A 72,089-nucleotide genomic window follows, 5' to 3' on the forward strand; every position below is an offset into this window, starting at 1 on the left:
ATAATAAGCTTTATACAAGTAGAATTATTGGGTAGTAGTATATACAATATCTGAAGGATTCACACAGGTCAGTGACAACACCATTTTGGCTGGAAGGCCAATCTTACATTTTTACAGCTATCCCAGGGACATGTAGAGACTTCACTAACACAGACATCATTGAAGAGTGCACTCTATCCAAAGGATACAAATCCATTCCAAGGGGAGTTTTTCTTTCTTTGTAATTTACTGCAGTTTTGAGTTGCTCCTGACCCCAACAATTGACCTCTGTCTGGGGGCAGAGTAAAGCGGAAAGGTTAGTAAATCGTACCACATTCTTTTTAGTTCCTCCTGATCTAAGGAACGTTTGTAAGGACTGACAGCACCCTTTATCTTCTTCCCCTCTGAAAATATGTTGGGAACAATATTAATGTTAAATACATTATGAAGAGATTATTAATATTATTATTATTATTAGTATTATTAATATTGGTAATAATAAAAAGGATTTATATAGCACCAACATATTACGCAGGGCTGTACATTAAATAGGGGTTGTAAATGACAGACGATACAGACAGTGAAAGGGGGAGGAGAGGATCTTGCCCAGAAGAGCTTACAATCCAAGAAGGTTAGGTAACATGTTTCCAGTGCCAAATCCTTATACAATAAATACCAACAACCGAGTTCTCTTCTGAGCTTCATGGACAGTTTAGGTAAATATAAACTTTAATACAATCCAACAAACAAATTGTTTACATAATCTTTACCATCACTTATTTCTGTTCACATGATGCTGCTTCATGGCAGGTAAATCCTGCATAAAACTTATTTGGGTATTTTAAGATCTGTTTATTCTTGGTGATGGACAAAAATACTGTTTAAATATTCCGATTGATTGTAAAGACCCCGAACATGGCATTGCCACCAACATTTTTAGGGGACCTGTGCAAAAATTTTTGTAAAGTTTATAAAGTTAAAAATGTTTTTGCATTGTTTTTTTTTTATCTCTACAACAGAACATGTGTGTTTGTATTGTTTTAGCATATGGCTCGCACATCTTTAACACTGGCTACTGAAGTACAATTGTGCTAATGAAGGCCTTTCAGTTGGGGCCATTGACACCCACGGGGGGGAGGTAGTTATTTAACATGCACAGAGCCCTAATCCTATCAAACTAAACCTTTCTAAAGAATTACCAAAATATTTGAGGTTCTGATTTTAACACCTTAGACAAAGCATTTAAAAGAAACAATATATATGATAATGACTTACATCTAGAAGTTCAAGTGATGGCCCAATGACCTTCCTAAGGGACTGGTCAAAAAATAAAACATGAAAAAAAAAGATTAAACTTTATTTCCTTTTTGTTTGGATTTTTTGTTTTATTTTAAGAATAAATCATGTATTATATCTTTAGCTTATGACAATCAAGTAGTGATTTTCTGATACTAAATGTTCACTGACCATGTTCGTGGTCAATATTGTCATACTACAAATTTATTTGCAGTTTATAATTGTCGATTTCTATAATGACCTAGAAACAAAGTATGTTTCTAAGAAAGTATAGCAATATACAAATATTAACTGCAAATAAATTTTTAGTTTGACAATTTTGTAAAACTAACCCCGCTATTAGATTCAGAAATATCCATTGTTATAAGCCGGACAAAGGTGCTCTGGACCAGTTAGAACTTAATATTTTGCCAACGGGCTCAGCTAAAATTTTCCAAGCTAAAACTCACTTTTCTATAAAGCTTCTTTTTGGTTTCAGTGACATTCTCACCATGACCAGTGGTCATTTTGGTAGGGATGAGCAACATGGTGGTCATGGTCAGCAAATTTTGCCATTTTGGTGAAATCTACTTTAGTTAGGAAGATAGGTGAAATGAGCTTTCCATAGGTCTTGAAGGTTATAAAGCTTCGTCTCATAAGTTTGGAACTTGAATTTAGAGTTGCAGGGTAAAAAGCTAGGAGTGGAGGGGGAATAGAGATCCCTCTACTGACAATGACATAGCCTAAGAGTCCCTTACTGAACGAATACAGTAACATGCTGTTTGTCTCCTCAACTCAATCCAACGAGAGGGCAAAGTATAGAAACAACATAACAACTTTCTAAAGAGGGTAATTTTAGGGTCTGAATAGGTTCTTGAGTCAGGAAAATATTCACGAAGAGAAAGGAGGGTTTTTGAAAGCAAACAGTGTAAATTAATTATTATAATCCTTCATAATACATAACAAATACAGCATAGACTGGGTTTTAGTCATGTAAAAATTACAGTCCATAGAAATAATGGGGCCAAAAGGGCACTAGACAATCGTCATCTAGTAGCCAACTTGCGGATTGTTATAAATACTTGTCGCATACGTATAAGCCATAAACTCGACGCGTTTTGCCCATTTTAGGCTTCCTCAGGGGTGGCGGTACGTTTAGCGATTGATTAACAGTATCTGGGTTTATAGAAAATACATCACATTAGTGTGGATATAAATTGTAACAGGATAAATAACACACCTAAATATGCATAGGAATATTGTGTATAGATTGTGTATATATTAATGAGCATAGTGTGAAATTGGTACTATGTTATAGTGCAATGGTAGGCTGTAGTAGGTAGTACATATGTTAAGGTAGGTATTGAACAGCACAATATAACCAAAATAACAAAAAATACTAAATGGTTCGTTATATAATAAATGAGTACCAATATGTTCATAATATATAGATAATCATGATAATAACACACTTTAGTGTTCAGAAGTATATACATCAATTAAGTGTGGGTATAAGTAGAGACGTAAAATACAAAAACTTTCTTGAGTCCCCTGTACACCTTTTTATTATCCATATATTGGGATGCCACACCCCATGCTCTAAGCTGGTAAGTGCTGAAATTTGTCCATACATGATATCTGTGACACATGGATCTGGAAACAGGCAAATGCTTTTTTCATCTCAAACATATCTAAATATAATTTTGGATAAAATATGGATTGGTAAAATACACAGGTTGCTCCTATTTCCACACTATGGGCCTGATTTATTTTTCATGATTGTCTTGAAGAGATTAAATACATTTGGCCCTATGTCTTTTTGAGGAGAATATTGAGAATAAGGCTTCATTGATGAACAATAGCTGTAAATGGAAGATAATTCTTTTAATTACTGTATCCATAGCAAACTGATTAGCTCATTTGCTGTTGTTGGGAGAACACTGGCTAAAGATATGATTGTTCATATGTTGTGCATAGGAAATGATTACATGAATCACTGTACAGAAGGTTTTCTCAATTTTTACAAACTTCCATGTCCAAGTACGGGCTAAATCTTACCCCTACCTGGAGTGACAACAAATGATATCAATAATATTCAATGCATTCATTCACATAGCAGTCAACACATGCTAGAATAGAATGACAATCATTCGAACAAATCCATAACAGAATATTCCTAACACTTTCAGTCCTTGTTCATCATTTTTTCCTGATTGAGGAGGTTTGGGTGCACAATTATCTTGTACAGACATGGGAAAACTTCGGCCCGCGGGCCATATATGGCCAAATAGGGATGTTTCTCCGGCCCTTTGGGTGGTCCGCCACAGAACACAGCCTGTCCACTCTCCTATCGCAAGCTCAGAGCCCACAATGGGAGAGTGGGTAGGCTATCACTGCACACAATGCGCCCACTCTCCCATCGCAGGGTCAGATCTGCAATGGGAGAGTGGGTGGGGTTTTGCCATCATGACGCCAGGTTTAGTGGCATCATGATGGCATAACCCCGCCCACTCTCCCATCGGCCCGGCCTCTCTGTCAAATTTTATTTCAGATTGTGGCCCCGGACTTGGAGGTTTCAGGACTTTAAAGACATTAGTTATAGAGTGTATCACATATTCTTTAAGTTAAAAATATGATTTATTATATGATTAAAAATTCAAAGATATGTTAGTTGTTACAGAAACATTTTTTTCACATCCAATCTCACAGTGCTTGACGCGTTTCACAACATAAGCTTTCTCAGGACTGATGAGGCCGGTATCATATGTGAAATCATATCTACCAAGTATTAAAACCAAAAGAAATAGCCACAGCTACTTCTGTAATCTTTCAAAATGGGAAATCCAAAGAGAGGAGCAGACCAGGCGGTGCCGATATCAACCACCAACCTGACATCTCTGTTTATAAATTCGTGGGAGGGCCATATCATTAGATTTATAGGTTTGTTGTGCTTAAAGCGGAACAAAAACTGAAAACTAAAAAATGACACTTACCTTTAAGTGGTCCTTCCTGTGGTCCCTCATCGTCCTGAAATTCCTTTTCGTCCCGGCGCTAGGCAAGGGCGCCGCCAGCTTTATTTTTGACTACTTTCGTTCTTCTTGGTACGTCACTCAATCTTGCACTACACAGGTGTGAGATTAGGTGATGTAGCCTTAATAGAAAAAATGCGCATGTCCGAGATTAGGGCATACGCTAAAGAAGCACCCAGAGCCTCCCAGGATGAGTGACGCAGGCACTCAAGACTGAAAGGGAGGTGCTGCACCCTTTTTTGGCCAATTACAATACGAGTTGTCTACCCTTTTATGTAAAGTGAAAATGTTGAGTTTAGGTACGCTTTAATATTTAGAGTTTTTTTCTCAGGCATTTTTCTATGATTTCAATGACCAGATTTATGTGTGTGGAGACATCTTCAATAAATGATTACCATCCTAGTAGGCTAAATTCAGATGGACATTGAGGTTGCAGTACAATTGCTGCTTCTTCATGCCAAGGAACCATGCCCGGAGTTGAGACATACAGCTACATATAACATCCGCCTATAGGGAATGAGTAGTGAACAGTTCTGGTTCAGCAGCATTTCAGTTGGAGCTGCCAAGCAGCTGGTAAGGTGCCAACCACTGGAGCTGCCCCGAAACTTCTCTTTCTATGGCTTGACTGAGCCTTACTGTTTCATTGTAAAATTGTCTTTCTGTCTCAGGAATAATAATCCACAGGATTGATAGATCAGAGGAATCTCCCCAACGAAGAGGAAAACACTTGGAAAATTGAATTATAGATACACTTGCAATTCTTGACTATGCCATAGAATATAGAAAAAGATGCATATTGGAATGTGATCCTTATGCAAAGAATAGATTTTAAATTTTATTCATTATGAAAGATCTGTAAGTGATAAAGAAATATTACTGGATTGGTACAAACAGTGAGTGTTTACTTGCAGCAGAGAAATCTGGACATTTATATTTGTAAATTAGACTAGCATTAATTTAAAATATGAATTATTTCTTAATATAAAACAAATAATAAAGATGTTAATATTGAGATCCCATGAAATCCTCTCTAGAAGTAACAAATCTCCATTCACACTCATTGCTACTTGACTTCGCCCCCTGGTGGACATTTTCTGCTTTGTCTTCTGCACAGCTAAGTTACTTATTAGATAAAACATGAACTTAGCTATACAACTTGCTAAGTGACCCCCTACAAAAAAAATGAGGTGTAATTATAACAATAATTAAAAAAAAAACAACACATAAATTAATATGCATTTAACTACAGTTCTTCATTTGACATCAGACAGTCAATACACCAGTGAAATAGACACTGATCATGGTGATGCTCCAGTTGTAGGAAGTGGATAAGCTGCAGATGATATCCAAATTTAAATAAGCAGATGATATAGTTTGCTGCAACTTCACTCTTCATTGTCTTCTTGTGCTGTTTCCCACTTCCCATCTTTAGGCTCTGCCATACAGGGGCTGCGGGGGAGTGATACCAATTTAAGTACCTACACTGCTTACATTTAAAATTCTTTAAAGTGTTGATTAATAAATGCACAGCTTAATTACTTTTTGTCTTTTAAATCTACCTGGAGTTTGGCTCTTAGTATTGGAGGGGGGGGGGGGGGGGGACTTTCTAATAATTTCCTTATACACATGAGCCAACTCAAAAAAAGAAAAAACAGCATAACCAGTGTAAACCACCATTAGAAGTCACTCTGTAATCCTAAAAAAATAAATAGAGGATCCCCGCATTTTAAGAGCAATTTGAAGTAACCTCTCTGTTGGCCAGTACCTGGAGCCTTACCTCTGTTTCAGTTCTTTATCAACTTCTTCAGCATTTATCCTTGCTTGGAGAGTCAGATTCCTGTGTTCCCCCCGAACACTTTTTTCACTGCTGCTGTGCACCTGGAAGGGGCAAAATATTTAATATACACCCACCTTTGCAAAAAAAATGGTTCCCATTCACTTGAACAGGAGAGGTTGGGACCACAGTTCTGCCCATGGCAGAGGAGCACCTCGGCTCTAAAATAATTATTTTAGTGATGGGAGATTCTATAATTTCAAGTTACCAAAACAGTAATCTGTCCATTGGGAACACCTATTGCAATAACATCTCTCTAAAACAGCATTTCCTTTACTTTAGATCTTCAATCTTATAATTATTATCCAGTATTTAAAAACTATACAAAATCCATAGTCATGTCACTAGCTGTCCCTCAATGGGGGGGGAAAGCCAATTAACCTAAGTGCATGTTTTTGGAATGTGGGAGGAAACCCACACAAACCCAGAGAGAACCTGCAAACTCCATGCAGATAGTGTCCTGGCTTGGATTAGAACCTGGGAGCCAGGGCTACAAAGGACAGAGTGCTAACCACTGAGCCACCGTGCTGATTTCTTGTACACTTTCCTCCGTATTACTTTCAGTTAAAGTAGTTTATATATGATGGTCACCTAATACAGTCAAAATAGCTATATTGGCATCTATGCTGGGAAAAGAATTGATTGGATCATCTTTTGTTTTCCTTTGACAAGCCAACGGTTAAATTAACAATTATTTTATTTTATCTTGACCTCTGTGTGCCTTCAGGGAGTTTTCCTTCCACTTCACAGATACAATGGGATTTCTTACAAGAAAGAGGAATTCCCTCTGAGACAGTTATCATTGGATGAAGCTTTCCTATTTAGAAGTTTTCCTTTCTGTTTTGCTAATAACTCAAACATTTTGGATTTTCCCTCCCATTCCCTTCCCGGTGACTGAGGTTAGCAGCCCAAGCACTAACTTAAACATCAAGAACAATGTAACAAATGTAAAAAAAAACCCTCACTACTTAAACATTGACTTGAAAAAGACCCTAACACCGGACCATTTATTGGAAAAAAATCTTCTAATGAGATTGTGTGTACATTTTATGCCATACAATATATTATTTACTTGTAAAACCTTCACTTGTCTAGACATCCAAAAATCCTGGGACTGCTGGTAGGTGCTCCCATCTTGGATGTGATGTCAGCCGCCCCAGTAGACTCAAGTGACGGTCTAAATAATTTTGTTCCCAACCAGGGTTCTCCAGAGCTCCAGGGTTCCTCCAAAGGTTTCTAGGGGTTCCTGGAACTGTAGCTGATTAAGCCTATTGTCGATTATGTCTTCATAGTTCTAGGGCCAATGCCATGTGGAAGATCCAAACACATGACTCTAACAAACTTTTCTGTTGTCTATAAGGGTGGAAATCTAGCTACACCTCCTCCAACATCCCTGGCCACCGATGTAAGAGGCTTTTTTGTGCTTCCCAACTTCCAAAAATAGATTTTACCAGGAGTTTTCCTAAAATTCGAACATCATTTCAAGGGATCCTCAGAGGTTTAAAGGATGTAAAGGACTGCTCTATGTCAGCAGTCACCAACCTTTCAGACCTCACGAACCACTAAATTCATCATTTTAAATCCCGCGGACCATTAATATGAATTTTCTTAAAAAGATAAATACATTTGTAGAATAATGATCTTCCTAATGGTGCTGACAAGGACTGTGGAGGCTCCGATTCATCAATCAGCTCACGGTAAGTGAAGTATTACTATTGTTACTATTATTATTAGTTAAGACCAAACAAGAAATGAGAGTTATCAAAGTCAAACTATTTGATGCCATTAAATATAACAGGTAAAGAAAATACACAGCTAAGGTCATACTTACCTAAAAGAACATCTGAGAAACTACACTGCTTACATTTAAAATTCTTTAAAGTGTTCATATAAATATATAAATACATATGCATTTTCATGAATAAAATCTACCTGGACTGTGGCTCTTAAGTAGGGGGGGGGGGGGGGGTGGGGGACTTTCTAATAATTTCCTTATACACATGAGCCAACTCAAAAAAAGAAAAAACAGCATAACCAGTGTAAACCACCATTAGAAGTCACTCTGTAATCCTAAAAAAATAAATAGAGGATCCCCGCATTTTAAGAGCAATTTGAAGTAACCTCTCTGTTGGCCAGTACCTGGAGCCTTACCTCTGTTTCAGTTCTTTATCAACTTCTTCAGCATTTATCCTTGCTTGGAGAGTCAGATTCCTGTGTTCCCCCCGAACACTTTTTTCACTGCTGCTGTGCACCTGGAAGGGGCAAAATATTTAATATACACCCACCTTTGCAAAAAAAATGGTTCCCATTCACTTGAACAGGAGAGGTTGGGACCACAGTTCTGCCCATGGCAGAGGAGCACCTCGGCTCTAAAATAATTATTTTAGTGATGGGAGATTCTATAATTTCAAGTTACCAAAACAGTAATCTGTCCATTGGGAACACCTATTGCAATAACATCTCTCTAAAACAGCATTTCCTTTACTTTAGATCTTCAATCTTATAATTATTATCCAGTATTTAAAAACTATACAAAATCCATAGTCATGTCACTAGCTGTCCCTCAATGGGGGGGGAAAGCCAATTAACCTAAGTGCATGTTTTTGGAATGTGGGAGGAAACCCACACAAACCCAGAGAGAACCTGCAAACTCCATGCAGATAGTGTCCTGGCTTGGATTAGAACCTGGGAGCCAGGGCTACAAAGGACAGAGTGCTAACCACTGAGCCACCGTGCTGATTTCTTGTACACTTTCCTCCGTATTACTTTCAGTTAAAGTAGTTTATATATGATGGTCACCTAATACAGTCAAAATAGCTATATTGGCATCTATGCTGGGAAAAGAATTGATTGGATCATCTTTTGTTTTCCTTTGACAAGCCAACGGTTAAATTAACAATTATTTTATTTTATCTTGACCTCTGTGTGCCTTCAGGGAGTTTTCCTTCCACTTCACAGATACAATGGGATTTCTTACAAGAAAGAGGAATTCCCTCTGAGACAGTTATCATTGGATGAAGCTTTCCTATTTAGAAGTTTTCCTTTCTGTTTTGCTAATAACTCAAACATTTTGGATTTTCCCTCCCATTCCCTTCCCGGTGACTGAGGTTAGCAGCCCAAGCACTAACTTAAACATCAAGAACAATGTAACAAATGTAAAAAAAAACCCTCACTACTTAAACATTGACTTGAAAAAGACCCTAACACCGGACCATTTATTGGAAAAAAATCTTCTAATGAGATTGTGTGTACATTTTATGCCATACAATATATTATTTACTTGTAAAACCTTCACTTGTCTAGACATCCAAAAATCCTGGGACTGCTGGTAGGTGCTCCCATCTTGGATGTGATGTCAGCCGCCCCAGTAGACTCAAGTGACGGTCTAAATAATTTTGTTCCCAACCAGGGTTCTCCAGAGCTCCAGGGTTCCTCCAAAGGTTTCTAGGGGTTCCTGGAACTGTAGCTGATTAAGCCTATTGTCGATTATGTCTTCATAGTTCTAGGGCCAATGCCATGTGGAAGATCCAAACACATGACTCTAACAAACTTTTCTGTTGTCTATAAGGGTGGAAATCTAGCTACACCTCCTCCAACATCCCTGGCCACCGATGTAAGAGGCTTTTTTGTGCTTCCCAACTTCCAAAAATAGATTTTACCAGGAGTTTTCCTAAAATTCGAACATCATTTCAAGGGATCCTCAGAGGTTTAAAGGATGTAAAGGACTGCTCTATGTCAGCAGTCACCAACCTTTCAGACCTCACGAACCACTAAATTCATCATTTTAAATCCCGCGGACCATTAATATGAATTTTCTTAAAAAGATAAATACATTTGTAGAATAATGATCTTCCTAATGGTGCTGACAAGGACTGTGGAGGCTCCGATTCATCAATCAGCTCACGGTAAGTGAAGTATTACTATTGTTACTATTATTATTAGTTAAGACCAAACAAGAAATGAGAGTTATCAAAGTCAAACTATTTGATGCCATTAAATATAACAGGTAAAGAAAATACACAGCTAAGGTCATACTTACCTAAAAGAACATCTGAGAAATTAACAAATAAAAAAAAAAGAGGAAGAGAATCAGTATTGGCGGAGCGGGGTGACTGTTGTAATGGTGGAAACAATACTGAAGCGCACGGCTCGGCAACGATTGCCTCATACAACTTAATACTACACTGACGTCACGCTGCACCTCCCTTGTTTCCGTCTCCAGTACAGTTTGTGAATTTAGTGCAATATAAAGGCAACAATTGTCATTCAGAATATAAGAATTTATTAGAATGTTATTTCTGTTATATTATTATTTAAAACATAAAAATATTGCAAGTAATGTCTACATTTTTATGTGGAGCACCACAATTTCTGGGTTGGGGACCAATGCTCTAGGTCTTTCCCTTTCTCTCCTCTGCCATCTGCTATAATAAAAGGTTTTATAGGAAGGTAGACACAGACATTTCCAGAAAAGGGTTGTGCCAAAGATCTGAGTCTTCTGTAACAATCAAATGTTCTTAGAAAGTTCAAAGGCACATTGCAATGGAATAAATATTTATTTATTAATAGGCAAAATGTGCATGCAAATTACTTGATCCTTCATTTTTTCAGTTTTTTAAAATTGATTGCCAAAACCTAACAACCCTATAGTGTGCTTTACAGATGGCCATCCCATATAGCAGTCAGATGTTGTCTACATAACAGCAGCCAAGCGTCCTGATTTGTACCTTTTCTATAGTAAAATTTGCATCCTAAATCCTGATATCTATCTAATTCAAATCAGCAACAGCAAATGAGAACATGAGATTGTACCAGTGTGGAACAGCCAATTAATTAGTACAGTAGATGGTCTCCAATGCAGTGTGAATTGATTCATGAATTTAAAGCAGAAGAAGCTGACAGAAGCTTGTCCTAAGAAAAACATTACTTAACAGCGTATAATTAACACAACCCAATTTTAGCTGCTAATCCCCCCTTCAAAGGGTGTCGCAATTTGTTCATGGCAAGCTTGTCAATATTTTTTTAAGGCTTTTAAACCTTTTTGCATACAGCAATGGACTGATAACATAGAATATTGCATATAACAATAAATAACAATCAGCTTATCAATAAATGCTAATTTAAAAAAATGAAAAAAAAAAAAGTCATGTAAAACTGTGCATAACAGTTCACTGGCATAAGTCATTCAAATTGCATGTATTGATAGAGAAAGGGCAGGGTTATACCCATGGCTGGAACTAGCACCTTGCCAGCCGAGGTACATGGTCCATATAGAGAACTCTCTTCCCAATTATTCACTTTGAGATCATTACAAAGAACAAGAGGGCACTCTTTGCGTCTGGAGGAAAAGAAGTTTAAGCTCCGGATAAGGAAGGGATTCTTCACTGTAAGGTCTGTGAAAATGTGGAATCGGCTCCCTCAGGAAGTAGTTTCAGCAACTACTATAGATTGCTTTAAGAAAAAGCTGGATGTTTTCTAGAAGCACAGAATATAACTGGGGATTAAGTATTTAAAGTAAAACTAACAGAGACTGTTGATCCAGGGAACATCCAATTGACTCATGGAATCAGGAAGGAATTTTTTTCCCATGTTGATCGAGTTGTACCAGGGTTTTTTTTGTCTTCCTCTGGACCAACTATGTCTTATAGGGTTTTATATCTGGGATTTTTTCCCTAGTGGTTGAACTTGATGGACTATGTAACTTTGATCGGACACCCACTTAGCACCATGGTTCTGGAACCAAAATTTGCAGATTTGACAGCTGGCAGCAGTGAATGTTACTGAACTGCTCACTGAAGTACCCATTCATTCTTTACTGGGCTGCTCTAGGTGGACTAAACTAGTAGCATAAGATAGCGGCAACCACACCGCAACCTCCCCACCAGTCTGAACATAATCTAACCTTTCTTCCATACTGGACATTCAGAATCTTTTTCTTCTTTGTAGATGAATATTAGATTCCAAGCAGAAGCAACGCACCGTCATTGAGTTCTACAGATTCTACAGAATGTTTATGGAGATGACACTATTGACAAAGCAAAGTGCATAGACAGATGAAGAAGTCTAAAATTGGGAAACCAATATTGAAGAAAAACTATGCAGTGGCTGGAAGAAGTTGGTATGACAGTGCGCAGCTTTTTTTCAAAGAGGATTTGAGAATTGGTTTAATGGCGGTACAAAAAATGCATCACTTGTGATGAAAACCTACGTAAGTTTGAAGAAAACCTGTACCAAGAAAAATATAGATTTATTTTTCTTTCCTGAAAAAAACAGTTGCCTTGTTATGTTGACTCAATGGCCCCGATTTATTAAAGCTCTCCAAGGCTGGAAATGATACAATTTCAGCAGTGAACATGGGTTGTCCAGCTCCCCTGAAATTGAAGTCTTAAAATCATTTGGTATTTGTTAGTAAATGTTTTGAGTCCTGGACCAGATCCATTTCAGATTTTTTAGGTCACCCAGGTTCACTGGTGAAAGTCTATCCTCTCCAGTCTTGGAGAACTTTAGTAAATCAGGCCCAGTGCCTTAAATACATTTTGAGTTACTGAACCTGGATCAGCATGTGGATCAGGAGATCTGACTTGGTTATGATTTCGGTGGTTGCATCCTTCTTCTACATTAATGACTTCAACAAGAGGTGGACAAACAACTGAAATTGTTAGCATTTTTATGGAAATCATGGAAGAAAAGTACAGTAACTTTTAATTAAGCACATTGCTTGTGTTAATATTGCTGCTTGTGTTTTCCTGATCTGCAGGTACAGCACAAATGGGAGCAGTTTTACCAGCAAAAATGTTATATTTTTGTCCATTCAGTTCTAAGGGTTACACACCCTTGCCTCACCAGTACAACCTGGTCCCTGGATGGTGAAAAGAGAAGCAGTGCTCCAATGGTTTCATTCTTTTATCATTTCGTTCTCTTCTACCATGAGCATTCTCCTTGCCCTGCAACACAACAAATTGGTTACTTGTACAGTTCAGGGTGCTGGATCTGTAGGCTGAAAGGCTGGAGGGGTCAGAAACCTAAGCTTTAAGGCAGAGGAGAGCTCAGAGTGGGTATATCCAGTGCAATGGTGTTCACTAGAACTTCAAACAAGAAAAAGGGGTGCAGCGGTCTCTTTTAAGTGTCATCCTGCCCTATAGTATTCCAAGATGTATATGCAGGGGTGGGGTTAAACACAGCAGGGGTGGAGAGATTACAAAACCGCATACATTAGTTTCTATAAATTTCATGGGGTAAAATATATTCTATATAAATTTATCTTGTATGTGTATTTAGCTATGTAACTAGGGCATCCCCTTACTGTCCAGACTTCTTCATAGAATAGTAAAGATAAAATATTCTTTCTATGTCCTAGATTACATTGACAGTGTCTGTTTGGTGAGCAGACCTCTGAAGTGCATGTACGGTATAACACAATGGCGGTTTCCTCTATTACTCTGCAAGCTGGGAAATATAATAAAATCTCAGAGCAGCTGCAGCAGCCGGGAAGAATGGGAAACAAATCCACATACAGCATTGTCTCTCCTTTAAATAGTGGAGTATAATTAGCAATGGATGCATCATAGCTTGGCTTCTCTTGTTTTGTCTGGTATCTATCTTAAAAGAGTCTATAAGTCATGAATCAGTGATAGTGGATCCCCCTTTTTTGGCAGGAAAGAAATAAGTCAGATTACACAGCACAGCCAGAATGCGTGTAGCTGATGTGTGTTGCTGTAGTTAATAGATTTTTCCGGAGGCTGACGGTTTAAAAAGAAGGTCCACCCAAAGTGATTATTGTGCAAGAAGTGATCTCCCATTGGGGTGGTCAAGGTCTGTAAGACGTAAGCAGGGAAATCCTTCCTCCCTGCTCATTACTGCAACTGAATGTGATTGTCTTTATGCTAAAGTGATGTAGAAAGAGAGAAGGATAGATAGATAGATAGATAGATAGATAGATAGATAGATAGATAATGGATGGATAGATAGATAGATAGATAGATAGATAGATAGATAGATAGATAGATAGATAGATGATATATATGGATGGAGGTATAAACATACATGAATAGAACACCCTGAATCTCTTACAGATTCCAATGATCCAATTATCCATGAGAACTGAGTCCTCTTAGGGACCCCACAAAGGAATTCACAGATACAGATGGGCAAATCTGAATTTCAGTATTTTCTTTTTGGTGGCTAAGATTCCCACAGTACTCCTGGGAATAACGTACCAAAGGCTCCTTCAAAGCATATTTCTGCTTTATATTTGTTATTACTGAATTGAAACATTGAAGCTCTGAAATACATAAGCATGGTGGAGAACCTACCCACGACTGGCAGTACAGAAACAGACAAATATTTTATATAGTGTGCATAAATTATTTCAAGATGACCAACACTACCACTTTAACCACTGGCTCCATTCTATCTGCTTCCCTCTTTAAACAAAATTTTAAACAAAACCAAATCTACCTCCACCTAATCTGCCCCTACCTTCTTTATGATTACAGCAGCTATTACAGGCACTGCAGACTGGGAATTTGGCAATTCAGCTGTATTTTGAAGGAATCGCACACCTACGTTGGACAGTTTTTCAGTTAATACACACGAAAAAGAAGACACTGAGTCCCTTCTTTAATTCAATTTAGTTTTATTTAATTTATTGATTTATTTGTACAATAATACTTGCAGTATATGTACCCACATTGAAGCCATATTGCTGCATATTTCCATATTAAGGTCACAAGCCTGGATATTATATGAATGTCGAGTCATATGCTGGATCTTTGATGTTCATGGATGAATTAGGTCAGGGGATGCTCGGATGTCAAATGTTAATGAGAACTATGTGGCTACACTCGTAGTGGCCTCAAGGAGGGAGATTGAATTGATCTAATAGGAGTCATCAAAGGATTTGTTCCCTGCTGCCAACAATCATGGTGGCAAGTGGCAGAACTGATCATGATAGTGAAAGCAGTTAAATTATCAGAATATTAATAATAGATTTAACTTTGTTTTCAGGATTGGATCAATTAATGAGGTGGTTAATGCTGTTGGCTGTACTGGATGTCAAACTTAGTGGCAGAAGAAGAGATTCCATAACTTACCGGTACTTCTTTCAGGAAAGGATTGCTAGGAGGTGGTGGAAGGTGTTTCTATTATTTACTACTTTATGTATGGCTACTTTAAAGAGACCCTGGCAACACCACAAACTAGTTAGGTACAGAATATGAGAAAACTCCTCACCATTCATGCTGTTGCTTTATAAATTGTTTCCTCTTATTGAAGTTTCTTCTCCGGTTCTGCTGGATTCAGCACTTCTGGGATGGAAGGCTCTTCCTGATCACACCCTCTTCTCTGATGTCTTTTTTTTCTGCGACTGCTCACAGCAAAGTTTTCCTCTCGTCTTAATAGAGATAGTTCTATCTGCTTTACAGTTCTTTATTGATATCCGTATGTCCATTTTTTTCTGTGTTTACGTATATTAAGCTGGGATTGTACCATGCATGGTCACTCTCCAATCTTCTTTCCACCACCACTTGCTTTTCCATAACTCAACTTCTCAGCGGGTACACACCTGTGTAAGCTCCATGCCATGTCAGGTGTGACATAGGGTTGATGTAGTTGTCCACATCATCAGGTAACACTTTTCAGGCCTAAGTATTGACCACTTAGGTCCAAGCACTACATCCTGGCAGAAGGTTTGGATGCCCTGGCACATCAAGAAGCCCTAGCTAGGGTCAAGATCTAGGAAATGCAATGTCAGAGAATGTGTGGTGACATTGACATTGTTAGATTGCTCTGAAGGGTGTCTGTTCTACAGTACCTACTATGCTCACTCCCTTGACCTGGCACTCCAGAAGTCTCTAAATTTTGGGGTTTTTTTCTACTCTAGGCTCTCACAATGACCTACCACCAGCCAAAATTGGTGCTACAAATGACCCAAACCACATAAGGTTGGATTGACAGTCCAAGCCCTATTCAAAGATTTTAATTCGCAAAGGGATTTGAGGAGGGGTTTCAGGAATGGACAGAGATGGACGGGGCAGTCCAATCATTGTAGGAACAGACAGCAAAGATTACGTGCACTAATTTTGAAACAGAAATGAGTTGACATCAAATCTGGTACAAATAGGGAAAGGCAATGATAGGTAAGCTGGCCAATAGCTAAGTATTGGCCAATCCTTCATGTAATAGTTAAAGCTTTCAGGCTAACATGAATAAATACCCAGCAACTCTCAACCAGGGCTCCTCCAGAGGTTTCTGGGGGTTCCTTGACTGACCTTGCATTTGATGATGCTTGCATATTTCTGGGGCCAACACCCAAAGCAAGCTGCGTGACTCAAAGTATATTTGTAGGTGTATTCTAAGTGTTATTCTAACCACAACCAAAAAAACTATTTTTAATTCTTTGGAAACCAATTTAAGACACTTTGTATCCCATAGTGTTCCTCAAGACCTGAAAATAATTGAAATGGTTCCTCATGGGTAAAAAGGCTGAGAAATGCTGGTACAGCCAATACATTTTATTAGACTTCTGAAAATAGTTTGGAAGGGTTAAAAACCTTGTAAGGCTTTTGTTGCCATCTGTGCTCCATCAGGGACATTTCCCTTGAAGTTCTTGTCCCTGAGATACAACATGAAGTAAGAGGAAATGTCTAAACTGTGAGGAGAATTCCCCTCCAAGATAGTTGTCACCATTCACCAAAACAGATGTCCCCGTTGGATGAATTTTACTCTCAGCCCTTGTTCTAGTTAAAAAACTTAAAATATTTCCTATTACTGTCTCCGTTACAATGATCATCATAACATATAGGGAGGACTCAGATGGGAATAAAAATCTGATGGGGTATCAAACCCTCCCCTACTATTTCCTAAAAGAAAAAGCTTTGACTTTTTTTGGCTATATATACTATACATTTTATCGTATACGTTCACAGCGGTCCCCAACTTTCGGACTGTGTGGATAATTTTAAATCCCACAGACCATTATTATGATTTTGTTTAAAAAGATAATACATTTTTAAAATAATAATCTTCCTAATGATGCTGACAAGGACTGTGGAGGATCTGATTCATTGATCTGCTCACGGTTAAGTGAAGTATTACTATTGTTACTATTATCATACTATTACATACTATTATATACTATACTAATATAGTTTTATCTTTGGTGTTATTAAAGAAATGTAAAATATTTGTTTGCTTTTTCTCACTCATTATGGGTTTATTTCATTCCAATCTAAGACCAAACAAGAAATGATAGTTATCAAAGTCAATCTATTGGATACCAATAAATATAACAGTTAAAGAAAATACACAGCTAAGGTCATACTTACCTAAAAGAACATCTGAGAAATAAACAAATAAAATAAAACAATCGGATGAGAATCTGTATTCGCGGAGCGGGGTGACTGTTGTAATGATGGAAACAATACTGAAGCGTACGGCTCGGTAACGGTTTCCTCATACAACTTAACACTACACTGACGTCACGCTGCGCCTCTCTTGTTTTCCCGTCTCTAGTACAGTTTGTGAACTTAGTGCAATATAAAGGAGAAAATTATCATTCAGAATATAATCATTTATTAGAATATTATTTTTATTTTAATATTAATAAATCATAATAATTGCTAATAATGTGGACATTTTTCTGTGGACATTTTTCTGCGGACCACTGCCATAGACTAAGGTAGTATAGCTATACATAGGTCTATAGGGCTGTACTGTGCAGACATGGACAGGGTAGGGTAGGGTGTCTTCCCTGCTCATACCTGCACAGTACATGGACGTCTAAAGGGCTCCTCTAACCTAGTCTTCCACCTTGAGAAACAGTCCATAGAAGTCTATAGAGTTTATTAGTTATCCCCACATTTCAGCTAGTTTCTGTGATTGTTTCCTTTTCTTCCCATATCCCAAACAGATATATAGAAATCAGAACCGTGTAAAACAAGAAGCTTGATTCTTACATCTTGGGTGGGCAACAAGTCAGAGCTCTACCTTCTTCCTAGTTACTGATGTCGCTGCTATCCAACAACTCTGTGTGTCCCACCGGACAGAATGTTACTGCAACAAGAACAAAATATAGAAGGAGAATATTGTGAATAGGACTTGCTTTCTGTAAAATATAATGGAATGCGGTTAGGTCTATATAAAACATGGGAGATAGATAGATAGATAGATAGATAGATAGATAGATAGATAGATAGATAGATGAATAGAGAGATAGATAGATAGATAGATAGATAGATAGATAGATAGATAGATAGATAGATAGATAGATAGAGGGATAGATTGATGGATAGATGGATAGATAGATAGATAGATAGATAGATAGATAGATAGATAGATAGATAGATCGTTTCAGCAGCCAGATCTCTACCCAGAAGTTTAAATCAATGCATGTTAACTAGCAATGGGACTTCACAACCTGGCATGTAAAGAAAGACGCTGGCACAGGGGTCACAAAGAAAAAGGAGCCTATTCCTGGGGAATACAATAGGTGAAAATTCAACTAAAAAAGAAATAAATACATATATATATATAAAATAAAGCTGATCATATAAATGACATGAAATGTTTGTTCATAAACTCCAACTGCCATCAACAGGCATCCAGCGTTGGCTTTGGAAGATCTAAACACATAAATGTAAATCATTGCTTTGCCCCAGCAGCACAAAGCAATGGGATACTCTAATTGCCTCCAGATTTGCTTCCTTCATTTCACCCCCCAAGCAGCTCCAATCACCCCGTGCAGCTATAGAAGACATAAACTCCAATTTGATCTGCATAGAGCTTGGTGGCATTGCTGCAGCCATAATTCAACAGACCATTTTCTGTTTCAGAATGCAAAAGAAAATTTAGTTTGTTATACTTCTTAATACTGTTTTTTTTTATTAACACCCATGGGTTTATTTATAAATATTCTGGGAATCGGCAAACATTCTCTGGGGGTGACAAGGTCTCAAGTGCATGTGAATTTAATGATAGGGATGCATTCACCATTGGAGAATGGTAATAAAATTCAAAATTAGATTAGATTAGGGACAGGAACCTCTCTTTCTCCTGTATCACTGTCTGTATCTGTCTGTCATTTGCAACCCCTATTTAATGTACAGAGCTACGTAATATGTTGGCGCTATATAAAACCTGTTTATTATTATTAATATTAATAATAATAATAATAATATTAATAATTTACTGCTTTACTGATTTACTGCTTTACTTTACTAGGAAACCTCAGACATTTTTCTGTTGCTGGGTGATTTGCCAAGGGGCCCCTTCCAGCCCCGTAACAATCATTATATTCCCTATCTCTGGGACCATTTTCTGCCATGTGCAACATCTTTAGCCATCTTAGTTGTGCAGTCCATGCCATCATCCTGGCACCATGGTATGCCCATAATTTAAGCAAAGCTGTGCATGCATGCAAACATTCTGAAAAAATATTACTGGCAGACAGAACTATATGAGAAACAAAACCACCAATGGGCCCTTTTTGGACACCCCATAGATGTAGAACAGGGATTGTTGTCCCCATAGAAAACTAAGTGCGTGTTAGCGGCTGAATAGGAAAACACACCAAAGATTCTAAGGACTAGTAAGGCCACATATATAACCTCCCCCTTCTCTTAGATTGTAAGCTCTTGTGAGCAGGGTCCTCTCCTTCTTTTTAATCGTGTATATCTGTCATTTGCAACCTCTATTTAATGTACAGCGCTGCGTAATATGTTGGCGCTATATTATTACTGTTTTTTTTTATTAATAATAATAATAATAATGTATCTTCATGTACTGTGCATGATTTTTCATTCTTTACTGAAGATTTTTTTCTGCCCAGCTTCATTTATTCCCCCTATGGCACAGTTTTTTTTTTTTTTTTATAGTACTGTCTTTTGTAACAACCCATCAAAGTTAAATTATCCTTCTCCACATGTTTGCAAACAAATCTGTGTACCAATATGTTTATTTAGCTCTTGGGAGGAAGGGATGGAAGTTTTTTAAGTGTCACAATTCAGTTGATCCAGTGATCAGCAGAAATGAGCTGATGATTTTATGGGGATGATGCTGTGACACTATCACTTATTTACTGAGACTTAAAGTAATTATTGCAAATTCAGCTGGAAACACACTACACTCTTGTTCCAGCAAGCTTGCAGGGCTCACAGCTAACATCTCTGCAATACAGAAGTTTCTCAGAAGAAATTCTACAACAGCAAATCCTAACTTCTCCATACTGTATATTTATTATTTTCTCAACAGCGTCATCTACCGTCCATTCCTCGAATTACAGCCTGTGACATTTAACTCTATAAAGTATATTTTAATCCATAGGGGAACTAAATCTGACATTATAACTGTTCACAGTCCTGGGGGCACTTGTTTCTTGGAAAACTGCAACATTAAAAAAAACCTTTAACCTCATTATTCCCATGTTAATAGCCCATAAAAAGAAAAGTCCCATAAAAAGTGCTTTAATATCCATACAGTATATTCTTGTATGTTTAACCCTTCCAAAGTTACAAATCCTGCTAATTACAGGGAAAGAAAATACTGTTAAACTGTGGATGAGTGGGGATGCCTAAATGGTCCAGGGTTCTGGGCAAGTCACGTGATTGCAGCTGTCAAACTTTACAAACTTTTATAAAAGTTTTTTTTCTTTGCTCACTTTTTACAAAGATCTGCTTGCATGCAGTTGGCAGATTTCTATGTACAATATTAAAAAAAAATCAGGTGGTGACAGAGTATGCTGGCTCTTCCAATGGTTGCAATTATGGTAATTGCATGCATTTTTTTTTTAAGTTACCCCTGCCAAGAGAAAAAAAAAGTGAATGAGTGTTTTTTCATCCCAAGTTCCCTCCTCCCCGAGTCCCTCCCCTAATAAAGACAGGATCCCCTGCTCTATTTGCACTGGTTTAAAGACCCCTGTAACGTGGAGGAAGAAAGGCTACAGGAGAAAAAAAGAGGAAATGTCAAAGTAGAGTCTGGAAAAAATTATTCGCTGATGGTTTGGAGAAGTTCTCTTAAAGAGGGCTCCACACTGCTGTGTCAGTCTCATTACAGACTGTACACTGATGCTGCACATCTGGACTGCCCATTGCTCCATGCACTGCACTCTGTACCCCTCCAGCCTTGGGCAGATAGAATTTAAGCCCCTTTTGTAGGTTTTATATTTTAGTTTAGATAGATTTTTTTTTAAAGTCATTTTTTGGAATACAAGTGGATTTTTTTATTTTTTATTTTATTTTAATTTTTTTATACAACCACTTTTTTTTGGTTTTCACTTTTTTATGGTTGTTTTAACCTTTGCTGAGCATTCTTCATCTGAAATATTACCTCAGTGTTGGAAACTGTTTGTTCAAGAAGACCACACAAAGCCTGTGACCACCAGAACCCTGGAAGACTCAAGGTACAGTGATGATTGAATGGCAAACTTTCTACTGCTGTATTGTACACGTGATTTCAAATTTTTGGGTAGAAGGATTAGGAGGGATCTGCTGGGATTTTTAGTTCTGCAGAGGGGTTTGCTCAAGGTTGTGATCCTGGGGTGACCTGATGAGATTTATAATGATGTGGATGTTATAGAGGGGTGATGGATCTGTCCTGGAGGGACTTGTAGGATGACTTGCTGCAATTTATGGTTCTACAGCAGATCCATACATTGCCTAATTTTGCTACCAGTGGTCCTAAGGGTAAGATGTTGGACTGCTGATACTTATAGTTCTGCAACATCTATAGAGGAGTAATTTCTCCTCTTCTGCTTCCATCAGTGGCCTTGGAAGCAGTCTGTGGGTCTGGTAGAGTGACCTGCTGGGGGTTGTAGTTCTACAGCAGCCATGGAGGGATTGATCAGTGCTGGGGTAGACTATAAGACTGGTAGATTGACCTGCTGGAACTTATGGTTCCCCAGCAGCTATACAGAGGTGATTTCTCTGCTTCTGCTCCCATCACTGGTCTTGTAAGAGAGGCTGTGGAATTAGTAAATTGGCCTGCTGGAACTTATGGTTCTCCAGCTGCTATACAAAGGGGATTTCTCTGCTTCTGCTCCCATCATTGGTCTTGTAAGAGAGGCTGTGGAATTAGTAAATTGGCCTGCTCGAACTTATGGTTCTCCAGCTGCTATACAGAGGGGATTTGTAGGCTTCTGCTCCCATCACTGGTCTTGCAAGTCAAGCTATGGAACTAGTTGATTGATCTGCTGGAACTTATGGTTCCCCAGCAGCTATGGAGAGATGATTTCTCTGCTTCTGCTCCCTTCACTGGTCTTGCAAGCAAGGCTGTGGGACTAGTAAATTGACCTGCTGGAACTTATAGTTCTCCATCACTTATAAAGTTGATCTATTTACTTTACAGGGGCAATCTGTGGGGTTTGTAGTATGACCACCTGGAACATGTAGTTCCCCACTGGTCTTAATTTTTTATTATTTATGATGAAAACTTTTTGCAAAAGTGGGTGTACCTTAGCTCAGATGGTCTAATATTTTATATTTATTTTTATAATAATATAATATAGTTTATAAAATAATATTTTTTATCCATCTGGACTGGTATAAATGTATAGAATATATTCTCTTATAATAAAAATATTTTACAGGGAAGAGTAAATATTTTTGTATTTTTACACATAATCCATCCACAAGCAATAGGTTGCTAATAACAGTCCCATGTGTGATAGAATGTGTCCATTCATTGTAGTATGATGGCTGCAGAGAAGGGGAGGTGGAGTGGTAGTTGGGGGGATGTGGCTCTGAATATTGCCTCCAGGAATACGTGCCAAGGACTTGTCTAGGTATGGGGGGGTGTCAAGTCCAACCTCAGAAGCAATGACAAAAAGACTTAAAGATGATGTGACACAGACACCTCTATTGGAATTGCAGATCCAGGGTGGGCTTTGTCAGGGGCTGTACACATGGGCAGAGCATGCTTCACACCTCCCCAGCTCAGCATTTGAATGGAAGAGAATTGTTCTGTTTAGCACCTCCACTTGTCCTCAATTACATTTGTCTCAGGAGATAATTACAATTGTTACATCTTTACAAGAAACAAAACCCTATCCTACCCTTATATTGAAATTGTTACATTGTATCAAAATTCATTGTGACAGCTACAGATTAAAGGCATGACACCATAGGAACTAATCACACCTTTAGGTTCATGTTCACATTTATTTCTGCAACCTAGATGAGCCCAGTTTTTAAAGATTTGGCCAAGACTTTTTTTTGGGCGGTGGGGTTTGCCACTGAGCCCCTCGGCAATATTAACTCCTCTATAAATCCCATCACTGAATGAATATGTGATCATCTGCAAGCTGCAAAAATGATTCCATATGGGGGAGGGGTGGCTCACAGCTGCTCTATATTGCACAGCGGAAATGTAATATGAATTCTGGTTGCTATTAGCAACAGCTCTTTGCTTTTTTTATTTAAAATTCTAAACTATTGCACATTAATGGCAACTTAGACGTCTAACAATAGTTAAAATTGAAGCAAAGGTAAAAGATGACCTTTGTTAAAGCAGCCAGATTATATTCTTTATTCTCCAGCATGCATTAAGGAATGAGTTACTGGACATAATGGGTTGCCCCATGCAACAGATCCTTCCTGCGTCCTATAAATTGCTCTTAGAATCCATAAACTTGTACATTGTATCAGCCAAGTGTCCTGCAACTACATTATTTGTGTAACAGTGGACATGCAATTATTTCTAATTTCTATAAATAATCTGCACTGGGAGAAAAACCATGAGCTGTCACCAGTTGCTGGTAGCAACAACTTGTGGCTACACTGCATCCGCATCTAAGAATTCCAAAACCATTACATGATATCATCGGTTTAGAATTCCGTAGTTTATTATATTCCACAAGCCCATTAGAATTCTGTGACTGTTACATTGTATTTCATTGGAGTATTAGAGATGTTACATTGTATGAGCCATTGACTCTTCCATGGATGTTACCTTGTCCTAGCCATTGAGTGTTCCATGGTTGGTGCATTGTATGGGCCACTGAGGACTCTATTTTTAAACAGGGACATTATTGCCAACATTCCCTGGTGGGAATCAGTTATGGCCATTTAAACACATGGACCTAGAAGATTCTCACGTGGGAATGTTGGAGGGAATGTCAAATCTCCTGTTTTACAAACGAAGCCATAAGTGTTCCATGAATGTTATAGTGTATGAGCCATAGAGTGTTCCATGCATGTTACAGTGTATTGGTGTATGAGCCATTGATTGTACAGTGTACAGTGTATGGGCCATGCATGTTACAGTGTAGTAGCCATAGAGTGTTCCATGCATGTTACAGTATATGAGCCATAAAGCGTTCCATGCATGTTACAGTGTATGAGCCATTGGGTGTTCCATGCAGGTTATGGTGTATAAGCCATTGTGTGCTCAATGCATGTTACAGTGTATGAGCCATTGACTGTTCCATGCATGTTACAGGGTATGAGCCATTGAGTGTTCCATGCATGTTATGGTGTAGTAGCCATAGAGTGTTCCTTGCATGTTACAGTGTATGAGCCATTGAGTGTTCTATGCATGTTATGGTGTAGTAGCCATAGAGTGTTCAATGCATGTTACAGTGTATAAGCCATTGGGTGTTCCATGCATGTTATGGTGTATATGCTATTGAGTGTTCAATGCATGTTACAGTGTAGTAGCCATAGAGTGTCCAATGCATGTTACAGTGTATGAGCCATTGGGTGTTCCATCCATTATACAGTGTATGGGCAATTGCGTGTGCCGTGGATGGTACAGTGTATGGGCCATTGAATGATCTTTTGCTGTTACACTGAACAAGCCATGTACCTTCAATAGATGTTACAAAGAATAACACATTTAGAGTTTTAACTATTACATTGTAGGATACATTTCGATTTCTATAGTTTTTAGAATTCTTGAACTGTTCCATTCCAACAATCCAATGGCTAGACAGCCTAGATTCTCTTTGCTTTGATAATTATCCTGAAACGTGGCATGCAGGGTACCTTCCTCAATAAAAGTCTGTTTAATGATGTCCAGGGTGAGGTTACTGGCAGCTGAGCAGCTTCCAGATAGCCATGCTGTATTAGAAAACCACATTTGTGATCCCTCCCTGTTTGGGCTCCAACCCAGAGCTCCGCCGGATCCAACAGTCGGGATTATAACGTTATTTGGCACATTTCTAGCATAATGAAAAGCTAAGTCATTAAGAGAGGCTGGGCCAGGAGGGAAGAAAGACAGAAATAAGCACGTGGGATTCTAATGGACGCATGAGACTCAATTCACAAAGCTAACACACCAGAATAAGGATCCTTATATTCCAGCGAAATGTGAAAATTACAATCATATGGCTGGAAACAAAGTGCCTGAGGCTGGCGTTAAAGCTTTGCATAATGTGATTTTTGCAAGAGACGCAATTTGTGACTTATTTCGCGTGAAGTCAGCAGCCAGCTTGTTTGTACAGAAAGTCAGGAGTGAGCGGAGTATTTAATCATAAAATTCACTGTACAGAGAGACCAGTGTATGAGGTTTGGCTCAGCTCCTGAACAGCAAGCTCCCAGAGTTATGAAGTTGCCTCTTGTACTCCTTTCTCCACGTGATCCATGTGGGGGAATACCTTTGACGTCACAGAGATGTCGACCTCCCTGGGTGACACAATAGCAGCCCTGCCTGGGGTTGGTTGGCTGCTGTAGACTGGAGGAGTTCCCTGTGTTGGAAGGCTGAGTTAGATATGGTAAAAAAAAAAAAGGGATGGATGATTTTTGGAGAGGTGATGACAGCCTACAGATAATCTGAGACTTTATTCTGGGAGCCTCAAGCTGTTCCATTGGGGACAGGAAGCCGTTATCTCTACATACATTAATGGGGAAACTTTCCATTGGATGATAGTAACACATTTTCCTACACTTTGAATTCTTCACTGTCACCTTCTGTCTTATCTGCTAGGTCCAAATATAGAACATTCCCATTTATTCCATTTATAGTGAACATGCTATAGGGCTCAGTCCTAATCAAGGAAACATGGCCAATTTGCAAACTGTAATACTTTTTCAAATGCTAATTGTTGAGTTGTTATGTTGATTCAAAGGCTTAACGCTTTCTGACCCTGATCAAGGACAAATATGTAGACTGGGGGCATTGATTTTGCTGACCTTAGTAGCTTCATGCTTGCCTGGGGTTATTGGTTTAAACTAGCCTTACATGATTCAACATAATAACATCAGTTTATAATTTAATTGACTTAAATGTCAACCACTGCCAATCGATTATACTACCACGTACTGAAATTAAAGCACACTTAAATCTTTATTATTGATTCTTTGCAATTGATCAAAATGAAAATGTATGACTATATTTTACATTGATCAATCTCCTAATAATGATAAACACATGCTTCTAAATTCAATGCAAAAGAAATCAATCAAATGGTCTCCAAAACCTCAAATAATGTTACGATTGATGGAAGTTTTCCAACCTGACCAACTGACATTCTTTAAGAGTCTACACTTATTATCAATAGTTTACAGTTAAACAGATTCAACAAATAATTTTATTTATTACGATCAAATGAGCTGCTTGAATAAACTGGGAAATTGATCCATGCATGGCCAGATGTAAAAAGCCTTCACTTTCAGAATAAGGATAACAATGCCTTGATATTTCCATCAGTACAGTTTCCTATTTATGTTATAGATCTATATAGAAGATAAATATTTCAATGTTACATTATTTCACCTATCTAGAATGTCAATGTTGAGTAAAATAAAGCTCTTGTACCCAAAGTCCATGTAAGTTTGGTCACTGATGGACAGATGACACATCAAGATAATGAGATCTGTCAATCCTTGTCGCTTGTTCATATTTCTGTTCTGACAGGTTCCTTTAAATAAGGATATTTAGACTTTTATCTGAAGGGCGTTTGTATATGTTTCCCAAAGCTTGGAATGAGACAGATAGAAAGGAATCAGTTGATTATGATGCTGGCTTGCTGTATGGTATCTTCTCCGTTGTCATGATGACTTGCCGAGACCACAATATAATGAAACACTTAATTTAGCATAAATGGAGTCCAATGCCAACATTAATATTTGTTTTATGTATCTCATACCACAGCTGCCGTTGTATGATCTTGCCATCCCACTGGAGCCCCCTAGTGCCCTCTTGTAACCTTACAGTATGAGGGTGGTCTATTTCTATCCAGCGGGAATTAACAGTAGCACTTAATTTTGCTTTAGATTCCAATACATATTTTTTTACTCATACTGGAAGAAGAGGAAATGTTTTAAATGTTTTAGCATGGGAAACTTATTAACCAACCCACAGTGAAATTTCCATAATCTTCCCTTGTGGCTCTCCCTTCATAATCCTTTCAAGCCCATAGACTGGAATATTGCATTCAGAGGAATATAAATTCTCAGCAAAGTGGGCCATTTACATCCTTTATAAGCTGATAAACTGGCAGACAAAATCATTCATTGCAGGCCTGACACTCAGATTTATTTAAAGGGGGGTTACAGCTGGAGACATATGAAAACTGATTTAAACAAATTCATAGGTTTACCAAAATTATTAGTTTACAGTTATATTAGTCACTTTTCATCATTGAAGCAAATTGGAAGAACAGTCCACTCGTGCCAATAGATGCCCTCTACACTGAAGTTATTAGATATTGTCCAATGCCTTGGAGAGAAGCTCTCCTTCCTTTCCTTCTAGACGGTAAACCAACTGGAATTTAAATATTTCATTTAGCGGAATTAGGCGGTGAGATTTCTCCACTGACATATCAAGTTACTCCTCTTGAAGTGACTTTCCTACAAAAATAAATGATACTTACCTGTGCAATACCCTTACTACTGACCTCTTCTACATTAGAAGATCCAACTTTCTTTAAGAACATCCAACTTGGAACTTATGGAATTGTCATCTGCTGGCATTCCCCACTGCAGTGTAAGGTAACGCCAATCTTTAAATCATTGCAGAACACAGTAGTTCTGGAAAAAGAAATCACAAAGCACACGGAGAACTAGACATCCAGTACATCCAAAAGTATATTGGATGCTGAAGAACATTCAGCAAGATACAACTCAATGGAATTTGATGGCACTGGTCCCCTATAGCTATTTACAATGGAGGGGGTAGAGTTTGACTTATCTTTAAAAAAAACATTCAAGAAAAAAAGTAATGAATAGATTAATAGATTTCATTTACGCTATAATGTGTATCGAAATACCCATACCATGCTCCATCTTCAACCAATGTCACATGAACCAAGTGAGCAATACTGCTTGTTCATTATCCTCTCTGATTGGCCTTTAATTGCTGAAAATAATATCCATTATAGCAAATAAAATAGCGATACGATGCCATACATTTTAGAGTAAAAGGAATATTTTGTTTTGCTTTGTAGTTTCATGACATCTGTCTCATGCTGTGGGGTAGAATGTAGGTGGTCTGGGGGGGTTGTCACCCCTGCCACTCATGTGTGCTATTCTGCACCTCACTGACCTGTCATTAACAATCTGGTTATCTGGCAATTAGTAGAAGTTTATCTGCAAGGAAATAAACTCACACTGTTTTTAGTGCATGACATGTTTTTCTAAAGGGATGGTGGGAGATTTATATATTGCTAAGTAACATTCCGTGTTTTTTTTTTATATATATGATTTGATTTACATTTCTGTTAAACTAAATCCCAGCTAAAGTATGCTTTTCCATGAAAAATTAGCAAATTAGCAAATGTTATTTCAGAGTGCTACTTTTTTCAGTTTTTAGAAATGTTACACACATTCTTTTCCCATGGACCCTTAATTCTTGTGTTTGGAGGAGGAAATTGTAGATCTTGTCAGTCTTAGCAGCAAATCAGCTACAAACAATAAACCAAACCAAGGTAATTTTGCAGCAAACAGATTCCAATTTTATAAGGGGATTTATAAGCAAAGGTTACTACCATTGAGATGTAAATGATGAATGATTAACTAATAATTGGTTTATTGCTGCTTTATAGTACTGGTAGTGGCTATCAATAAAAGAGCTGTGGCCCTCATTCACAGTCATTTTCACACTCCCTTTCTGTTTGGCCAATCACAGGACATTCTGTATTCTGCAATGTTATAGAATAAAGGTGCAACAATGAATAAACATATGTGGAACCACTAGAAGTACAGAGGGAGATGTACTATGACACAGTGACACATACATTCATAAAAAAATCAAACAGCTAAACCCGAACATTCACTTTAATTTTGGAATTCAGGTGCAGAAAATTTTCAAGCAATGTTAGCGCTCTAGAAAAAAAAGAAATAGTTGTAATTTTCTATTTATTCAATTGCTGCAAGGCAAATACTACTGGCACCAGAATTTAGAATCCTTCAATGCTGGAAAGTAAATCTTTAGTGCACAGGTAATGTTCGAATTGTGGTCATAGTGCAATAGTGCATAGGAGAGTGTTAGAGTTACAGGGACAGTTAGTATCAATGGTAAGGTTAAGAAAGGGTTAATGATAAGGTTATAGATAGGATTAGTATGAGTGTTCAGAGAGGAATGGCGTGAGTTGAAGATATTCAAAATGGATTCATATGAAGGTTAAAGAAGAGTATAGTGTGAATGGTAATGTTATGTTTACGGGAAGGATTACTGTTAGGGTGACAGATAGTGGTTGTAATAAATTAAGGGTTACAAAGAGGATTAGTGTAAGAATAAGTATTAGTGTTACAAGGAGGTTTATTGTTAGGGTTACAGGTATGGTTAATGTTGGGGTTACAAGGTAGGGTAGGATTAGGATTAAAGAAAGCAAAGGAAAGTACACAAAGGTTTTTAGCTAAATGTTTCTTCAGTGGGAGCTTTGCGTTGAATAAATGAAGCACTCAATCCATAGTAATGTATTCTCCGTGGGCTAAAAGGTAAAGTTTTACTTTAGTTAACATTGATAAGCGACCCTTATTAACCCACAGTGAAATCTTAGCCCCTACGTTTTAATTTGAAAGTTCTGATAAAAATTTAGTTAAAGGAAAATGTAGGTCATTCATGGAGACCCCTCCATCATATCACCAACACTTTTGTAACATTTCATCATTTAACTGCAAACTTGAAGGACAGACAGTGATAGAGTGCTTGAATACAGGATAACTGAAGGATTTAATGATATACAAAAATATACAACAACCAACAAACATTTAGCAGTTGGCTGTAGTCAGTTTTATTTAATATGGTTTGATTAGTTGCTTTGGGTTACTGCCCTGTCTTTATACCACCTGTGCTCTGCACCTAATAAATTAAAAGCAATTTTTTTCCTGAAACTTATTAAGGAATATAAACCATTTACGCTTGGATTCCCGGAATCTCCTAATTCCAGGCCCTGTGAAATTTGGCAGCCAAGTGATCTATGGGACCATTGTAGACATGATATAATTTTCCAGCACAATTGTGCATGAGTCCAATAACATAGACTCTGGTAATCCGGTTAGGGCTGCATTCTATACATTAAGCCATCCCTTCCTATTCTCTTACATGCTTGTAGTGTTTTGTATTTGTTTCACTGTATTAATATTGGAGACCAAAACCGGATATTGATGGTATGGAACATATGGTGGGTAGAACAAAAAAAAAATCCCTCCTTCCTTTAATGGTAATGTTCCAACATTATAACAAGTACTCAGGCATTGGGAAGCACTAAATTAACCTTGTATGGAAGTTTTACTTTCCTGCATTGCCAAGGCTCTGGCACCTTCTACAATATTCCCTTCAGGTCAAATGATCGGATGTACGAAATGCTCATTTCCTTTTTATCAAAGGCAACTATCTTTACCTGTTAGAAAAATCTGTTTGCCAACGAGGTATAATGTGCCCCAAATTGACCTTAACAATGCCTGCACATGGAGGCCTCTGTAAGATCCTTATTCCCCCTTTTTGTTCTTTGCTGAGCATTTGCTTTCTTTTGCTTGTCCTAAAAATGCAATAGAAAATTAATGGAACTTTAAGTAAGAGAAATTACCTTTTGAGACAGATGTTACGAGAACATTTGCATTTTTTTAAGATTTCCTCTCAACTCAAAAGCTGTGGACTTCCCCTCACTGTTTGTCTTAGTGACAATGATCACTTACAAAAAGAAATATCTCCCCAGCGGGGATACTGACAGCGCTTCAAATCTGATAGAGCAGCTTTTCTCTACATTTTTAATTAAAAATAACTTTCAGATCTTTAAGGAACCCCTGCTATATTTACTATGTCCACAGCTCACAGTACATTAGCATGGTGGCCAATGTGAAGAATGCCTATTACATTGCTGGCCAGGAAGTATGTCACCCTAACTGATAGTCCCCCAAAAAACATTGGTGTCAGTTAAACTGACCTCAGGGTCACAAAACTGCTCTTTGCTCAGGGAATTCCTGCAACCTCTGGAGGAACCCTGATTGAGAAGTACTATGATAGAGTGTCCAACCTTTCTCCATTGTATCCAATTTTTTTTAAAAAGTATTGTTTTTACAAGCGCTTTAATTTTGTTTCCCCATTGGGGTTATTACTTGTCATTTTATGTGGAATCACGGAGAAGTAAATTGACCCCCCTTTTCCCAAACAAGCAGAAGGACAGCATCACAAACTTCACAGAGGTTCTAATTCTCCCCTGGGCTACCCAAAACTAAAAAAAAAACTTATTTCAGGGATCTGAAAGGTAATGGTAATTTCAGAATTTCTGCAATGTTTCATCTCGCTCCACCACCACTGGCCTCCCAAGTGATGAAGGTGTGCCGACGGTGTGGACCGTTCTATTTTCCTGCGTCAATTGGTGCCAAGCAAATACGAAGGCAGACACAAAACAAATACAGACTTTCAGCCTGGTGTTTTCATTGTATTCAGACTTTTTACACTAATTATAAAACATAGGTGACCTAATGATCCCAGTCCGGTTCATTTACGACGTATGAAATAATATGTTTTTGAACCGGTCAATTACCATCTTACAATACTTCTTATGGAATGTTTGATGATTATTGAACTGAGTTCAGCAGAGGTATAATTGCTAAAAATGATTTTAGTAGTTTATTTTTTTTTAAATTGCAGTCTGTGTGGGGTTTGACACTTTAGAAGGTTTAGTCCTGCAAAACTGGTGGTGAATATAAAAGCATTTCTAGATCTGAAGCATGTTGTAAGAGGGCTTCCATTGGTTTTCTCTATCTGGAAATGTTTGGCTATTATGCAGAACCTCTGGCTTCAAGACTTTATAAGTTACCAACCTGGAACAAATACACAGGTCAGGAAGTCAGAGAAAATGCATTATTGTTCCTGGTTCTTAAATAGGAATTAGACTCAAAATGCCTAAAATCCACTTACGCTTAATCCCGCAGCGCAGTTAATCGGTCCAGAGGTCTCTTCCACCGGGTCCCGGCATCCGTCTCCAAGCCTGGGCACTGCCATCTTTGCCTCTTTTTCCTGGTTCTTCTTCCTATGTCACCCGACCCAGGCGCGAGGTTGGGTGACGTAGGTTGGAAAAAAACTTGCCGATCAACAACTTTTTCTCTTCTTATAAAAAGGCTCCGTCTGCGCATGCCCGAGATACTTGGACATGAGCAGAAGGAGCACCCAAGAGCCTTCCGGGATGCGTGACGTAGGTATCCTGGGCAACTTTGCCCTCCCATTCATTAGGGGGTGGTGCTGCACCTTTTTTTTTTTTTTTTTTTTTTTTAAAAGGGTGTTGCACCTAAAAAACAAACAAACAGAATTTTTATCTTACATAAAAAAGGGTTGTCTACCCTTTTAGGTAAAGTGAAATTTCTGAGTTTAGGTACGCTTTAAATTGATTCTGTCGGTAAAAGGCATCCACACAAAGAAGATATTCTATACTTACACTTCTTACTGCTTATACTGTTGGTAGAAATCACCACCTTGGGACAAAACCAAGAATTCCAGGAGTGATGATCTTCAGGTCCCCCACTGTACCGAATGGTGTCCCCCACCAACCTATACTGTATGGGCTTCGTGGAAGAAACCACTAAGTGTAGAAGGGAACCAATCTTTAAAAAGTGGGATTCTAAAGAGCGTTTACATGCTGATTTTGCTTTATATAATGATATTTCTTGGCACAGACAGTAGAAAAGTATAGTTACAATAAAGTTTTATCACACGGAGGTCACACATGGCTATTTCTGTTCTTGAAACCAGAAAGCTGACTTGTAGCTGTTGATTTAGGGAATATAGGCTGTTCACATAGTAAAGTGTTTTATCCTCATGCAAGGGATATATCACTTAGCTTAGTAAATGAGCTGGAGCTCTGGTGACTTTACTAATCCAATCATGTGCAAGAAAACATTCCATTTTTTTTCTGATTTCCTAGCACATGTTTGGATGTTGTGAGTTTCCCCAACATTAACTAAACTTATTGAACTATCCCAAGCAAGGTGGACAATCCACTTTGCTAAGTGAACAACCTATATTCTTTAGGAAATCATCCCCATAGTGTGCTTAGTTTGCCATCTGCATTTGCTTATTTTTTCAACAAACATGCTATGACTGGATATTGTGTTTCCTAATCAGAGTCACAAGCTCCGGAGGTAATTGCATTACATTAGCTCATTTACCAGAGCCTTTGATGAACGGCGTCTATATTAATCTCAGCCACTGATATACAACAACCCTGCACTGATATTTACTACATCTCTGATATACTTCGGGTGCTTTCCAAAACAGAGAACGCTCTTGTTGCATTTTTTTCCGCTGCTTCAAATTTGCCCTGAAAGGTGATTTTGTCATATTCCATGAAAGTACAGACTTTTGTGCTATTAAAAATAACATGTGCTATTTGAGGTAAAGTCACAACATTCCAGCACCACAGAGAGGCCTTTAAATATCCTGGCATTCAGCCTCAGAGTATAATGAAATGTGCACCGGCTCTTCGGCAGAAAGGCTTGCACTTCCATACTTCCAAGCTTAGGTGCGTCCAATGTGTTTGTGGAACATTGGTAAAGAAAACATGTCATGAAAGAAACATGTTAGTTTTCTTTACGATGCTACTTGTCCAGATGTCACACCAACTCGCTAGCTTCAGCAGATGACCTGGAAGAAGTATGAAGATATTGAGGACCTTTTCTGACTTTAAAGGCCAGCATACTCATTCACTAAATCCAAATGCATAATAGAGACCCAGCATAGTAGGCAGGTTGGTGGAATTTTTATTAGTGGACCAGTTATGGCAGCCCTTTATGTTTCTATTAGAAAATATATAACTCACCAAGATCTACTGAAGACCGTTTATAGACCAGCAGTATGGTCTAACCATATCCTCCGACAAATATATTGAGCAAAATCTGCTTTACTCATCTCATTTATGCTTTGCTTTCTTTGCTTGCTTTGGTATTAAAGAAAATGAAGCTCTGCTCATAAATAGGGGACAACCAAATGCAGAAAGTGGAAGCATGTTATATGTTTTTGACTAGACATGTAACAAGGTGTCCTTACTCCAGGTGTAGTATGGAGCAATCATTGGGGTAGAAGAAGAGAGTAGGTACCACTCTAAATGGTGCCCTTAGTCTTCATTCATTCAATTCCTATATGCTTGAGCATAGTGTGTTTGGTGACTTATTGACCCAGGTATTGAAACCATCAGGAAGAGCACTGACAATGAATGAACCTGCAAATTTAGCTGCAACCTAAACACTGAAGGTAGCACCTCTTGTAATGGGATCTATCCCTAAGCAAAGTGAACATTCTCTAAGCATTCTTCTATTTAAGGTTATCCAACTTGATGCACCACCACATCACCATGTTGGATCTCATCCCATATTGACAACCCATAAAGCACTCTCAAGAGCAACAGGTACCAGTTTTCCAACTTGTCCACCAATATCATTTATATCTACATTGTTGATGATCCTGTGCATTCTTGATTGCCCATGAGTGCAGTCTCATTGGTTCCATCACTCACATGTATTTATTAAGAGGGCACAACATGTATCTTATTGATATTCCACTTATTTATTTACATAATTAGCAATGGGGTATGGTTATTGGCGTCATTGATGATGCTGTACACCCGTAACTCCATCCCATTTGTCATAAATAGAAGACACTGATTGGCTAACTGACTCCAAATAAACTTGTTATCGGTTCTCTCTTCTTTCGGCTTTGCAGAGCATATACCAGCTCTAAATTCATTTTATGGATGTTTGTGGATAATAGAATCAAAATGAACCCTTTTTTATGGCAACAATATAAGCTTAAACTTTAAAATAACATAGTCATTCATGCAGAAAAATGTAATTTTCAGCTCTTTCGTGCAGAAGCAAAGTTGATCCTACTGTGTAGACTGTAACATTTTAAGTCAGGCTGTGTTTGAGCTGCTTAAGTCAGCACAGGAAAAGCAACATTTGCTGTTGCATGATGTAAGAGGGTGTTGTTCCAAGAGGCGGCTGATGCCAAGGCATGATGTGAGATGAGCCTAATCAGACCAAGCTCCGCTGGCTGATAAAATACAAAGGGAAGAAAGGCCAGCAGCAAGCTTATCATACTGTTCCCAGGACCCAAATCTATTCTCTGAATAAAATCAAGCTACCACCTAAGTTTATAATCTGGGTTGTCCTGAGGTTCTGGAGGAGGCTGGAAAAGTTGACTAAAATCATCTGTGCCATTAAATCCTTTTTAACCTCTGGACAGACTGAGCTACACCCAATACACCCTGTTTTAATGAACATAATAGGTGTTATACCTACCATTGTATAATTACCTTTATATTTAAGTAGAACCATGCACTGGGGAGGGGAGATTGAGGAAAATAGTTCTGGACTTGGTGGGAAAAGGTGAAAAGTTTTGTCAGGGTTTTTCTTTTGTCCCTCACTTTCAGGCATATGTGACATCTCTACAAGGGATCCGTGGATTGGTTATCGGAATAACACAAAAAGCAAAAACTTTTTCTGTACTTCTCATCCTGATAGTGAAAATTTCTCCAATATAGATACAGATGGCAAATAATATCTGATAGAAGCACTAAACCTTACCTGCTCTATACAAACTGGAAAAAAAGCCTGTTGGGCTTTAACGGAAGTGAAGGAATAGGGTTTGCAGAGGTTGAAATTGCAACTGAGCCTCATGCCCTTGTTGGAGTTGAACCCCAGAAACCCTGTAAGGACCTTCCTTGAGAAACCTGCTTGTCACAAAATGTGTCAGAAAAATATAATTTATTTGTCCGTATTGCTATGCCTTATTCCCCAGCATTGTCACACTACAATGTATTGTCCTAGAGAAGATTTAACCTCGTTATTTGTCCTAGTGATGTTTGTCGCTGAGACAAAAAATGAAGGGAAATCCTGCATTTTAGAGTCATCGACTGAGTAGGAAATGAAGAAAATTATATAATTAAGGCCAAAAGTTATTGCATTAACTGTCCTAAATTGACATTTTCTTTATTCTAGGAATATGTCCTCTCATTTTCTGTTGCATCTTCTGTAAAGGAAATACTCTATCCAAAACTGAAAAAAAGACCTTCATAGGTTGATCATTTGGTATATCAGTTACTTAAAGTGTACATATACTGAAAAGAATTATCTTTCTTTATATTATCTTCCTACAATATCCTGCAATGCAGAAATTGGAGATGAATGAGAGCCTATCAAGACTCTTAGTATATGAAATTGGATAGGAATTTGCTGGGAGTGTAATGGAAACCATCATTGACATCAGAAACCTTTTGGCAGAGCTAGTTCCAGGGGGACTCTATAGCTCATATTGGAGTTTATTGACAAAAAGCAGTTATTTCCAAGACAGTGGCATTGAGGGAATTATGGCTCATCGTTTTGGCTACCTGCTAACATGACCCCCATAATGTGTTTTGTCCAAACTTGTCATTAACGGGCTTTGTGTTTTTCTTTTTGCAGATGCATTGTGAACGATTTATATGCATCCTAAGAATAATTGGAACAACCCTCTTCGGAGTGTCCCTTCTACTGGGAATTACGGCTGCTTATATCGTAGGGTATCAGTTTATCCAAACAGACAATTACTACTTCTCTTTCGGACTGTACGGCGCAATCTTAGCCCTCCACCTCCTCATCCAAAGCCTCTTCGCATACTTAGAGCACAGGAAAATGAAACGTTCCCTGGAGACCCCTATTAAACTGAACAAGTCCGTCGCCCTTTGTATTGCTGCATATCAAGAGGATCCTGACTACTTACGAAAATGTTTACTATCCGTCAAGAGGTTGACCTACCCTGGAATTAAAGTCATCATGGTCATTGATGGCAACTCCGATGATGACGTCTACATGATGGAGACGTTTAGTGAAATCATGGGCAACGACCTAAGTGCCACTTACATCTGGAAAAATAACTTCCATGAAAAGGGCCCCGGGGAGACAGAGCAATCACACAAAGAGAGCATGCAACACGTTACTCAGTTGGTGCTCAGCAACCGCTACATTTGCATCATGCAGAAGTGGGGTGGCAAGAGAGAAGTGATGTACACAGCGTTCAAAGCACTGGGAAGAAGCGTGGATTATGTTCAGGTAGGTCATAAGTCGCTGCATGTTCAGACAGACAGACTTTTGTAATATCCCTGCACAAAGTACAGGATACAGCAGGCTCTTTTGAACACAGTGGCCCATTCACAGTGTTTAAAACACACTCTGCTCCATGAAAGTGTTTTTTTTAACCTAGTACAAAGCTGCCGAATAAACTGTAAACTCTATTGAAAGTGCATAACGTCACTCTTGAGAAGTGAAGGGTTCCAAATCAAGCCTTAGCATCCCCACCCCCCCAGCACAACACATACATATGTTCCTAGAAAGGCGGAACCCTTGAAGAAGACGGAAAATGAAACTCTTTGACCAAATGCCAAAACAACACACACACATACACACTGTCAGCTGTAACCTGTCCAGGTTAAAATAATATATATACGGTGGGCGGTGCAGTGCATTAACTTTCTGAATGTAAGGAATCTGTGGCTTGTTTTGTAAGCGTTCGGCTATACACAACCTGATTTTAAATTTTAGAACCAAATATTATGATACCTTTGCTGTGTAAAACCTCTATAGCTGAACAATCAATATTGTTACATATAGTACAATCTTTCCATATGGCATTTCCGTTTAAAATAGGAGTGTTTAGGACCGTTTTTTGCACATGGCTTTGGCATATTGTTGCAGTCCGGTTCTGACCCGAATATGTACACCATGGCCACAGCTACAGTTGCATGCAGATCGTGTTGTCCATAGTGCAGATTGCTACTCCTGGTCACACGGTTTGCCAGGTGCTAGAAAGCTGTGAGCCATGCAGTTTGACAAGCCCCTTAAGCATGTTTAAATGACAAAAAAATGTATTGGTGGCTAATGAGACTGATATGAGAAGATATGATGTTGTGAGTGTAAGCTGATGAATATTGGGTGTCTAGCACCATATAATATGCCATGCTACATAAATAAATGATCATATTAATAATAAACAACAATAATACATCAATGCAAAAATGAATGAATTTATAGATGTAACTAATATATTCTCTCAGTCATTCCATGTGCAGCAAAAATGGTTTAGGGAGGAACGACACAAAGAGCTAATCAGGCTACCAACCTACACAATGTAAAAACATGCTCTCTCTGTGATAATCACTGTGGCTGCTTCTCTTTTATTGTCTAGTCCGCAGACTGGGATGTGTTTGTGAGCTGATGTGATTGAGAACTTGGTTGGGTTGTCCAGCAAAGGTGCCTGGATCACACTTCTTATATTTACATTTCATCTGTGTTTTCCTTTAGTTCAGCTTTATGGGTTAAATATGCAGCACTGATGATTAGTCCATATATTCCAAACATAGCCCACTGACTTGGGATTCCAATTTTTCATCCAAGCAATGCTGTGGTAGAGTAGACTGAATGAGGCCATTCTTGACACAATCCCGTGGCTGCTTAGCTATTGCTGTAGGTTATACATATTTACACCTTACTGACAGCTGCCACAATTCTTCGCAGATATCACTATCAGAAAAATGAAAAACGAGATAGCAAGTGAAGTGAGAGGAGCCCTATTTTCACACACTAGAAAGTCTCCAATATAATACAACATGGAGCTCTGGCCAGGCAGCAACTAGCAAAAACGAATTAGTCATTCTAGACTTTAGGGGACTCAAATTAGAACAGTGGCCCTTCCATTAAAAATTACTTCCTAATAACCCCATACACAAATGTTGATTAAACATGGTTCACCATTCAAAAAGGTGCATGTTTATACCTCTGTATCCCACTGCAGGTAAAGGACTGGTCAGATAGGTGCAATACCAGCTTCCAGGTCACCCACAATGGGCTTGATTTATTAAAGCTCACCCAGGCTGGAGATGATAGCCTATCATGGGAGAAACTGGTTGGTCCATCAAATCTGGAATGGACTTGGTCCAAGATGATTTATGAGAAATCCATGATAGCCTATCCTCTCTAGCCTTTGAGAGCTTCATTAAATCAGGCCCAATAGCAGAACCAAAGGGTGCACCGGTAGTGAACGGGTCACATCTTCACCATTTTCTTGTAATGTTTAGTAGCCCTTTAAGTTTGTACACTTCTGCCAATTTCCACTTTTAATAAATTTAAACAAAGGAATACAGAAAAGTATTTTCAACTTGTAAAACAAAGCTGCCTTTTCATTTCATAAGAGCCTGAAGATGAAACACATGTCAAATTTAAGCTGTGTGTTCCTGAAGTACAGATGGCCTACACACGTTCTTTAGTTCTCATGCTGCACAACACCTGAAGGTTGGCAATAGTCTTTAATGTTAGCTGAGGTCAAGCCAGCTTAATCCTACGAGGTTTAGGAGTTTACAATGTCTCCAGGCATGAGTTAGGAACGTAGTACATTTGTTAGTGAAAACGTTGCTAGTTGGCAAGGTGAAACAGAAAAATATTTTCTCCGGAGAAAGCCATTTAATTTTTCTACGATTCCCCTGATGGATATCACCTTTCAGAACCATTTGACTGTCTCCTAGCTATGAGTCAGACAGGTCTCTTATCCCCTAGGACTCTCCGTAGGGAGGGTCTCCTCACCCCGGTACATCTGGTGAAAGTTGTTACAGCGGCTGACGTTAAATATGTGAATTTTCTAATCCCTGAACAGTCTAGTGGCATTTTTCCAGGAAACTCAGTTCTCATTTCAAGGGAAGATATTTTTTTTTTCTGCTCTTCTCTTATCCTTTTGTCTTCTATTAGGTTTTTCAGGAACAGCTGATCAAATTTTTAATTTACGTATGTAGGATCGTCCATGCCAAAATTATAATCTGATTCATGGAAACTAAAATAATCATACTCTTCATACATATGTAAGGGTACTGAAATAGAAAGCTTACTTGTAAATGTACTTTCTTCTACATTTCAATGTCCACAATAATCGAATGTTTCATAATGGCTATGCCAACATTTACCAGGCTTGGTTAGCACTTGGCCTACAAGAAACGGCTTAGAAATTCAATTGTGGAGGTGCTTAAATTGATTGCCTGACTATAATTCCTAAATTGATCTCCTGATTATAACTCCTGACCAACTGTATGTGTCCCAGTGAAGAAAATTGCCCTCTTTATTGGTCTGGCCATTGTCCCCAAAACATAAAATGATTGGAAAAAAAAACTGCACTTACCAGGGGTAAGATCTCCCAATATGGGCTGTTATTCTGGTAAAGTTGGGTCTTTGTGGAGTTTCTCCTTACATTAAAAAGATCTTTTTGTCCTTTCCAGTTGCAGTACAGAGTAAAGAAAGCTCCACAGTGAAACACAGACAGCAGCTTACATGGGTTTTGGACATTCCTTACTTTGCCAAAAATAAGACTTTTAGGCTACAGTTTAGTATTATAATACAGATTCACAATATATATATGGTGTTGCCACTGTGGACCAGACCACATTCCACATGGCAGTGCACCAAAAAGCCTCATTTTTGCCCAACTGTAGTCAAATAGATCAAGAAAAAATCAGCAATTAGAGGAGTTAGCAATTAGAGCTTAGTCAAACACCATGAGCAAGTATCACATAAAATGTTGATCTTGAATATTTTATTAGCTGACGTTGAAGCTAAAGTAAAAATGTTATATCAGGACCTCTCTGATGAGGAACAGAACAAGGCTAAACTTCAGTGTGTTGGGATTGTCTTCCCCAACAACGGGATGATGTTCTCACAATACGAGGCACCTGCGGCACGTCTGTTACAACCATACAGCCTGGAGCTGAGCCTCTGTTACACTCATCTAATCAGAGACGGCTTTCACAATTGACTCCGAAGTGGGAAATGATTACTGATGGAGCCAGAATCATTTAAAGATCATCATGAGAAAACCACTCAGGCCCTGCCCAAAGCTAAGATTATTTTTTTGGTTCAGGGAAAAAACAGAAACCTCAGTTTTGTCTGTGTGTGTTTAACACTTAGGAAAGAATGTGATTTTTCTTCACAGTCAACCAGGAATTTGAGGTTTTTGAGGCAAATGAATAAAAGGGGGTGTACGTTTATGTATTTTGTGTATCCTTTCCAAAGGCTCAGAATTACGTTTTGTGATTAGTTGGTATAAAATCTGGCTAGCTTTTTAACGGGTTGCAGTAATGCACAGAGTAATGCTCTCTATGGAGTGCTACCACAACACGCAGTGCGGTGCAATGAGGTGCCAACTGACCCACACTACTATAGTACACTTTAATGTACAGCGCTGCACATTTATGTTGGCGCTATATAAATCCTGTTTATTAATAATAATAATAATAATAATAATAATAATACAATGCAATAAAAACTGTAGACCTGGTGTGTGTTCCATTGCTTTACTAAAGCATAACCATATAGGGTGTAGATTTACATTGTTTGGAGTATACACAGATACAGCAAGTGCAAGTCCATCCATACATTGGGGGGGGGTTGCTGAGAACAGAATCATATGATAAGAGATTGAAGCCCCATTGAGATAAAACTTTAGGTTGCTGTAGACCCTATTAAAATGACATTTGGTTTGCTATAGCACTATATATTATAAACAATTGAACTTTGCAAAATTAAATTATGGTTTGCATTCTTTTTTTTATGCCTTGTATATTGGTGCTGCCTTTTTACAGCCACATCCCTTCTACATTGCATTGCAGTCTTGGCTTCATGTCATATCTCAGGTCAGGTTTTTCTGGCAGTGACAAGATTGGACAAGGCCTGTGTAATATGTATTGGAATGGAAACTTGTCTTTATCAGAAGTATTTGTGATAAGGTGGCAATGCAGAACAGGAAGACAGAGTATTGGTACCCTGTAACAGGAAGGGCATGAAAAGAACATCATACAAGGATAATCAGTTATTATTTTATTGAAAGCTGCCTATTTCTTTTTTTAAATACTTTACAAAAGTATAACTAGTATGAAACTTAGGTGACATCTAGAAGAATTTAACTGTGTCTAGCTTATGAGGTTATCAAAAATATAAACAGAAAAAATATGACGATAATCCTAAAATAATCCTAATAATCATTGTGAATGAAAACAATTTTTTTTTAATTTTATAATGCTGCATACCAAAATCAATGCTGATTTATAGTACATTCTATATGTGCCATCTAATGTTCATTATCTCTTTATATCTTAGGTGTGTGACTCTGACACTGTACTTGATCCAGCGTCATCAGTAGAGATGGTGAAAGTTTTAGAAGAAGATTCGATGGTTGGGGGTGTCGGTGGAGATGTACAGGTAAATACATCAACTGAGAGATCAATTTTTTATTACAGAGATGTATCATCATAATATGGCATGTTAAAGTCTAAAGCTCCATGGTCCATGCCCGGTCCATTTTTAGCTTTTCATGGAGTTGAATTGGATTGGAGCTAGTGATAGGCTAACTTGACGGTATTCGACTCGTTATTTTTCATTGAACATTCTTTGCAGTTTGCTAACCAATTAAGTATATTGCTATCCACCTATTGTCCAGTTATTACTATCTCTCGATATGTTCAGAAGAACTTACAGTTATATGCCTAAACAGTGTCCAGCTTGCTTAGTGCTACTTTCCCAAGCTTCCATTTGGGAGGGCACGTTCTACAAAAAGCCGCATGATTGCCTTCACATTCAGTGACATCATTGGCTAGGGAGCTGCTGACGATCTTTTTATTGGAAGGAAGAGAAGCAGGGGTATTTCTTGCTGTGCTAGGCTTTTGGAATGCCTGTGTGTGTTGGTTCAGATGGTGGGTTTTATGCTGTAGTGGCTACATTGGGGCTCCATGGAACCCTGCAAGGCAATGTAGCCACCCAAAAACCAACACAGGTGCCAAAACCCTGTCCAAATAGAAATATAATGTTTTGTTAGAGTTGGACCTTTTTGTTAGAGCATTGAACACAGCATTGTTTTGTTAGAGCATTGATCCTCACTCTCCTTATAGGAGACCTGATGCTTCCTGTTCCTTCATTTTAACAAAGCCAATGCCGAAATTCTACTTTTTAGGCTTTGACAAAACAGGTTGTTCTTCATATAGACACTTTAACAATTAAAGCTGGTTTTGTATTAAAAAAAACAATATTGAGAATGTGATATTCACCAAGCATTCACTGCTGCCGATTCTTCTTGGGGCATGCTTTTTAAATAACCTGCAGTAAATGTATAGTTTGTGTCCCATCCAAGTACACCTGATGGTATTAGCGATGGTATGACCAAAACTCCTTAGCTTTGGAAAAGTGAAAACTGTAAATTCTCAATTATTTTATTTTTTACTGTCTTTGTTCTGTTGGTAAAAATTCTCCTCCATAATTTCCTGTCCTGGAGATAAACCAGTGAAAAGAAGGAAATATCCTAAATCCGAGAATTCCACATGCACTGGAATGGATATTCCCATTGTGATGTATCCTAACCTCCTGTTCTGATCACAACTATGAAATTTGGAAATTCCTATCATCAGAAAAATTAGTTTGGGTGAATCTTTCCTGGAGCAACCTGACAGGTGTTCTGATCTTCTTTTCAAACACTGAATAGAAAGTTTTGCCTGTATATAAACCTAAATGTTATTCAGTGCAAAAAGCATAGATAATGTACAATGTGTACGTATCCTCTGAGCAGCCAATCAGAATTAATTTATGTCATTATGTACATTGCATTGAACACACACTGAATGAACCCAAGCCTGACGAAATACAGATGCCTAATTTTAGTACAATATAGATTTATTTAAATGACCTGGCAGACATCTTCCTCTTATAGGGATGTCTGTCTGTGATCCAGCCAGACAGAGCTGCTTGTCCCTTCCAAGGGTTTCTTGCTGGTTTTGGCTAATCCCATCCCTTTGAAAGTAATACCTCCTTGTAGTCACTTGGATGGGCTCGCTGAAATGCTAATTTATGACTTTCCTGAGGACTGGCAGGAAGTGCAGCTCCGCTACAGCAGCAGTTGTGCTTTTACAATTAAAGTCAAATATGAGCAATGGAGGAGAAAGACTTAAGGTCTTCCTTTTGATGTTCAGCTCACTGCACTATTGTTCCTCTTGCTCATACATATAATTTACCCTCCTCATGATGTTTTCAACCAAGAGTAATTACTCCTGCGCTAAATCTCTTCTATTTGGCTTGGCACCGTATACTTCCTTTGTGTATTTTCTGTATGTTTTAATTATTGTTATCAGTAGGATTGTTTATATCTTGAATACAGAAAAGGTTTTCAACATAATTGATAAATACAAGATCAAATGAAAAATGATCTTTTCTTTTCTTTTCTTTTTTTCCCCCCTTTTATGCTTTCTTTTCATTCTTATCTACTTGTTATTATCTACTTGTTGCCTTCCTGCACATGCAGTTCACACATATGCATTTTAAGCTAAAGTTACTGGGTGGTTGACTACCTACTAACCACTGAACAACTAGTACCCACATGTTCAGTTACTGGGCAGTTGACTATCTACCAAGCACAGGTCAACCACCATCCATGCATTTTATCGTATGATGAATAAGAATGGCTATGGAGGCAGTTTTGATAGGGAGTTTTTAGACATTTACCAACCTTCACCATAGATTCTGCTTTATATTAGCAGCCCCTGGTAGTTGGTTAACTTTTCAACCAGTTTGAATAAACATCTGTGCTTGTCTACCACTATGGACAAATATCAATGTGGTTGCTACTTTCTGCACTTTTTGTTGTTAAGACATGTTTATTTGTACATTATTACTAGTAGCATGATAGCTAATTTGTCATAACATTTGAGAGATAAAGTGAAGGATACTATTGGACAATCCCTGAATGCCTTGCCTTCCGCCCACTCCAAAAGTGTATCGATACTTAATTTAGGAAGCCAACCTATCTAATCTGGTTTAACATTAATGTGGTTATGGCTGCAACAGCTGATGTCTCCAAAAATGAACCATCTCTCCAGTTTCCTTATGTGTTTGCTGATCATTTGTAGTAGTTGTATCTTCTTCTTTTTATAATTCTGGAAAATGTACAATTTAACTCACTGTTTGCACATAGGTTATCTTGGTGGTATGAATTTTATAAATAAATTATGTAATTTCTTCTTTTTTCAGATTTTAAACAAATATGACTCATGGATCTCCTTCTTGAGTAGTGTGAGGTACTGGATGGCCTTCAACATCGAGAGAGCTTGTCAGTCCTACTTTGGGTGTGTTCAATGCATCAGTGGACCTCTGGGAATGTACAGAAACTCACTACTTCATGAATTCATAGAAGACTGGTACAATCAAGAATTTATGGGCTCTCAGTGTAGCTTTGGAGATGACAGGCATCTAACTAATCGAGTATTGAGTCTTGGCTATGCAACCAAATACACAGCGCGGTCTAAGTGCCTTACTGAAACACCTACCGAGTATCTAAGGTGGCTTAACCAGCAGACCCGTTGGAGCAAGTCCTACTTCCGGGAGTGGCTGTACAATGCTCTGTGGTTCCACAAGCATCATCTGTGGATGACCTACGAAGCTGTGATTACCGGATTCTTTCCTTTTTTCTTAATTGCAACAGTCATCCAGTTATTCTACCGGGGGCGTATATGGAACATTCTACTCTTCCTATTGACCGTGCAGTTTGTTGGCCTTATCAAGTCTTCCTTTGCAAGTGCACTCCGAGGGAATATAGTCATGGTTTTCATGTCTCTTTACTCAGTCTTGTACATGTCCAGTTTACTACCAGCGAAGATGTTTGCTATTGCCACCATCAACAAGGCCGGGTGGGGAACTTCAGGAAGAAAAACTATCGTTGTCAACTTTATAGGTTTGATTCCTATAACCGTTTGGTTTACAATCCTCCTAGGTGGTGTCTTCTACACCATATGGAGGGAAACAAGGAAGCCATTTGCAGAATCTGAACAGACGGTTCTCATCATTGGTGCAATACTTTACGCCTGCTACTGGGTGATGCTTTTGACTTTATATGTGGCTATGATCACAAAATGTGGCAGGCGGAAGAAAGAACAGCAATATGATATGGTACTTGATGTATGATGATCACTTATCTACAAAGTGTGCAAACCTATCAGACATTGTGAAAAAATAAAAAGCCTTACGAGACTTAGAATTCCTAGAAGTATTATGGACATGAAGTCATGTCTTGAAGGGAAATGCAACACTGCTGCTGGGACTTAAACAAACACTAATTGTGACTCGTTGTCATGCATCCAAAGCAAAAAAATAGTAGAAAACTTTTGAGAAATTGAACACAACTTTAAACCAGGCCATGCCTTGTTTTGGTGAAGCAATTTTATTATGCACTTTTTTTCGATTGTGCATATGCCTGACAGTGTTATGCTCTGTATACCTCACTGGTCATGCTTATGTCGTGGTGAACAAAGCCTTCTGATATATTTTTAGGCCTACAGGATCTTTTCTAAATATGTATTTTTCCTCTGGAAAAGTTCCTTGAAAGTGGGCCAATCGGCTCTAGCAATAAAGGACAACTTTATTTATAAACTTTGTTTTTTTTTTTTTAAAAAAGTTCTTTTTAATTTTATTTCCTTTTTTGTTTTAGGGATGGCCCTGTGGCCATCAATTTATAAATATCACATGTGCTATACAAGCACGGTGGAATGCTGTATTTTTATATTATTGAATTAATTATGATTTTTTTATTTGTATGCAATGTTTAAAAAAATGCATATTTTATATTTTACTTATCCGATAAATAATTTGGTTCTCTATTCTTTTTAAAAATGTGTTTTTTAAATTTTTTATTTTAACTGATACTGGTCAAAATGTGAAGCTTTATAACAGTTCATATTGTTCACCAACAAATGAATAAAATAATTATTTGTACCTTAATCTCTGAATCCATTTATTCCATCATAAAGGTATAACACAAAGACACCTTATCTAAGATGTCTTTAGTGATATGAATGACCCTCAGTCTGTAACTTCCTCCCATGTTCACATGGACATCAGCTTGTATGAAAGCCGTTTGCAAAGAAATCAGTTTTAATCAGATTTTCACAATACAGTTATGTAGTGTTAGGGGCTTTCTAAGCAATATATTTTAATTATACTTAATCAAAGACATTCACACAATGATGCTACTGATAAACTTTGCTGACCTAATTATCCAAATCATATTATGATCAATTTAAAGAAGTAATGTAGACCCAATCACTAAAATCTCATTTAAGTTTTATTATTTTATTGTATAATTGTTCCTTCTTTTTGAAGTTTATGGTGCATGATCACACCCAAAAACTTGCCCTTGTTTATGCACTTTCTTTTATAAGTGGCAACACTTGGTCTATATCTCTCGTCTAGTCTCTTGCATTGTCACCCTGTATTGCTGACTTGTAATGGGGAGTGGCCATTTTTGCACATATTACCTTGGTATGGTCTACTGTCATCACAATCAGTAAACCCTTCCTAAAAATGCCAAGCAGTGACCACTGGAAGTCACTGCAAAGCTCAAAAGCACAACCTTTATGGAAAGTCAACGGCACAAAGATGGAGCCAATCATGAAAAGAGTAAAACTTGTAAAACACAAGGCTTTTAATGCTATCCAGTTAGGGGTTTATATCTAAGACATATATATAGTTTTTAAAGTGGAACAAAAAACGGCCAATTCACCTGTCTACTTTCCAGCACCAGGCTGCGCCATCTTCTTTTTTCACCTCTAGATGATCTTTGTCAATCTTGATTGGTTGTGCCATGTTTTCCTGCCAATTAAAGCTGATCCTATGCATGCACAGATCAGCTTTTTGCTTTTTGCGATTGTATGGAGGAAAGTGCCTGACCCTTTCTGCAATAATGGTTTGCTTGGTCACACAAACTTAAAAGTTGAACTTTAGTTACAATTTAGGTTTTGGATAGAGTAGTAAAAAGTCAACCCCTCTGTCATGTTTTATTTACCTCACTGTCCCTGTAAAGGAGATTTTTCTTCTGTTTGTACTGATGACCATTGCCATGTTTTCTCCCTAGAAACACAAAGTGTGGGGAATCTTCCAAAGGAGAAACAACTTTCTTGAATTGAAATTCCTTTTTTGGAGAGTTTTTTTGTAACTTCCTCTTGCTTCACTGGGTCATGAAGGAAAATCTGCCCAAATACACACACAGCAAAAAAACAAACAAATATATATATATATATATATATATATATATATATATATATATATATAAAATCTTTTTTATGCACAATTAACTGGAATTATATTTGGAAATATTTAGGCAAAGCTAGCTGCAGCTTTTTAAGTAACCTAAAATTACTCTTTGTTTTGCCTCCTTTTAGCATGGACCATATAAAAGACCAGGATTGATATTACAAAAAAGATATCCCAGAACCGGGCTACCCAACTCCAGTCCCAGAGGGCCCAAACATACCAGGATTTTTATATAACGAGAGACATTTTCCCACTCTCTGCAAACCACACCTTATTAAAATTTCTGCTGTTTGTTAAAAAAAAAATACTGCAAATGAGTGCAGATCCTGGCCCTCAAGGACTGGGCCTGGACAGCCCTGTACGACAGCATTTGTTAAAACATTGCAGAAGGTTTCTAAGACCACCAGCGACTGCCTCTCATGAGACATCTGGAGCCATCAGGCAATTTAGGAATCTGACATGTCTAGAGGCAGCTGACATCATTTACATCAAGAGGAGCAAATGACCATTTCACAGCCTGAAAACTGATCAGTGATTTCCTCAGTTTACTTTGTAACCCCCCCATGGCCAGTGGGATGACGTGACGATTGTGAACTGCTGAATGGCAGACCTTAACAGTTTTACTGCATGAGGATTCCCTGATATGTTGGTTTGATTTATCACTGTTCTTTAAATTCAACCATCCAGGATTAACCTACAACTGTAGAACTGGGCAAATCAGGGGCAAAACTCATGTTACTAAAAATATTGGCCATAGAAAATAAACACGCATAAATAGACTGAAAAAGGCACCAACTGTGGCATGCATTGTAATAAAAAAGTGGGTGCCCAGTGCTCCACATTACACACAAGTGGAGTGCTTGTTGCATTTTAAGCTCAACACACAGTCTGGCATTGCACTGTGGAGAGTTAGGTAAAGCTGCATGAACACGTGCAATTATTGTTGGAAAGGATCTTTCACAATACTTTCCGACAAAGGACTGCACGATGCATGAACGAGCACTGTTCTGCTCTATGAAGAGAAGAGTGGGAGAACGACGCAGCGGCACCCTGCTGTGTGTTCTTATTCTTCCCTTGCATTAGGCTCGTTCATCGTCCTTCGTCCATGGATCCGCCAGTGCGGTCGTTCGGACTATGAATGACCGGCCCTGTACACACACCAACTTCTCGTCCGATATTGGCCCTGAGCCCATAGGGCGAGAACCATCGGACATGTGTACGTAGCTTTAGGTTAAGGTGTGCTTGGGGTGCAATCAACAACGAATTGCACCCTGCAATTTTTTATTATTTTTGTTGGAAACACATGCATTACCAGAATGCATTGGTGGGAACCGGCCCAGGGTTTTTGCACGATTTCCTCCCCTGGTCAGGACCCCAAAGATAGATAATATAATAATAACCCCTATAATTGTTTTTTAAGAAGTATGGACATAGCAGATTAGTTTTTGAATGTAATCTTAAATGTCAACTCTGGCCAAACAGCTGTATAGTCAAGCGTATATTAATATTGTGCAATGCAAATGTTCTCCTGACACACCCTTTGTATGTTGTAAAGCTGTTTCCTATTAGAAAGGTCAGAGCCTGCTGTTCCTGATGCTGTACCACTGTCCTCCCTCCTGTCCGCCTATGGAAAACATCACCAAGCTGGTGGAGCCCGCCATGAAGACCCTCACTACTGCGCATCACTTGCAGAGTAAAAGTTCAGCTTTGTGTATATCAATGCAAGAACATTGCCTGTCCCTTCTGCAATAAAGTAAGGCACGGAGCAAAAAGAAAAAAGCAATATGCATGACATGGGTGAAAAGACAATTGTACAGATTGTAGGTTTGGTACAGATTGTAGGTTTGGTACACATTGGAGGTATGGTGTTTTGGGAAATACGTTAACTGTGTTTAACCTAAGGAGAAATCGAAGGTCAATTGGAAGTGGAACCAAGCATAGTTGTCCTTGAGCCAGTTTATGGAGGCCGGGGGTCAAATAAAAAGAAAGTCTTCATAGGAATGGGCTTGCTGATTAAGGTACTTCATGGACCTTATGGAATTATAGAGTTTTGAATAGGTAAATGCTACTAAGAGTTTTAAACAAAAGTTATTGAACATTGTAAGTTATTTATGTATTATATGTGGTTAAGTTTTTGTACTTTTGTATTTGTACTGATTAATTCTTTGCCAATTTTATCTAAACATTTGGCCTGATTTATTAAAGCTCTCCAAGGCTGGAGAAGATACACGTTCATCAGTGAAGCTGGGTGATCCAGCAAACCTGGAATGGATTTCTTCAAAGTAATTTATTTGTTAGCAAATGTTTCGAATCCTGGACCAGATCTATTTTTCTGGATTACCCAGCTTCACTGCCCTGGAGAGCTTAAATAAATCAGGCCCTATGTGTGGTGTTGACTCCTGAGAATGGGGGAGTGTTGGGAAGGGTAAGGGAGCTCCAGGTAACTCCCATATGTACTCCCCCTGTCCCCTGTCAAATTGCTTGCTTGAGTGTTTTAAAATGTTAATTTTAGTTTTGCCTAAATTCTCATAAATTGGGCTTTACCAGGCACAACTCTCAACAGGAACTTATTACTTTTATAGTTTGCAGTGCATTGTTCATTTTCTAGTTTTCCAACCAATATCAAACACACTGTAAATTCCTTTAGTTGGTTAAGAATAAAAGAAGAATCCTTTCTTGCACAGTTTTGCAGTGATTGCTGTAGCTGGCATTCAGCAGTCGCATTGAGGATGGGTAAACCTTATAAACACCTACAAATCCAGCTTTCTGTGGATGTTTTATCCTTTCCCTTTCATTGTTAGTCCAATTTGTTGTGTTTATTTGTGACAAGTAAGAAGAGTCTCCGAAGCACAGCAGGTGATGACTGAAATGTCTTAAGTTTATTTGACTTCTGCCTTTGTGTTGTGTTGGACTGGCTTTCATTTACACAACTAATGACTTAAGCAGAGTCCAGCAAAAGTGTGCTTGGAGATTCTGCCTGCGACTTTCTGTCACCAATATAGTACAATGCCAGCCTGTTCCTTCATTATATCAAGGCCGACCGCTCCATAAATGGCTCTAAATGAAAACAATTACAGGCAAGAATGGTGGCACAGGGAAATTTTAGATTTAGAGAGCTGCTATTATGAGACTTTAATAAGAAGCTTCCCGCACACACAAATATACACACAAACACTGGAAGGCTTCAGTTAGCATTTTGAATTTACAGAGGGGCTTTGTTATTGAGGTCCATCACATTTTTGACTATTGGATAAGGCTCAACTTACCCACCATTGCCCTGTCCAAATAATGTTCCATTATTGGTAACTAGGACAATATCATTGCATAGGGATGGCTTGCAGAAAGGGGTTAGCTCCAGACTGCAAACATTTTGCTGCCGCTAAATTTTCCTCCACATTCTATTATGAATGCTGCAGCCAGACTCATCCATCCTTCCCTCCACTCCTCTTCTGCTGCATCTCTTTGTAGCTCTCTTCACACTGGCTTCCATTCCACCTTAGAATCAAATTCAAGCTCCTGTGCTTTGCCTTCAAATCCCTCCAAAAATACTCCCCCAGCCATTCTCTCCGCTCCTCCTAACCTACTAATGACTTCCTCACTCATAACCTCATCACACGCCTGGCTCCAAGACTATTCTAGAGCTGCCCCCACTCTCTGGAATGGTCTTCCTCCTCCTATTCGGCTTGCTCCTACTTTCTGCTCATTTAAAAGAGCACTCAAAACACATTTCTTCATACTTGCCTACCCGTCTACTTCTGTCTTTTGAAATCGTCACTTCTTCCCACCACTACATATCTCCCTTCCTATTGTATGCTGCTTACCCACCTCTTAGATTGTAAGCTCTTTGGGGCAGGGTCCTCTCCTCCTCCTGTGTCACTGTATCTGTCTGTCATTTGCAACCCCTATTTAATGTACAGCACTGTGTAATATGTTGGCGCTATATAAATCCTGTTTAATAATATTATTTATAATATTATCCTGGGTATGGGGTATGTGTGCTAAATACATTGTCATAGGAATCCTGCATGTGTTGCTATGTACTGTGTTCAGTGTGCTTAGTTTGTTAAGTATGGCTATGTTATGTGTCCAATATAAATAGTTTGTGCTGCTACTCATTCTGGCCATTGGGTAGGCTATGCTTTTTTATGTCCATTGTGCTGAGTATACTATGTACTGATGAGTGCTGGCACGGGCATATTGGTTTTTAGGATGTGTGTCCTTTGTGCTTCCTTGTTACAAATGGTAATTCTTTATCCATTGTGCTTGCATGTTATGATGAGCACTTCTGTGTGCAGGTTGAGACGTGTGCTACAATGCTGCATGCTATGGTGTCCTATGTGTTGTGGCTGGTTTTTTGCATGGTTTGCATGCTGATATATACACTATGGTGTAGATTATAGTGAATACTGCTGTGCCCTGTATCTGATTATGCTATGGTGAGTATTGCTGGGTTGTATCAGATGTGTTGCATGCTATGGATCATTCTGCTATATCTAGTGTGTTGTGTATTATAGTGAGTACTGCTTTGTGCTTTGTTCACTGTTGTGCTTGCTATGCTGCATGATTCTATGACCATTGTGCCATGTATTGTAGTGGGCACTTCTGTGTGCTATGCTTGCATGCTATGGCGAGTCCTATGTGTTGTTGCTGGTATTTTGCATGGTTTGCTATGCACACTATGGTGTAGATTATAGTGTATACATCTGCTTGTGCATGCTCATGTATACTTCTGCATATACTTCACATTAGGCACTTCCCTAGAGTCAGTGGACTGGGGACACAACAAGTGAGGTCAAATTTTTCTTAAACAACATTGCAAACTTTCCAAAAAGTCTTCCAGCTAAACCAAGAAATGATTAACATTAAGCTGATCACATTCACTTACAAACAGTCCCAGATTTTCAATAAAGATCCCTTCAAATGTTTTACAAAATGCATTAATTACATAAAGATAAGACCCATAATTATTATATGATTACTCTTCCCATTTGTGATGAGAATTACACCCACTGCATGCCTATATAATTACGTGAACATTGACAACATGCCACAGTCACTAGGGAAGCTGGCAAAACTCTTAGCCATGCCTTTCCATCCTTTGCGTCACGACTTGAAGTGCAGAATAACAGAAAAGAACCTTCTGAGAACAGACAGAGCATTTTAACTATAATCCTGAAGCTTAGGAAAGCTAAAGAACTGCACAAGATCACTAAGGCAGACCCGACATTGTAAGTGGCACTTAGGAACTTTAAGCCAACAGGAGGAGAGCCAGAGTATTGTGTGAACTGGCCAAAGCCACATCCTCCCAGAATCCTTTGGGTCTCCATCAGCTGGTGAATTTATTTTTCTTTCAGTAGTTCTCGGCGAATATGTCAACCCCTTTCCCCCGCTCATCGGGTTTCTATACACTAGAGTATTCGACATTTTGTCCTGGACTCTGTCAGTCCATCAGAACACACAGAAAGGGTCCATGAGAACAGTATGGGCCGCTTGTAGGAAATGATACCTTTGCCTCACTTCCCGTTGATGTTTTAGATGTGAGGCGAATGGCGGTGTACAGAGAAGACGTTGTACCCGTGAGGTCAGCTCCAAAGAACAGGTTGTACATCTTGAATAGCCGATAATGTCATGCCAATAAAATAATTTATTAAGTGAAATAAAAACTGTTTTACTTTTATTTTGATTTATTTTTAAAGGTTTTTTAAAGGCATGGAATACTTATCAAAGAAGGCAGCACATATCCATCTTTCCTGATGTCTGTGCCTTTGAGATTCATTCTGGTTCTAAAATATCTCCATGTAAACCAACACTTTTAGAACTGTCAATCTCTTGAGTCTCCCATACCTTTCCCTGCTTCCTCCTATCGACCTTCATGTCACTGTAATTGGTGAAGGTCAAAGGGAGGAACTAGTGAAAGCTGCTGGGGACAAGGAGATTGATGCTTCTGGAAGTGTTGGTTTTAGTTTGGACTTCACATGAAGATTTCCCAGCCTCAATGTGTGGGCAGCAGGAAACATATGTTCTGTTTCCTTTTACATTTATGCCTTGATTTAAGCAATTTACTAAGGTGACTGAGTCATTGGGTCTTAATAAAACCAAACCCCTTCTCCTAATATTCCAGTACTTGGGGGACACGCTTGTCTCCAGGAGATGCCACTCATATGCAATGGATGCATCAAAGTCTACTGTCCGCACGCATAGGTAATATGCCGCAATAGTTATCATCTTCACCTCTGTATATTACTTTGCTGTCCGAGGATCTTATTAGCTATTGTACATCAAATGTCCTGATGGTCAAATAGCGATAAATCCTGTGGCTCAAGCCTACCATTTCTTCGAGTGATGGTTTAAATTCATTCTCATCTTATTCATGGACTAGGAATGGACTGTCCATCTTTCTCTCTACAAATACAGATCTTGCTATGCCATAGATGCCCTGTAGAGGCTGATTTGATTCTACCCTACTCCGCCAGGGTATTGTGTTTTTTTTTTTTTTTTTGGGGGGGGGGGGTTTTGAAGCTGTACTGTCTATTGGTTTAGATGATAGCATATGGTAAAATGTATGACTTTTCTTGCACCGTTCCACCTATTCTCCTTTGTTCCTCTTTCTACACTTTCCTTCTCCTCCTCCTAACTTGTCACTCTTTCCTTTCCATTGTTTCTTCTTTTCTCTTTTTCTTGCCTTTAAAATAAAAAATTGTGTATTGTGTTTCCTATGTGTAAAAAAGTTTTTTAAAAAAACAACTGCAGTCAAACATATTTATTATGGATTTTAGTTTGGGATTGTGGGAAGGAGGGTTTAAACTTTGGGTGATTTACTTCTGTAAACCATAGATATGATAGTGCTGAAGAACCAGAACAAGTAATTCCATTCTCAGTTTTGATTTGCTGAAAGTTTGGTGAATATGAAATCCAGTGAACCCAAACCTATAGGTTAATCCAATTAAAGCCTAAAGAAGTTAGTAAGGCTTACATTGTAACCTTTAAAAAGGTCCTATCAGCATGCAAACAATTAAATATGCCTCTAAACTTCAATAAGATGTCCTTTAAAAAAGTCCCTCAAATAAAGGTTCATTTTCTAAAACTGATTCCAGTTATTTTATGGGCAATGTGTCAGCTTTAACTTTCCTTTCCGTATGGTAGCTTCCAATACACAATTCCAATGGTTTTCTTTCATGGTGAGAGGCTAGATTATCCAAAAGACATAATTCTATTTATTTAGAGACACTGCAGTGCATCATGGTTTAAAATACCCCCCCCCCCCCACCCCCCATCCCCCAGGAAGAATCTGCAAATAAATTAGCCAGAACCACAAGTCATATTTAACAATGGAAGATAAAATGATAGACAAACTGGAAAATTGTCATCAGCTTTCCTTGTGGTTGTAGTATAAATAAAGCATTCTTACAATTCCTTTTTTAAAATATTTTTTAGAAAAGTTTGAATTAACATTTTTGTTAAAACCAATCCTAACATTGATCACAATCTGGATTAAATTAAATACAATCGTAAATGTTTGTAGTACAAAATTTTTCTTGCCAGAAATTTGAACCAAGTCTAAATAAATTGGTGAAAAGTACATATTTGGACATCCTTAGCCATAGGAAGGTAGGTCATACCTAGTTAGGTTTTTACACATGGAATGGCTGATTTGGATATTTTTTGGTAGTTGCTGCTCACTTCTTTGTCTTTTGGCAGGGTGTTAGATAGTAACATTATAGCTATATTGCGGCTTTGGGTTTTTTTTAATGCACAGATGCTATTTTATTGCAAGTTAACAGGTGATAGAAAAAGGACTTACATCCTGTTGGTGCCACATGCTGGTGTAGCTTTCTCTACTCTTTATAAGCCTGTTGAGTAATGTCCACAATCCATAATGAAAAATAAACGGAGGGTGTGAAGGGAAAGAGCCTTATGGCAAATCCAAAATGTATAGTACAAGTTCACTGCAATATAAATGCATCTTTTTTCTCCCCAGTGCCACAACGATGACTCCAAAATGCACTGGATTTGCAACTTCACACTTTGACATCATTGTTATCTTAGCTGTACAAGCTTACACATGAAGGCTTTGTATAAGGAATGAAATCCCACCCATATTGAGTTGTTTTATACTGTCTGTACCTGACACTTCAGCTAGAGTGTTGGAGGCAGTTGTTAGCTATCAGTGGCTTGACCTCTAGCTAGACCACAAGCTATGGTGTATTTGCACTAAATTTATTAACAATAGGGGGGGTTGCCACACAATGCATGCTCTAGTGTTCAAACACAGTCCTGCCAAGCCCTGGCATGGCAAAATATAAAAATGTTATTTTCTTTTCAGTTTTTTAAGCTTGCATGGCTATCAGTAAAGAAGACTATTAAAACCTTTTTAAAACCATCATGTGCCTTGGCTGTGTCACTTTTTAGGCTAAGAATGTTTTCAGCAAGTACAGAATATACAACTTGATATTTCCAGAAGTCATATGTCCTTATCATTTCCTCTGTTAAAAATAATGCACAAACCAGATCACATTTGTATTAGGATCATCAACTATTAGGATATGTTCAGGCTGCCTATGAGGTTGTGGTGCATTTACAGCAGAGGTCAGCCAACTTTTTTTGGCCACTAGACCATTTCAGGGGTAGGCAGGGGCACACCAGGCCGGACTCGCTAGGAACGCCCCCTGAAGGGAAATCCCTCTCCTCCGCAATGCATATGGAGGAGAGGGAATGTTCTCTATTTACCCCGGTGGCGGACGTGTTCACACCGGCCACAGTGAATAGGTAAGGAAGCCACCTCACAGAGGCTCTAGAGCCGCATGCGGCTCTGGAGCTTCACTGGCTCCGGCTCTGGTAGTTTGGTCCGGCTCCGCCGCGGTTTGCCGGCTGTGATTAGGCTGGATGGGCCAGGGAGCGTTAGGTCGGAACAAACTACCGTACCATATCTGGCCTAAAGGCTGGAGTTTTCCGACCCCTGATTTACAGCTTCCTGATGCTAGGGAACCTCTGCCTCTGGGGAGATGCTACATGTAGCTTCTCCCAACAGAAGCCCTATTTATTATTATTATTATTATTAATAATAAACAGGATTTATATAGCGCCAACATATTACGCAGCGCGGCCCTATAGAGAACAAATAGGGGTGGCAGTCAACTGTCAAATGTGCTTAATGAACCAGTGCTATGATGAATGGACAGGTGACTGGCAAGGAGCCTTTGCCAGGAAAAATGCTAGATTGCCCAATTCCGAAGCAGATCTGAACCTGCCCTAAGTCCCATCAATCCCCCAAATTTATTGGAGCTGGAGAGAGTTAGATTTGTTTGCCAATGTGACAGCCATGAATCTCTTATATATTATGGTAGACACAAAGGAAAAAAGTATGCTCTTGGCATTGGATAAACCATGAATGCTTAGGTAATTTTTTTTTTAATTTGAACTCTTTGCGTTCTGGTAGCATCGCTGACATCTTCATGCAATCTTTTTCCTAGTTTAGGATCTTTGAATTGGCTGAGCATGCACGAGTAATAGAGCAATATATATATATATATATATATATATATATATATATATATATATATATATATATATGTATTATATAGTAATATCTCCTACACCAGAATGCAAACACTTTGCTTTTATTTTAGTTTATTACATGGAAATATTCAGATCAATATACAATGTTTGATTACAGTTTGCTTTATTTCAGAAGATGCATTTAATGTTTGCAAATTTGCAAAAGCAGCCTGCTCCCAATTTTATTTTAAGCAAAATTACGCCCTACATTCAGCTTATTTTTCAGAATTGTTTTTCTGTGCACCTCCGGAAGTTTACCTTTAGGGAAATGGGAGACATAAAAGCAGAATTATTTGTATGCACAGCAAACTAGGACTCCGCCATACACATTGAGGATCAGGTTATACAGTTCTTGGAATGCAGTGGTGCATGTGAGTGGACATTCACATATTTTTGCTTACATATATTTCCTCTGATCTTGTTTATTTTATTAAGTAAATGAGCTGCTATGTTTCTCATTCATTTGCACAAGCTTCCTGATATTTGGAAAGTGATGGAGTTGGGGCTAGGACTGCACTAGAGACACTAGGGCTGATTTATGAAAGGAATTTAGTCTGTTTACTTACCATAGTGATTTATTGCCTTGGAAGAGATAATTCACTTACCGGTAGCTTAGTCAATGTAGTAGTAGTTAACTTTGCAAAGTATACCCAATCCCATGGAAGAAAATCAAATCAACAGCAATAAATTTGGTTATAGTTAACGGAGGTTCATCTAGTTTTTTAAACTGGGTGAAATATCCCTTGCAAAGGGATAATTCACTTTGTTATAGGAACAGTATATATTCCCTAAATAAACTGACACCCCTGAGTCTTTTTTAGCTGGTCTCGAAAGCCTTACATGTAAAGTAAGAGCTTGATTTACTTAAGCTTGGCTACTTATTTTATACTAATTACTTTTATTTACTTGTATTTATTTTACAAATTAATAGCCCAGCATGTTAAACAATAAAATGGAAGCTCTGGACAAAATCCTCACCTCCTCTACAATGCTGCGCCTTCAGACTCACTGGGCCCCATTTATAAAAGCTTCCCAAGACTAGGGAAGATAAACCTAATTTGGATTTCAAAAAGCCATTTGTATTAGATGGGTAAAGCTGAGTGATCCAGAAAACCTAAATTGGATTTCCAAAAGCCATTTTTATTAGATGGCAATTATTTTCAATCCTGGACTAGAACAATTTCATGTTTGCTGGATGACCAATGTTCTCCCATGATGGTCTCTCTTCTTCAGTCTTGGAGAGCTTTAGTAAATGCTGATCCTCTTCTAGGCTGAATGGTGTCAAGCATTACCCAACCTACATTCTGTGAGCCCAGGTACATCATTATGTTGGCCTGTTCTTACAAAACTAAACCAAGTGTTGTCATTACATGAACATGCTATGATAAGGACTGGGAACCATTCACCACCATTGCTAAAATAACCTGTGATGTCATTGAACCATCTTGAAGACTGCAGGAAAAAAAATAAATACATGAAGGAATTTTGTGACAAATAAACAAAGGGATTTGCAACACTTGCAGCAGGGCTCTATGTGTAAAAAACTTGTGTTCACTTCAAATGTCTGATTTGATGCTGAGGGTTTTGCACAAAAATAGAGCTTTTATACCAGGTGACAAACAGGACACAGATGCCCTTTACCTCCCATTACCCTTTTGTAAAGCAGGTCCAGGAGCACTTTATCTCACCTTACTTCACCCTTTGACACATACAAGTCTAAAAAAAGACTACAGGATGTTTTTGGTACAAAGATATCATAGCCCAAGGGATAGGGAAGGACTGGGTGGTCCAATGCTGCTAAAAATCACACCTGATTGACCACAAACCAGCAGGATTCAGAATTTAGATTTAGTGAATGGTGGTGACAAAATCACCTAAATAAAAGCTTTTTACACACAGCTCTGATAAACCACCATATTGTGTTTCTATACTATTTCTATACTCAGCCCTCAGGCTTATTTTGGAAAGGTGACCATAGACAATAGGCCAAAGACACAAGGGGTGATTTTCACTTCTGATTTAATTTCCTATCTAATATAATGGTTTAGATCAGAAAATTATCTAAAGTAAATTCAACAGCCTACCATTCCTTGGGAGATCGATTTTTGAGTTTCCAAACTGACATGGACAGATCAGACAAGTTAATAAAAACATGGCTTTTGAGTAAGAATGATTGGGTAAATCTGATCAAGAGCTTCCTGAATATAATTTACCCCATCCCCACTTTACGATCCAAAGAGCAGAATGTTGCCCCTCAGATGCAAAATTGGCAGTGCATGCGCTTGTATGTTCCTAGACCATAGATGACACCCTATAATCTGACACTTTTACTATAATATAGGGGGTAGCCCTGAATATTAGTTATGAGGATGTAGGTTACAAAAATCTATCCAAAGCTTTTGTTTAGTGGAGAAAGTGGTTTAGGAGACACCATTAGATGGCTGGACTATGCATGTCCAACAGATCCAACAGTCATTATTTGTTTTCAATCACTGTGACCTACAGTAAGGCAAGCTGACATGATGTGTAAAATGTGGGGTCAAACAATTGAAAAGGAAGCAACTCACAAATGAAAGATTTAAATGATCCCCGACCCCTTGGTCCAGGATATAGTATTAGGGGAACAAATATATTGTAGATATAGCATTTGAAAGTTAGGTTTTAGGCATATATCTAATAAATGGATGAAATACATATATTATAGCCATTTTATATTTCTGTCCACCCAGCTCTGACATTTACACAGTACTGACCCACAGCATAGCCCTGTTTGGTAAGGAAGACCTAAATCTATTTTGCAGCAGTTTGGTACCATGGGTCATCTCCCCACCCTAACCTGCTACTAGACACATTGGGCCTGATTTATTAAAGTTCTCCAAGGCTGGGAAGGATACACTTTCATTAGTGAAGCTGGGTGATTCAGCAAACCTATAATGGATTTCCTAAAAGTCATTTGCTATATGTTAGCAAATGGTTTCAGTCCTGGAGCAGATCCATTTCAGGTCTGCTGGATCACTCAGCTTCACTGGTGAAAGTGCATCCTTCCCAGCCTTGGAGAGCTTTATTAAATCAGAGCCATAGGGTCTGGTTTATTAAAGTTCACTAAGACTCGATAAGATAGACTACAATGAGGGTACATTGGTGATCCACAAATCCGGAACAAATTTCTTAGCAATGTTTTGCTATTATTTGGCAAATGTTTTCAATCCTGAACCAGATCTTTTCCAGGTTATAACTTCTGCTATAATTAATATATCCACAGCTCACTGTATGTTTGTCTGGTGGTCAATGGGCATAAATGCCTTTAACAATGTTGGCTATTGGGAAGAATGTCATCCTTATAGATGGCAAAAAGATTATTGATGTCAGAGGTAACTGACCTGAGTGGCAGAAACTGAGCATTGCTTAAGGAACCCCTAGCCCATTCCAAAATATTCCTAGGGCTCCACCAAACCCTGGTTGAAAAACTCTGGTCTAGACTTACACTTTTTATTGTCAATCAGTTTTATTGAATTTTCAGTAAAAATAAATAAACAAACATACATAGCAAACGTTATAACATAAAACGCAGATATCTTAATTACCCGAAACGGCAATGGATCAGTATAAACATAAAGTGCACAACCTTAACATAGCATATACTCTGACAATAATAGTAGTAAACCGTCAAAGCCCTCATGCTACAGATTAAGATAAATCAACGCAAATATACAAACAATAACTGAAATACTCATAAAGGCACATAGTATAAACGATGCTCTAACAAGACTTACACTTTTAAGGAGCAGGGAGCAAAAACCAAATATTGGATGTGGGTGCATGAAGTAGAAGTTGTCAGAAGAAGCTTTCAGATGAAGATCCCCATTTAAAAGGTTAGAATGAAAACCTAATAATGGAAACATGGTAAGCCTCCAGTAATTAATCACAGGCAAATGCCAGTGATAGTTGGTCATATTCAACTAAACTGTTTCTGTAATAATGGGGTCATTGACAGTGGCCAACCTTTGGCCTGACTACTACTATCTCCTGACCTGGTTAATGATAACTTTTACAGACAGCCAGGCAAGACAATTTACTTAGAGTTTATTTATCCATTACCTGAATAGATTTAGTGTTGTTTGTAGTCCCTGTTTATGGCCATTAGCACACAGTCCATGACACTTAACTATTGCTCACTTGCCAGTCATTTTGACTAGTTAAAGCTACTTCCACACCATTTGGCAATTAAACTCTAAGCACTCTAAGGTCCTAATTGACTTTTTGCTTAGAATCATAAAGTAAATGTGGATGTTAGCCTCCGACTAGTAAGTCTGACTGTGTTGTAGATTTTGGGGTATTAAAACCAGCAGTGGCCCTACTTTACATGCTAATCCGGCCATTTATTTCAATATTTGAAGTCTGCAATGCCATGGAGGGAAATTAAAAGAATCTTGGACTCCCAAGATAAAAGGAACTATTCGGACTCTCTTAGGGGCTATGGGACAGCTGATTAAGCACAGACAAGCTCTTGCACAATAGGAAGCCTAGAAGATTGTCCCATTATGACACCTATAATGGTTGTTGACAGTTACACAGCTTCAAAGGATCAAACAGTCCCCAAGCAGCCTCCTTGCACAGCATGCTCTGTTTGCTTGACAGTTGAGTGGCCTTTCCCCAGAATCCATTGCTGTTCTTTGCAGTCTGTGATGCCACAGTTGAATGCTTCATATAGCTTTTTTCTAAAATTTAATATAAACTTGTTTGCAGCATAATAGCACTCAACATACCATAACAAAATACTGCAAACACATAGTGGTGCGTGATAGAATCCAGCTAGATTAAACTACAAAATATACCCTGCTGGAGTCAGATTGTGTCCGGTTATATTAGTAAAGCTTGTAATTTCCATTCATGGAGTAATGTTTTGGAGACACACCCGTCCCCTTTATCAAGGTGATCAAAATCATTTTTTTAAAACAAGAAAAAAAGTGGCCTGACAAGCTCTTGGATTGTAAGCTCTTCTGGGCAGGGTCCTCTCCTGTGTTATTGTTTGTATCTGTCTGTCAATTGCAACCTCTAATTAATGTACAGCTCTGCGTAATATGTTGCCACTATATGAATACATCTTATTAATTATAATAAAGCAAGTATCATGATTTATTTAGGACCAAATAATAAAAATAGTCTGCACTGATTCCTGGCCCCAAAGCTACCTACTGTGGTTGGCAGCTGTTTTGTCACTCCAAGCTAAGCAGGGGCTACAAGAGGCGGATACAAGGTCAACTGCAGCCAGTTATACCACTTGTATTTAAAAACGACCTGGGCTCCCTGGCCGTCGTGTTCATATATGCCTGGATGTAGGGAGCTTATGGAACCCATAGCCAAACCTGTACCCAACCCTGGTCCCAAAGCTACCTACTTCGGTTCGTGGTTGCTGCTTACTGCAGGTGTTTTGTCACTGCAGGTGTTTTGTCACTGCAGGTTAAGTAGGGGCTAAAAAAAAGGCTAATACCTGGTCATCTGCAGGTACTTTTACTGCTTGCATTTAAAAACTACCTGGGCTCCCCTGGCACCAATAATGTTTTAAGCTTGATACAGATCCATGGTGTGTGGCCGCTATGTTCCTAAATGCCTGGATATAGGGAGCTGATGGATCCCATAATCAAGGCAATAGCCATTCCCGATCTCAAAGCTACCCTCTGCAATTATTGGTTGCTGCCTTCTATACCAGTTTTGTCACTGCATGTGGTGCAGGGGCTTCAAATTGCTATTACCAGGTCAAATCCAGGTACTTTTACAACTTTCATTAAAAACATAGCTTTAAATTGTTTCGCCCCACTTCGTCTCTTCTACATGGGAATATTAACATTAGACCTTTGCCGAAATTCTTTTTACGTGTACAGATCTCTTAAACAACATTTATGGAACAATAAAATTCCTAGACGATATTTGAATATAGAACCTGGAATTTCAATTAATGAAAAGATATTATCACTCCGGAGTGTTAAGTCAATGTGTAGTTTGGCTGGCTCAAAATTGCTGTTAAATTGTGGAAAATTATATGGCAAAGGTCACATGGCAGCGTTTAGACTGCTAACAAGAGCGAAGAAACTTTAATGGAATATGGTATACTGTTTGCAGATGTTCTTCACCTGTCATGTGTTAATGTGTGCATTTTTGTGTTCATATAGATTGATGTATGTGCTATACTTTTCCATTTGTCTTCCCTTTAGTATTTTGCTGTTTATGTTAGCACACGGGACTTTTTCCTTGCTCCACGCCTCCGCCCAGTCTGAATGTCTACTCGTTCCTCAGTAAATGACGTCAAAATCATGACTCTTTCTTAATGGAAGACATGGCTGGAACTAAATTTAGTTGTTTCTTAATTGAAGAAAAAAAATTTAATATATTGCAGCCCAGATGTGGTCGTTGCATTAGGTTTCTATTTTAGGCTGTTTTTCCTATATTTTACCTGCCGGGAATGTATTAACTGTATTCAGGTTACAACGTTCACTGCACTGGATCTATGGAGGAGCAGCATTGCCACCTTAGGACAGGACTAAATAACTCCTCACACTCAAATTATTACTATGATATGCCTCCTCTCCTGATTTCCATTTTATTCTGTAGTTTGCAGAAGAGAAGTAGTAAGGGCTGACAACATTTTTGTTCTTTAGATGCACTAGCTTGTTGTCCTAAAGCCCAAAACCATGAAAACACTAGCTCCTGCTCTCCAACCCAACCCCTTTCCCACCATTCATCTCTAAACCATTTTGCATGTTTTCTATAGGTCCTTGCACAAGGTACTCACTAACCTTCATGTCCAGGTTCATTGGCATTTACCAATATTTTTGTACAACACCCAAGTATCAATGCTTGATGAAGATCCCATAAGGTAAGATTAGGACTGCAGCTTGAAATGTGACTTTGAAGATAGAGTTAAAGTGTATGTCAAGTCAAAAACAAATTTTGGAATGAAAGGGGAAGGATTAGAACCCCAGGTAAGGCTCTGTTAGTGAGACTTTCTTCTCTTCCTTATTTACAGACAGTGGTTTTCCCCAAGCATGCAAACATCCAGCCTGGTATAAGGTACACAAAGGGCCATGCTCCATTAGCTGATGGTTGTCAGAAGTGGTTCAGTCATTGGCAACCATCAGCCATTGGTAATGCTGCCACTATGTATCTTAACAACAAAATTAGGATTAAATTTTGAGTTTATCCTGTTCAATAATAGAACGAGTAATACTGGATATGAAGGTTGAATAACCAAAAATATATACAACAAAGCACAAAAAATAATGTCTAAAATGTGTTTGCAGTTCTTTCAAAAACTGAATGAAGAATTCTATCAGTATGTTATGGGTGAAAACATTTTTTCCTGCATTTATCAGTGAAATTGTAGTTGAAGCTATAGACAAGTAACTCTCTCTGTATGCTACAGTATGTGCTTGATAAAAAAATATGACTCTTGAAATTGATTTCATACAGGTGTATACATATTATACAATAAGGCCCACTTATGGATTATGACATTTGACAAAAGGTGACTGTGTCATCGCAGAGCCTTGATTCCACAATATTGCTTCCAGCTGCTCCGTGTATACAAATTTCAGGATGAATCTAAGGTCACAGTGCCTTGGAGAATAATCCTTTCATCCTTTATGTTTCTTCCTGGTGAAATGCACAAAGAATCCACGCATTTGGGCCCTGTAAAGCTCCCTGTAAAGAGTAAATGTAACCACATTTCTGTGGAGTAACTATGAAGAGGCCGCCACTCATGCAAGATATACTACCTGTAAATTTACACATTGAGAAGCATGACTTGTCACACGCACGTTATGTTCAAAGGTAATATATTGTATCATTTTTACAATTTTAGACCTGATGGCAAATGAGAATTTTGAGCTTAGCTGTTGGATATTCTTATAAAAAAAAAAATACGAGTTCAGATCTTGGGCAAATGGCTGAAAAAATGGAGTAGAACAAAAAATGGCTGATCTCTAAATAGACATCCAATCTTTACTTATGGCAATGTTTACCCCCTAGCAAAACACTAAAAATTATGCTAGCCATTGAAGAACAAGCCATAGTGTGACACATTCATGGTTTTACCCCTTTGTTCAAAATATAGCAATGTTTGTAGAACTTCAGTGCCTATGGGCAAAATGCATTGGATGAGGAAAGCAAAATTGTGGATGTTGAAAGAATAACTAAACTCAAGAGTATAAATGTCATATACTGAAGTCTTCAGCTAGGGAAATATTGGTTAACTTCCAGCATACAACTAGTAGTGTGAACTGAGAATTGATAATAATATTATCAGGGGTGAGGTCATAAAAAAGGTAGAGGGAGCATGGTACTAATAATGGGGAGCGTGCATGCACATCATTGTTATGTAAGCATGCTCACCCCACTACACCACTGCCTATCTGTCACCCAAAGGGTAAGAAACTTCCCCCAGAGTGATGTCATGATACCAGAACCCGCCAACTCTACAATCACAGGTCTGAACCTGATCCTGCGGGTTGTGTTCAAAGAGACAACCCATCCACCTCCCTGAGCTTGCAATTTCATACAGGAGGCATGGTCCGCGACTCTGGCCGGTGCGCCGCCCCCAGCAGGGTCCTTTTCTTGACCCCGCGGGGGGGTGGACAAGCCAGAGCCACGGACCACCAAAAAATTCCTTGCAAAATAGGAGTGGGCACGTGTGCCCATTCCTGAAAAAAAAGGAGGCTGCGGCGTTCCCACCCATGCCATCCCACTAGACTCCTGATTATTATTTGGCACAATCTTATAAGGAAATACAAGTACAATGGCATGGATATCTTCTTTTAAGCCCTGCACTCCTAAAAGACATTAAAACCTTCTTCCAAAAAAAAGCTTCATCCAAAAGTGCAGTGTCCACTCACTTTTATTCGTAAACACTGCCAAGATCTTTAAAGGATTTATATAATAATATTATTATTTAAAATATATCAATTGATGTAATGATGCGCTAGTAAGAACATTCTTGCTGTCAGCTAGTATTGCCTCTCAGCTTTGGCTAGGCCAGTCCATAAATTTCAGTTTCTTCTTTTTAAGTCATTCCTTGGTGGAATTGCTTTGGATATTGTGTTGAAAGATAATATGTTGAAAGATCCATTTCTAATTGCACTTCTTAATTTACAGAGATTATGAAGCATGTTTTATAATGGAGAAGAATGCAGACACTGGCCCTGGAGAAGCAAAGAAATCCCAGACTGTAACATTTCCACCACCAAGCTTTACAGTTGGTATAAAGTCCTTAGCCAAATTTCTATCATTGGTTTGTGCCAAACTTGTCTATTATTAATGTAATCAAACAAAAATATATTTAACTAAAAGGTTCCATAATACATTGTTTAAAAAAAGCATGAGATTTCCCTATATGTTCCATGGCAAAGAAAATGCTTGTTCCATTGTTACTTTTGTACCAGAAAGGCATTTTCCAGGTATACTCTTAAATAGGTTGAACTATTGCAATTTCTTTCCATTCCTAAATACATGCACTTTGACACCAACCATTGCAGGAGCTGTCTATTGATCCCACAACCACATCTTTAAGCTCTCAGATGCTCATTTAGCAGTACATAGACCTCATCTGGGCTGCATTTGTTGGGTCAGCAGCGCTGAACAAATTAGAAGCCATTTATAATCTATGTCACTTGTAGATTATTTTTACTCACAATAAACTGATTGAGTTTAAATAATTTGATATTTTTAAATCTCTTGCTAGACTGATAGGAATTTTGAAGGGCTTAGAGAGCTTTTTTGATATTGGCATGACACCACACACACAGCTCTAACAAAAAAAAGACACTCAATGCAGGTAGAACCTGTTTATGGCTGGTATTACCTGCATACTCCTTAATAATCATGCCTTACTTGGGTTAGTTTACCATTGGGAACATCACCGCCATGCAGTGTTCCATATGTTTGAGTTTCATCTATAGACTTCTATTTCTTTTTTTAATCCGGAAACATACTGGTAGATAAACTGGCTCACACTCAAACTTACTCCTACTATCTGCACCTATAGGCTTTTGCTAGATTGTAAGCTCCTTGGGGACAGTCACTCATGTCAGTGGTCCATATAAGCGATAAAGTGAAACAGAATTTGGCAAACAAAATTCATCTAAAACCTAAGACTTATAAACTAGATTTGACAAAGTGCACACGTAGTGAGGTCCGAGGCTTCTCATTCTCGGTTCTAGCCTATTAGGTTATGGAACATGAACGTGGTTTGTATAAAATGCCTCTAATTATATAAAATGAAATTATAACTTACTCTGATGTCATCCTGAGTGTGTGGTCTTGTTTCCTCTGTTCTGATTGATACAACTCACACCTCATTCACTACAAGTGAGTGTGCTTTACACAGTTTTTCCCTATGTGCAATAATTTACATCATGGGCTATGGGGTTTATTGCATTTTACCTAAAAAATGGTCTTTTATTTGTATTTTGGGGGGCAACATTTTTATTTATTGTTCATTCTCAATGTAGAACAAGAATTTCCTCCCTAACCTGGTATATTTGATGTGATATCATATGAATTGAGGAATTTTTCAAATTTGGTTTAATGTCAAAAAATGGGTGCTTTATGGTAGGTAGGTACACGCTACCTCTTCATTAGGCATTTTGCACGGCTTCCCAGGCTGGCACCTCGCAGACACTTGAATACTCGCATAGTAGTGCTGGTTTAAAATATAAAACAGCATTTTGCACATGTGACACATGCAATACTAGTTGCAGCCCCCATTCATTCCTTATGGAGCTACATGTAGCATCTTCCTAAATTATTCCTGGTGGTAAACACACTGCAACCTTACTTCACTGCTTAAAGAATATCTGTACTTAAATTACAAATAAATTCATTTCATGTTTCTCCAACCCCCTTCTCCATTTTCCTGCCAACCCTACTTACCTGCTATTGTCTTTTGAGATCTTCGCTGGCCCCCTGAAACTACACAGTCACCGTTGCTGAAATTTATGGGACTCTATTTCAAATGAATTCCTCAAAATTAAAATACAAACACCACTTGCGTGTCTATGCTTACCTAGCATTTTAAATTCATTAGGTGATAAAAAAAAAGCTCCATAACTCCATAAATTTGTTTTCAAATCCCTTGGTTTAGTGGATTTGGATCTTATCCCTTGTCACAGAATGTCAAACTGAGCAATTACCAAATGTTTGTGTAAGACTAGGAGGAACGTTTCTACCATGTAAATAATTTCCCAGAGTTGGGAGGTTTCAGAAATCTTTGGGTAATTTTCCCCAGTAGAATTCTCTTCTTCTATGGTTATGGAGGACAGTGTCATTATGTGAACCCATATTAGCATTCCAGTCACACAAGCCCAACATTTACATTTCTAATATCATTTCACATGACACATGAACACCCAAATGGTAAGACTTCCTATTTATTTAGATCTTACTTAATTCTGAAGGTCAAAGGCACAGATAATATGGCAGAAAATCTTGTTCAGGCAACTTAAGAAGTCAACTTCCTCCACTGTCAATAGGTCTCTTCATCAGGAGTAACATCACTTCGGAGTCAAAGAGAAGTCTCATACCAAATTCCCAGAGTCATTGAGGAAATTTCACAACAAAGTTCCATGGTTGTGAATAGTCAACTTCTTCTGTACTGAACAGCTTTATTGTGGAAAAAGTTTTAATAGGTAAAAATACCACTTCTCCCAATCATTTCTTTCACAGAGCTTTATCCCTTTTCATACTGATTTATTAAAGCTGACTGGTGCAGCAAACAGGAATGGATCCAGTCCAGTATGAAAAACATTTGCTAACTAATAGTAATTGACGTTTTAGAAATCTATTCCAGGTTTGCTGGATCATTCAGCTTCACTGATGAAAGTGTTTTGTCTCCAGCCATGGAGACTTTTAACAAATCAGACCGAAGAGCCTTTCCTTTTGCAGAGTCCACAACCCCTGTAAAATCTGATTCAAAACAGTCCCACGTCGTCCCAGTTTTATTCCTCTTTACTGTGTGGGACTGACTGGAATTAGATTGCAAAGGGATTAAGGTCTCTGCAAAAGTCCACTTTAAATGGAATAACACCAACACCTATCACAATTATTGCACATTTGTATGGAGCTTTAGAATTACAGTTGCAGTTTAAAAAAATATATAAAAAAATTTTTTGGAATTAAAATAGCATGACAAAGTTTATAGGTTTAAGGTAATAAAGTGAACCTTTCACCACAATTTTCACTTCATATAAAAGGGTAGATAATCTCAAATACAAATATCCGGTAATACAGGAAGGGAGATGGAGAAAGGGGGGAAGGAGGGGGGGATGAGGATGGGGATGTTCCCTGTTTTTTCTTTGCTAGCATTTGACTATGCAACAATCACAACTTGCGGGTCTTCAGCTTATATACATTCAATATACAACCTGCAACCTTTTATAAGCACAAGACCACAGGATGAATACCCTTATTCACATTAATTTCTCATCAATTGGTAATTAACAATTTTGTTAGTTTAAATGAATTCTACTTGTGTAACAACACTACTTTAAGAACTACTGTCCTGAATATATCACTCAGAACCGATGACTATACCATCTACCATAAATCGTATAAAGTCATATCCCCCCGAGGAAGCCTAATCTGGGTGAAACGCGTCGGGGACTTGTATACGGAAAATACGGTCTTATTATATTATTACCTTTTCTCATTTGTCTTTGCTGTCAACTGTTCATGCTAGCAACAATTTGTCTAGTAAAACACTCCATTTCTGTGACTCAGAACAGAAATAGGTGTAACTAACAGAACATGTTATGTTAACTTGCAATAATACTCTTACTTCTGTGTTTCTTGTATACCATACCCAGGCAAGACAATGTACTACATGTTCTAGGTTTGTGAACTATGTATTTTTATGACCTTGTTATATATGAAGTAAATATATAATAATACATTCATAGCTTGACTTAAAACTCTTGAGCCTCAAAACCTCTTTCTTTGCTTTCTCCTTGCACTCCATGGTTTTTCTGTAAAAGGGTAGATAACCCTTTTATATAAAGTGAAAATGTGTTTTTTATTTGACCCTAAGTAACCATAAAAAAAGGCATGAAGCCCATCCCTCTTTTCTTTACTGCCACAGCAGTAAAGACTGAATGGGAGTGCAGAGCCTCCTGGGTAATGTATGCCACATAGGCTTCAGGCTACTCGTACTGCGCATACATAACCTCGACCATTATTTAGTGAGCACATTGAGATTGGCACTTTTTTACAGTAACAGCAGGCTACTTCACCCAATCACAGTGCGAGATTGGGTGACGTAGGAAGAAGAAGGAAGACAATGGCAGAAGATCATAGGGCCGATAAAGGAAGAATCCAAGATGGCAGAGGGATCAAGGGCTTTGTGGAAGTAAAGCTAAGTGTATTTTTTTTTTAATCTTACTTCTAATTCCACTTTAAGATTTTAGCTATTAGGTGTTTTATGCTTTAAAATATGTTTATTCCCATGCCATGGTTTGCTTCATCACTGCTTTGACATCTATAAACAACTGATCATAAATGCAGAAACAAGGTAAAAATAGACCAATGGTAAACCAGAGGTGCTTAAAATTAGTTGCAAAAACATGAAGGCGACATCAGGACACGCTTGTTATTTAAAGGTTGAATTTTTTATGGTTTAGCCAAGTAAATAAGACTTGTTGTTAAGAAGAACTATCGTTATAAATACACATTGTCAGACACATATTCCGTTAGGTGTTTATATTTATCTTTCCAAGATGACCACTCAACTTTGCCCTGATATTAGTTGTGATTCAGTCACCAGATGCGGTCAGGGCTTCTAGTAACTTACAAACAATTACCAGCCTGTTCCTAACTTTAACCTCATCCTTCCGTACTGTTTGGCTTCTCTGGGCTGCTGACAGCAGGAGATTT

The 72,089-nt window shown here is 38.3% G+C and overlaps 1 protein-coding gene across 1 annotated transcript; it reads left to right on the forward strand.

Annotated features, from left to right (window-relative positions):
* The first annotated feature begins 21,055 nt into the window (after nucleotides 1-21,055).
* On the forward strand, nucleotides 21,056-47,304 carry HAS2 (hyaluronan synthase 2). The gene is made up of 4 exons (XM_072410683.1): nucleotides 21,056-21,511; nucleotides 36,945-37,571; nucleotides 42,651-42,752; nucleotides 45,564-47,304. The coding sequence occupies exons 2-4, from the start codon at nucleotides 36,945-36,947 to the stop codon at nucleotides 46,491-46,493; spliced, it is 1,659 nt and encodes a 552-aa protein (XP_072266784.1). The 5' UTR covers nucleotides 21,056-21,511; the 3' UTR covers nucleotides 46,494-47,304.
* Nucleotides 47,305-72,089: the final 24,785 nt, after the last annotated feature.

The sequence above is a fragment of the Pyxicephalus adspersus genome, chromosome 5 (genome assembly GCF_032062135.1).
Source record: "Pyxicephalus adspersus chromosome 5, UCB_Pads_2.0, whole genome shotgun sequence".
Lineage (NCBI taxonomy): Eukaryota > Metazoa > Chordata > Amphibia > Anura > Pyxicephalidae > Pyxicephalus > Pyxicephalus adspersus.

What these genes read in the sequence shown, in the direction of transcription:
- HAS2 (XM_072410683.1), top strand. Translation starts at nt 36,945, where the DNA reads ATGCATTGTGAACGATTTATATGCATCCTAAGAATAATTGGAACAACC. An exon ending in GAAGCGTGGATTATGTTCAG is followed by an intron (nt 37,572 to 42,650) that starts GTAGGTCATAAG and finishes TTTATATCTTAG; the next exon opens with GTGTGTGACTCTGACACTGT. An exon ending in GTGTCGGTGGAGATGTACAG is followed by an intron (nt 42,753 to 45,563) that starts GTAAATACATCA and finishes TTCTTTTTTCAG; the next exon opens with ATTTTAAACAAATATGACTC.